This window comes from Malania oleifera, chromosome 1 (assembly GCF_029873635.1).
Source record: "Malania oleifera isolate guangnan ecotype guangnan chromosome 1, ASM2987363v1, whole genome shotgun sequence".
Lineage (NCBI taxonomy): Eukaryota > Viridiplantae > Streptophyta > Magnoliopsida > Santalales > Ximeniaceae > Malania > Malania oleifera.
The window spans coordinates 59,122,961-59,195,049 of NC_080417.1; the positions used below are offsets into that span (position 1 = coordinate 59,122,961).

The 72,089-nt window shown below is 37.8% G+C and overlaps 1 protein-coding gene across 3 annotated transcripts; it reads left to right on the plus strand.

Annotated features, from left to right (window-relative positions):
• The first annotated feature begins 29,561 nt into the window (after positions 1 to 29,561).
• LOC131159358 (loganic acid O-methyltransferase-like) lies at positions 29,562 to 56,591 on the plus strand. Of its 3 annotated transcripts, none has more exons than XM_058114220.1 (3): positions 29,562 to 29,749; positions 29,849 to 30,505; positions 55,622 to 56,123. In XM_058114220.1, exons 1-3 carry the CDS (start codon positions 29,648 to 29,650, stop codon positions 55,964 to 55,966), a joined length of 1,104 nt encoding a protein of 367 aa, XP_057970203.1. In that variant the 5' UTR covers positions 29,562 to 29,647; the 3' UTR covers positions 55,967 to 56,123. The 3 variants fall into 3 exon arrangements, with proteins under 3 accessions (XP_057970203.1, XP_057970219.1, XP_057970212.1); XM_058114236.1 differs by having other exon boundaries at positions 29,849 to 30,455; XM_058114229.1 differs by lacking the exon at positions 55,622 to 56,123 and adding an exon at positions 56,288 to 56,591 and having other exon boundaries at positions 29,601 to 29,749.
• The last annotated feature ends 15,498 nt before the right edge of the window (positions 56,592 to 72,089 follow it).

A 72,089-nucleotide genomic window follows, 5' to 3' on the forward strand; every position in this document is an offset into this window, starting at 1 on the left:
ATGTGGCCACTCAAATTTGGAGACTCGCCTGTTCAATTCATAAACCTGCACCCACCAGATGAAATTCCTCCAGAGCCTCCACCAGACACACTGTGATTTTTTTTTCTTTCCTTTCTTTTCATTTTATTTTACCTTGTTTCATTTTCAGTTATTTTTCTAGCACATTTTTCCGTAGTTTCAGTTTTTATTTTCTCTTACTTCTCCACCTAGGTACACTCTACTTCCCCTATGCTTTCACATTAAGGACAATGTTCCACTTTAGTTTAGGGAGGGGGGGGGGATGAGACATTACAAAAAAATTGAATATGGATGATTAGGCTATAATTAACATTGACTTATACCCTTTACATACTTGTATATAACTTAAGAGTTACACACTCGAGTTATTTATGTGTAGTTTCTTTTTATATGACTAATCTAGGAATTGTAACTTTATGTGGGTTGACTAGTAGTTCATTTGTAATAATCTAGCTATATAAACTCTTGTATTTACATGGTACCTCATGAGGCTGAAAATACACGTTCACGTGACTTGTAGCACCTAGGGTTCCTTGTGAGCATTGAGAGAGTGCCCGTGGCGACTATGACACCTTGTGAGCTACTATTGAGCCAATTATCGTTCTTTTGAGTTTTGACATCAGCTTAGAGTTCATGAAACTCAAATTTTCCTTCTTTTTTTTAATATTATTTGTACACTAGTCTTGGATTTTGATTTTCTAGCCTAGAGGTGACATCTAGTGGGGAGATAGAAACCTAGGTCTTGTAACCTACTCAAGATGTGAAGGCTGAGCTACCCCTAGAGATAGACTTAGTTCATGGACTACTGTTTGAGCTTAATTCCCATTTGTGGTATGAATACAATTAAAAGAAGTGTAATGATTGTCCTAATTGACAATGAAAAGAAAAAAAATTGAAGAATGAGCAAAAGAAAGAATGAGAAAAATAGAAATGCACATGAAATGAAAAGTTAATACCTGCTCCACACAAATACCACAAAGAGTCAGGGACACGACACATGTTACCCACATATGAAGACTCTTCAACTGCTTAATGCTTCAGATGTATTCATACCTGGTTTGTAAATAAGTTGATCTAGGGTGACCTTGGTTGGATATTGCAAGTCGGTGAGAAGATGTTAGGGTGAAGTACCTGACACCTCACAAATAGGCTACATCCTTTTTACACTAGTCCACTCTATACATTTAGCATTTGTTCCTTGTAATATGTGGGATGTTTGATTGCGAAACTCCTCCTAACATATGACTAGTGAACCCATCTTTTTTGAGTGTTTTTTAGGGTATACCATTTAGGCCGCGTTAAAACGATCGTCCTGTAGGTGTCCACTGGTATCTTGGGTGTAACGAGTCATACACATTACACATACCTTGAGATTTCACCTATTTATAATCGAATTTATATGACTACATTAACTTTGTATTGTATTGTTGGTTAATTTCATGTGAGTATTTTGTTTTTAATGGCTATATAATGATGAAACTGGCATGAGTGACGTGCTTCAGAGTTGTATGAATTATGTATGAATGAGCTTGTGTGTAATCTGGTTATATTCGTATATGTGATATGGTATGATTGTGTCACATGTGCATTCATTTCATGTTTGTTAGAATTAGTATTTGTGGGTACCGCCCTGGAATTCATTCACGTTATTTGCTAGAGACTAGCAAAACGTTAGTTGAGATGTGTGATTACGCACTTAAATTGCATAACTAGGTGTTTTAGTTCATGCATTAAGAATTATATTTTTAATTAAATGTCTAATTACTCTCAATATTTTAACATTGTGTTCAATTTATAATATTTGGGTTTTATTGAGTAATTTATGAATTTTTGGTATTTTTTATTGTAGGGCAACTATTGGAAGCTAAAATCGACATTACTTCGTAATTTGGGCGTAACTTTCTCGTCCGAGCTCTGATCGAGGCTATTCAAAATGCTTTAGAAAACCAATAAAGTGCTCTACATTTTTTGTTTTTTGATCTTTGAGATATATAGGCTTTAAGATGGTCAAAATTGGGCTTGCTTGTTGGGAAGCAGAAAAAAGAAAAATGAAGAAACAAGAAAAACAAAAAGAAGGAAAAAAAAGTAATAATAATATACATTGATTTGACCCGGCCATCCAGCTGGGTCCTTTTTTCTTGTGCGTTGCGCGTGTAGGTTTTGGGGGAGGTCTATATATATATAGAGGACCCCAAAACTGAGCCCCTATTGCTCTTTTACCTGTTGTGCCACGGCCTCTTTGTTGTGTGCTGAAGGAAGGCCACCACGACTGCTATTGCCTCACTCCATACAGGGTAGTTGCTCTCTCTCTCTCTCTCTCTCTCTCTCTCTCTCTCTCTCTCTCTCTCTCTCTCTCTCTCTCTCTCTCTCTCTCTCTCTCTCTTTTTTTCTTATTCTCTTTTTACTCCTGCTTTTAATTACTTGAATGAATGTTGTCAATTTTTAGTAGAGTTTTAATTAAAGTTTCAAGCTTTTAATTCTTGTTGGGTTGTTATTATTTAAGTTTATTTATTTATTTTCTCTTCTTATTGAGTATTACTATTGGAGTTGAATTTTGGTTGGGTTGTTTTTTTTTTAATTATTATTGATTAAAGTTCGGTTTGGTGTCTTGAAAGAAAAAAAAGAAAAAAATACAAAAATAGAAAAAAATATATTTTTTTTAGGATTTAAATTTGTTGTTTTCTTTAGAACTAAATTTTGTTGGGTTCTCTTTAAATTAAGTTTAGTTTAATTAAAGTCCGAATTTTTATTGTGTTTTCGTTCATCATTAATTGTTAAGGAGTTAAATTTTCATTCTTGATTGCTTTAAAGTTTATTTATTTTTGTGTTGATTGAGGTTCTTAGAATTGCATGCTTTAATTAAGTAGTGAAGTTATCGTCTTTAGGTTTTTGTTTTTTCTTTTTCTAAAGTTCAAACGTGGGTTTTAATTCTTGCTTTTCCAATTAAACATAGGATTTTCGTCTCTCATTGTTAAATTTAGTGTATGTTAGGATTCATAATTTAAATTTCACGTTGTTTTTTTTTATTCGTCAAAAAGAAAATCTCAAACAGCTCGAAAAGCCCGAATCCGAACTGTGTTCAATAAAATTCCTTTTCTTATTTTCTTTGGGATTACATGAAGTTTGTAATTAGGCTACATTCCCTGAAGAGACGATTTGGCCCTTGGACTAATTATTACACCATTGAACTCCTATACTTGGAATAACCTTTGTGTTACTCATTTTTAGAGTGAGTCAGACAACGGTTTCAAAATGATTAGCCAGTTGGATGCGGACTATGCCGAATGTAAAGTAGATAGAAAGAGCACTAGCGGCACTTGTCACTTTCTAGGATGCTCACTAGTCTCTTGAATTTCTAAAAAGCAAAACTCCGTAGCCTAACGACAGCTAAAGCCGAATACGTAGCAGCTGAGAGTTGTTGTGCACAAACCTTATACATGAAGCAACAACTAAAATACTATAACTTAGAATATTCAATCATTCCAATCAAATGTAATAATACAAGTGCGATAAACATATCCAAAAATCCAATATCACATTTAAGAACAAAACATATTGATCTAAGAGACCACTTTTTGAGAGATCATGTTCAAAAGGAGGATATATCACTTGAATTCATCAATAAATGATCAATGGGTGGATATTTTTACAAAACCTCTCAATGAAGAAAGATTTATAACTATTAGAAGAGAACTTGGATTACTACACGGTATGGAAGTGGTTTAGAAAGAATTCAGAACAAGAAAAGAAGGAATTTTGAAAATTTTTCATACTTCAGATGATTAAGCTTAAAAGCTCAAACGACTTAACACTGTAGCACTAGCAGTTCAGACGACTGAACCCAGACTTCAGTCTTTTGAAGTGCTACTGTCTATTCAGTTTCCTATTTTGAAAATATTTAGACGACTAAACCTGACTTTAGTCTTCTGAAGTCGCGGGTTATAAATATTTAAACTCTTCAAAACCCTAACTTCAGCCTTTTGAACCCTATTTTATCACTCTTCCGAAGACTCCTCTCTCTGTCTCCCTTAATTCTCTCCCAAAAACCCTTGAATCCAAGGCTCTAATCACACTTCTAAACCATCCTTATGCATTATAGGGTTTCCTACACAACCCCTTTTGTGTAATCTTAAAACTTTATCATGCCTCGCACGAAAATAACTGCAAATCATGGAACCACTTCAGGAAGGTATGAGCAAAACGTCGGGAGGTGGCTCATTGCACCTCAAGATAAGCTTAGATATCGGGCCTCTCTTCATTCTACCGATCCCATACTTGGTAAGGTCCTTGACACTTCATTTTTCGATGAGGAATTTCCTGAAATCCTTTAATTAGGGAAATAGGCTGGTACAATTTCATCATCCATCAAGCCAAAGGCATGTTTCCTACTCTTATTAAAATCCTTTACCCCAACATGGTTTATGATGATGTGGTTTTATCCACTGAGGTTAGGGGGAAGAAAATTATTTTGAACTCTAAAATTTTAACCCCCATTTTAAAAATCACGTCCAACTTTTTCCCAATCCTGGATTTTTGAACAAGATTTTACCCCAAAAGCCTTTCTACCCTTGGTTATGGAAAATGAGCCAATATATTTTGGGCATCCTCCATTGTACAAACAACTTACTCTTAAAGCCCAAATCCTCTATAAACTCATTTCCTACAACATCATTCCAAAATCTGGTTCTTTTGATCACTTATCCTTTATCGAGTGCTTTGTTCTTTGGTGCTTGCTTAAAGGCAAGAAGCTAGTTTTGGATAGTCTAATCATAAAATGGATGTGGGCCAAAATAGAGTCAGCTAGTGTCACTTTTCCCTATGGAGGTGCTTTAAATCTCCTTTTCGCCCAGCTCAATATCTCAAATGCATCCGAACTTTTCATCAAGTGCACCCGTTATGATCTTTTCAATATCACTACCTTAAAACAAATGGGATATGACAAAGGTGATAACAGTTGGTACCTAAAGGTGGGAAGACCTCAACGAGTACTTGTGGAAACTCTTCCTCCTCCAGCACATGATCCGGGTCATCCTCTAGAAGCACCTTCATGGTTCATGGCTTTTCAAGATGACATTTCTTCCTTTGGGCAAGAAGTGAGGACCGGATTTCAAAGCCTAAAGGAGTAGGTCTCCTTCCTTGATCAGCTCCTCATCAGGATTGAGGCTAGTTCCTCCCGTAGAGGAGATCCCATGGATACAAGTTTAGCTCCTCACAGTGATGCTGAGGACTCTGAGAAAGGTAGTGAAGATAAAGAAGATGAACAAGAAGGAGAAGCGCAAGATGTAGAGGATTAAGAAGAAAAAGAAAATACTTATAGGTAGATTGTTTTTGTATTCAAAAATAGAATATTATACTTCCTGGTTGTATTAAGTATATTAGATGTACAACACTTTTTTTTGTATGTTGCTTTGCTGATCTTTATGTATGCTTACTCTTTGCTAGATTGGTGATTTTTTGTTTTTACCCCTTAGTTCTTTTTGAGTAATGACAAAGGGGGAGAGAGATGTTAGCAAATATGAATATAAAGGATGTAATGTAGCATAAGATGAATATAACATATAAATTATGACTTGTTGAAGATATGACTTGATAAGTATTTTTTTCTAGTTATGCAACATATGCTTACTTATGAATCTAAAGAACTCATATATAATAAAAAGTCTAATTATGAATGAAATATAGTGAAATACGCATGCCTGTTAAAGATAGTGGACGACACAACATATGCTATACTGACAACCATATTGAAAGCGTGTGTTCATGCGATATATTTGTTCATATGCTTAAAATGAGATTTTTCTTTGAACTTTAACATCATCATTTAAAAGGAAAGCTTATTATAAGGGGGAGCCTTTTCTAAGGAACCCTCATCTTTGCTCCTTGTTTGTCATTAACAAAAAGCAGGAGATTGTTGGCCTAACATGGCTTTTCAATCTTGTTTTGATGATAACAAATGAAGAATAAATTAATATGTGTTGGTTAAGTGGTGATGTTTCAAAAATGTCAAAGTTCAAAAGAAAAGCAAATGGAAAGATCAAAGATTCATCAAGTCTTATCCATATGTAGAGAGATTCAAGAGAGAGCTCAAAGCAACACCAATATGTGGACACTAAAAGTTAACTCAAAGCTCAAGTCAAAAGGGACATAATGCAAAAATACCATGGAAGGCTTGAATAATAGAATTTTAAGCTTTAGGACCATGTTGTAAGTACTTCATGTTTGAATATCTCTTGAAATATTTTTGAAGCTCTTCTAGGGTTAATTATGGACTTAGAGACCTTATTTTAAACTTTGGAAAAAAATTTAAAATTAATCAAAGCAAGAGAGTAAAAATGACTTTTGAAAACAAAACTGAAAATTCTGAAGTTGGTCTGCATAGACGACTGAGGGTACCTTTAGAAGTCTGAAGATGTACCTCAGAAGACTAAAGTTTTACTTTAGACGTCTGAAGAATTTCCTCAGAAGACTGAAGAATTAGTTCAGTCATCTGAAGATTTATTTGTTAAAACACAGAATAAGCATAACATCCTCAGAAGACTAAACCCTAAGTTTAGTCATCTCAACTGGGACTTCAGAAGACTAAACCCCCAGTTTAGTCATCTAATTTTCTGTTTAGACTATAATTTTCAGTGCTTTAAGGAACATCAGAAGACTGAATCCGATAGTTTAGTCGTCTGAACACTTTTAATGGTAAAAATATTAAATGTTTTAAATTTCAAATAATCACTTCTTATGCCCCAAATTTTCTAAAAACTTGGAAGACATTCTAAGTAAACTTGGGCAACACGAAATTACTTTCAAAAGTCTATAAATACATGGTTTTACAAATCAAAACTTACCAAGAATTGAAAAATCTATTAAAAGCTATCTTGCAAACAAAGCTCTCTCTTGCTCTACTGCTTGTTCAATTGAATTGCTGATCACTACTCTCTGAGTTCCTATTGCTGATTTCTCATCTAGAGAAAGGAACTTGGTGAATTCTAAACTCGAGCTTCAATTGTATTTCATTTTGATATTCAAATATTGAAATATCTAGTGTTTGAATTGTACTAACCAGCACTTTGTGAGAGTATTCTTGTGCATAGAATCTACTTCTTATTTCTTGTAGTTTCATGGACGATTCCAGGCTGTTGGATCATTGACCGAGTGTGGGGAATCACTTGGAGAGGCTTTGCTCTAGCCTAGTGAAGGAGCAGTTGAGTATGGGAATCACTTGTCAATGGTTTACTCCACCCAAAAAGGAGTACGATAGTGGAATCCTTTGGTGGTATTGGCCAAAGGTGAGGACGTAGGCTGGGGATAAGCCAAACCTCGTAAAAATCTTGGTGTTGTTCTCTACCCTTTTCTCTTTATTTTTCAAAAAACATATATTGTGGTGTATACAAAATTGCAGGTAGCTGAAAGTACAAAACCAAGATTAAAACAAAACTCTTAATCAAAGAAAGTAGGTTTTGATTAAAACATTTGTCGAAACCTAAAAAGGGAGTACATTGTTTAATCGCTTGCGAAAATATTTACTAAGAGACTGCAAACTAATTTTATTCAAACACAGGCTTACACTTATTCAAAGGGTTACAATCAAAAGCTGAAATTATCAAAAGGATGCAAATTTCATATTGGTTTGGTTTCTTTGATTGTTTACTTCAAGGTGTTTGATTGGTTATTTTGTTAATCAAAGTTTTGATTGCTTGTGTTGTTTTGTGGATTGATTAAGTGAATGAACTTTTGCTGTGAGTTTAATAAGAAACTAAAATTCTTGAAAGGAATTCTTTAAAACTTTTAATAACCCAATTCACCCGCCTCTTGAGACTATACTTCTACTTTTAGGGTAGTATCCTTTTGGTCGATTGAACTTTACATTCGGTTGCCTGAACCTGTTTTGTCGACTGAACCCTTAGTTCGGTTGCCCAAACCAACACTGTCTAGACTTTAACAATGGCAGTAGCCATTTGATTGACTGAACCATTGGTTCGGTCACTTAAACTTTTTGATGCCAAACTTGTTAGTTTAGATTCCTACATTCGGTCGACTGAGCATAAGCCTCAGGCGCTCGAATACCCTGAAATTCAATATTCTTTTATATTTTGATTCCAAAACTTATTTGTTTCCTTTTGAAATGATATTTGGACTTTGTAAAAATATTTTATATGTCATTAAAAAGGTCTATAGGTCCAATAATTAATCGTAAGAGCTTCATAAACAAATACTAAGTTGAGAAGTACTTACATGAAACTTATTTTACAATATACATAGAATACTATCTAAGTCTTCATGTCTTTAAGTTTGATCTTCATTCAAGCTCTTTTTTAATAGCCATTCTTCATTTGTTTGTGTTCCTCATGGCTTTACATTTAACATCGTTCATTGTGCTTATAAGTTATAATACCTGTAAGTACACTTGATAGCACAATTAGATACCTTAGTTTGTCATTATCAAAGTGAGATTAAGGCTTGTTAGGCTAACAAATTATTCTATACACATGAACTCGAGAACAATGGTGATATATATGTTCAGCAGATCTAATCAAGCGATAATCTTGTAGATTTTTTCACCAAAGTCTTGCCTACTACTACATTCAAGAAATTGGTTTATCTCATCGGAATGAGACATCTTAAAGATCTTAACAGAAGGAGTTAATATATAGGTGACATCTAGGGGAGAGTGTTATGAAAAATATGTATATTCACCCTTATCTTCCACTCCTTTATCTTCCACCACTTCGGTTTTTTCCCCCCAATAAATTCTTTGTTGTCCATTTTGCTCTATAAAAGGGCACCCTACCCCTCACATTTGTATACACACATTGCATGCTTGAAGTCGATAGGGTATATAGAAAGAAGAGGAGAGATAAATAAAAGAGAGATATCTTGTACAAGGCCGGAGATATTTTGTATAAGGTCGGTTCCAAATCATCTTGTAATTCCTCCCGAGATAGTGAAGTTTTGATCCCATTCGCCCGTGGAGTAGGCATAACCGAATCACGTAAATTTCTGTCTCATCTCTATTTTTTTTCTTACATCTTTTATAACAATTTAAAAGTTTTCTTACTTAGTATAATAGTCCATTTAATTTTTTATTATAACATATTTTTTATACATGCAATGTGCAACATAATTACAATTTTAAAATATTAAATATCTTATGCAGATTACGGGGCCTTAACTAATATATATATATGTATGAATTTATGTATATATGAAATAAGTCCTAATTTTTTTTTTTTTTTTTGCTAACATATGTATTGCCTTTGTTAATTTTATTAACAATGATGTGAAATAATTGAGGCATTGTTTGAAAAAAAATAGATTTTAAGCCATCAATTTGAACAAATTTGAATGAAATTTTAAATGTAAATTTTTTAAAAATAGTTAAAGAGGTATATTTTATTTTTTAAAGTTTCTAGCTTTTTGTTTAGATGTTGATAAATAAAATAAATAAGTATTATTATTTAAAAAAATTAAGTCAATTCTAGTGAAATTAAAGAAAAAAATTAAAATAAATAAATTATATTTTTTAACAGACACTTAACGAATACCTATATATTAAACAAACAAGCATATTTAAGTTTATTGATTATTTACTTGTTGATATGCCCAAAATATATCAGTCAATAAAAGGGAGTCAACACCTAACAATCACTCCCCAAGTCAGACCTTCTGGCGAGAGCAATCAGCTCTAACTCAATAAAGAGGGGACAGATCCATGCTGGCGCCTTAAATGCTCGGAATGATACATGCTGGCACTTCATGGCCTGTGAGCAATCCACACCCCTGCATTATAATGAAGAATCACCTCAAGGGTCAACCCACACCACTATAAAGAGGGGAATGCAAACAAGCGGAGGTATCTCTTTCGTGCATTCAATCTCTTTGAAGTATTCCCCTTACTTAGGCATCAGAGTGATCCCTGGAGTACACCCTAGGTCCTCCAAGCCTATTTTGCTTTCACCTTTTCGGGTCATCAAAAGTCAGAGAGCATTTATACAGGACATCACCATTTTTATCTCGCAAAAGTTGGTGCCATCTGTGAAAATCACTTCTAAAAGGTGCTCATTTTGCTCTCGACCTCCAACACTCAAATAATTACAACAACTAACGACTCAAGCTCCAGCCCTGCAGTTGGAAAAGAATCACCCCAGTTCATTTACTCTACACCCATAGAACATTCGGGGATCATCATAGAGGAATTTCGCGCCTTCCAAAAGAAAATGGAGGATATGTTCAACCTACTCTTGCAGCAAAAAAGTGAGGAAGAACATATCCCCCACCAAAAACTAGTTAGCCTCAAGCCACCTAAGAACGCAGAGAAACTGAAGGAGAGTGAGGAAAAAACTAACCTCACTAAAAGGTAGGAAGATGCGAACAACATAGGAGTCAATGAGCAAAGATCGACCAGGTTAGAGGAAAGGATTAAGAAGATAAACAAAATCAAGAAGATGATGAAAGAGGGCCGAATCAACCCCTTCTACGGGGAAGCCTCTCTAAGATCCTTGGAGCCGTCGTTCACCAAAGAAGTGATGGAGGTCCCACTGCCCAAAAAATTCAAAATGCCGACCTTTGAAAGGTACAAGGTGTTTGACTGACTCGGTCAATCATCTGGACACCTTCAAGGTGTTGATGCAATTGTAGGGTGCACCTAATGCCATCATATGCCAGCCATTTGCAGCTACCCTTAAAGGTAGTGCCAAGGATTGGTACCGAACCTTACAACCTGGATCAATCGGCTCCTTCTCAGAGCTGTAGCAGCTGTTCACTGGCCATTTCCTTAGTAGTCAAAGAATCGTAAAAACGTTGACTCATCTGATGAGGGAGAATGGGAGACACTAAAAAATTTTATGCACCGTTTCCTCACCGCTTGGAGATCCGCAACCCGGACATGGGGGTCGCTTTTGAAGCTCTGACCACGACCCTTCAGCTAGGAAATTTCCTATACTCATTAGGAAAGAAGCCACCAGCTGATATAGGAGAACTGATAGCCAGAGCACATAAGTATATCAACTTGAAAGAAATGATGGAAACTAGAGGAAATTGGATCGAGTTGAAAAAGAAGGGTAACAGGGAGATTGGAGAACCTTCCAGACCCATGAAGAGGTAGGAGAACAGCATGCTGCATGCTAGCTCTAAGGCAAGAGGGCAACCTAGTAAGTTCCCCACTTATACTCCTCTAAATGCACCATGAACCGATGTGTTGATGCACATAAGAAAGAAAGAGTACGTCTCGTGGCCCGAACCTATGCGAACACCCTCATATAAACAGAACATGTCAAAGTTCTATCAGTTCCGGGCATGATACAGAATAGTGTATTCAACTAAAGAATGAAATTAAAGCCTTGATAAATAAATAAAAAGGCCACCTGTCGAGGTTCATAAAGAAGGAGGATCATCAAGGGGAGGCTCCTTTGCAGAAAAGGCCAAACAGGGATGAGAAAGAGGAACAGTTCGTATGAGAAATTATTGTGATCTTTGGAGGATCCGCTACTGGCGGAGACAGTGGAGGTGCTCAAAAGAGGTATGCTAAGCAGGTACTCTTAATGGAGAAAAGGGGGCCAAGCGACAAAATATGAAAACAAGACGATGCTATCACGTTTGATAGCGAAGATGAAGAAAGAGTACAACAACCCAACGATGACGCTTTAGTAGTCTCCTTTTTAGTGGCTAACTACAAAGTGAGGTGTGTACTGATAGACAACAGGAGCTCGCCCAACATTATATTCTGTTTGGTGCTCGAAGGAATGAAGATCAATAGGGAATGCCTCAAACTGATCTCCACACCCTTGGTCAGATTTGGAGGAGACATAGTACATCCCATGGGAACAATTACACTCCCAGTAACAATAGGGACAAACCCACATCAAATCACTTCGTTGATGGATTTCCTAGTAGTCGATCGGCCATCAATATAACACATCATACTAAGTTGCCCCTTGCTTAATGTGGCCTGAGCCATAATGTCTATGTATCACCTAAAGATGAAATTCCCTACTTCGCACAGGACAATGATGGTTAAAGGAGATCAAGCAGCAACTCGGAATTGCTACATGATGGCCTTAAAATGTAAGACGGAAGCAAGGGATACCTTGACAATTGAAAAATTGGAGGCGAGGGGAGAGTACCCTTAAATTAGCACATTGGATAAAGACCTCACACGTGTACCCATAAATGGTAATTAGGAGAAGTGTGTGTAGATCAGGAGTCGCCTGCCCGATACTTTGAGAGCAGAACTAAGTGAGTTATTAAAAAAATTCACAGATGTGTTTGCCTGGTTGGCCAAAGATATGCTGGGGATTGACCCTACAATCATGGAGCACAGGTTGCAGATAGACCCCAACCATAAGACCGTAAAGTAGAAGAAGAGGAGCTTCACGATGGAGCGAATCAAGGTGATAGATGAAGAAGTGACAAAACTGGTACAAGCCAAATTTGTTAGGGAGGTCAACTATCTAGAGTGTTTGAGCAATGTAGTTCTGGTAAGGAAACCAAATGGTAAGTGGCGAACATGTATTGATTTCACTAACTTGAATAAGGCATGTCCAAAAGATAGCTTTCCCCTTCCTCGAATCAATCAGCTAGTGGATTCGATGTCTGGGCATAAGCTCCTGAGCTTTATGGATGCAGACTTGAGATATAATCAAATCCCAATGCATCAAGCATACGAGGATAAAACATCTTTCATCACCGAAAGAGGGCTCTATTGCTACCAAGTAATGCCCTTCGGGTTAATGACTGCGGGGACAACATATCAGAGGCTGGTGAATAAGATATTCAAAGACTAGTTCGGAAAAACGATGGAGGTGTATGTAGATGACATGCTGGGGAAAATCCTAAAGGCAGGGAGCACTACAAAGTTCTGAAGGAAACATTCAAACTGCTATGCAGGTATCAAATGAAATTGAATCCTTCAAAATGGGTGTTTTGGTGTCTCTGGAAGAAAGTTTCTAGGCTTCATGGTGACGCACATAGTGATAGAAGCCAACCCTGATATATTAAGGGTGCTGCTAGAGATGAAGGCCCCTCGAACGAAGAAGGAGATCCAAGTCTTGATAGGAAGGATAGCCTCCCTCAGCAGGTTTGTCTCCTATTTGGGAGACAAAGGTCTACCCTTCTTCAAGGTGTTGGGAAAGAAAAGGGGATTCAAATGGGAGGAGGAGCAAAGTAAAGCCTTTGATCTGCTCAAATAGTACCTTGGCTCCCCTCCACTACTAACAAAGGCGAAAGTAGGAGAAGACCTCTACCTATACGTGGCTTCGACTCCACATACGGTCAGCTCGGTCTTAGTTAGAGGAGAAGAAAGGCAACACAAACCCATATACTACACTGACAAAGTGCTGAGCGGAGTCTGGATGAATTACAGCATAGCAGAAAAGGCACCCTTCTCCATCATCTATTATGCTCGAAAGTTGAGACCCTACTTTCAGGCACACAAGATAATTGTGCTGACAAACTTACTGTTGAGACAGATCCTTCAGCGACTAGAGAGCTTGGGAAGAATGATGAGATGGTCGATTGAGTTAAGAGAGTTCGATATACAATACCAGCCAAAGCATGCCATCAAAGCTGAGGTACTAGTTGACTTCACATCCGAACAATCCTACGAAATAGAAGAGAAATCAGAAGTGTGGACATTGCATGTGGATGGGTCGTCTAACGCATCCATAGGGGGAGCAGGGCTAATCCTTATGGCACCGGACGGTTCGCAGATGCTATGTGCACTAAAACTAGAGTTCCCAACAACAAACAATGATGCCGAATATGAAGCCCTCCTAGGAAGGCTGTGCTTGGCGAAAGAACTAGGAATAACACTAATTCAAGTAGCAAGTGACTCCCAATTAGTGGTGGAATAGGTGAAGGGAGAGTTTGAGGCTAGGGATCAGAAAATGAATAAATACCTAGCCAAAGCCTAAGAACACATCAAAGCTTTCGCTCATTTTGATATAGAGCGTGTGCCACAGGTGGAGAATGCAAAGGCTGATGCATTGGCAAGATTAGGCTCAGCTACGAAGCCAAAATGGAAGAACGCCATCTACTTGGAGCGAGTCAAAAAACCTTCAAACGAGGAGGTCAATGTTAACCTGGTGGTAGTTGAAGTGAATGAAGGGGATTAGAGGGCTCCTCCGATGCAATACCTTCGCAATGGATCCCTACTAGAGGACAAGAAGGAGTTTTTAAGGATAAGGAGGAGGGTGGCAAAGTCCACACTTATAGATAAAGAGTTGTACATGCGATCCCTAACACTGTCATACCTACGGTGCCTGAGTATCGAAGAGGGAGAGTGTGTGATAAGGGAAATTCACGAAGGAGTATATGAAAATCATCTGGTCAATAGAGCTCTAGCTCACAAGGCCCTAAGGCAAGGGTTCTACTAGACCACAATGAGGAAGGACGTGATCGAGTTGGTCAAACGGTGTGACAGGTGCCAACGACGTGTGAGAATACCACACATGCCATTTAGTTTTCTCTCCCCCTTGACCAATCCTTCCCATTTTGATCAATGGGGACTGGATATCTTGGGGCCACTACCTCAAGCGACTGGGCAAAGGAAATTTGTGTTGGTGGCGATCGATTACTTCACCAAGTGGGTAGAAGTTGAAGCCCTAGCTCACATAACCAAGAGAATTATCACCCGATTCATATGAGCGTTGGTGGTTTGCCAGTTCGGAATCCCATGAGCCATAGTCAAGGACCATGGGAGACAGTTTGACAATGAGCACTTCAAGAAATTATGCACCCACCTGTCCATAAAACTTCTATTCGCATCGGTTGCGCATCCCTAGTGCAATGGTCAGGTGGAAAACATGAACCATACAATACTACATAGTTTGAGGACGTGGCTCAAATCTTCACAAGGTAGATGGGTGAAAAAGCTCCTATCCATAATCTGGGCATACCACACAACCCAAAGAGCATTAACAGGGGAAAACCCATTCATGCTTGTGTTCGGAATAGAGGTTGTTATTCTTGCTGAGGTCGGGATCCCCTCCTGGTGAAGGCAAGACTTTGACGAAAAGCTTAATAGTGAATAGCTAAGAGTGGAGACAGACCTCCTAGAGGAGAGATAAGAGTAGGCACATATGAGAGTCATCGCATACCAACAAAAGGTGGCAAGGTACTACAATACTCGTGTAAGAGTGTGAACGTTCCACCTAGGAGAGCTGGTCCTTATGAAGGTGCGAACAAGCCTAGTAGAGCCTAGATCGAACAAGTTGAAACTGAACTGGGAAGGACCATACCGAGTTGTAATAGAAATAAAGCCAAGAATAAACACATTGGAGGGCATAGAGGGAAGGGAGATAAAAAACACATGGAACTTTGGCATGTTGAAAAATTACTACGCTTGAAATTTCATTCCCCAAAATGTTCTACATCATAATTGAAATCTCAACATTCATAACATTATACCACAAAGAAATTCAATAGTACATTATCAATGTTTAAATAAAACCACAAGATGGACTAATCAATCATCAGTCAGCTTTACTTCCTTCCACAACCTCCTTCTCCTCCTCCTCCTCCTCCTCCTCCTCGGGCTCATCCTCCTCATCCATTTCCTCCTCAAATTTTGGACTTTCTTCACCATACCTATGTGAGCACACACCAACAAGAGAAAGGTCAGGGTGCATTGTCCTGGCCTGCTCTTGGCACCTCCTAAAACCAACCCAATAGGTCTTGGCGGTGTCAAAGATGAACTATTCGGAATCTTTGTACTTTTTTACTATGAATTTAGCTACATCAGCAACAGCAACAGTAGTAGCAATGGGAATCTCCTCCTTTTGGATTTTCTCTTTTTCCTCTTAGAAGGACCTTTGGCGGAGTTCAGCTTCATGAAGTTTGTTTTGAGCAGCAACATACTTATCTATGGCCTCCAAAGTCTTCTGGCACATCTCGGTTACCTTCTCCTCCTAGTCCAGAACCACGGTCGCCAGCTGTCAACAACAAAAGGATAGAAGGAGTTAAAAGCACTAAAAAAGGTGGGGAGGGGGGGTTGGACGGGGCGCAAGCAAAACACACGGGTTCCAAAGATACCTAGTATGTAGTATGTCATATATTCGCAGACAAGTGATCTAGAAGGGAACACTAAGCTGCCACTAGATCCTTCACATGCATCGCCCGACGTAGTGCAGGACCAAAACGAGTCAGCTCGTGAAAGATGGCCTTCTTAAAAATTGCCGAACCAGGTGCATTCGCTGCAGTAGGGGGCTCGCTCTCGACTATAGGAACTGCCTCCCTCTTGGAAGACTCCCTTTTGAGTTCCCTCCTTTTCTTCTTGCTCCTACTTGATCTCTAATGTGGAACCCCAAAAATGAACGTCCAGAGACCCAAAATCAAATTTATCAAAACCCCAAACCCAAAATAAGATCTGATATGGTAGTGGATCCTTGACCTATTGTTTAACGTGAAGCACAAACCAAGAATATCATATTAATGGATGAACGCCACAAAGGTAGCACCTTTGATAAGTTCAGTGAAAGTTCAATGAAGAACTTGAAGAGAATAAACCTCACTTGGAATTGTATTTAGACAAAAAAATATTCCTTCCTAATACAACAGAGAGTTGGCTACTTATAGAACATTAAAGAAACCCATGACATTAGTTCGGAAAATAAAAATAGTCTATGACATCAATCTGGCCAATAAAATAGCCCCACATAACCTTAAGCATGTCATATCATTTAATGAAACAGGTGCAAATCACATGCCATGTGCCATTTCATTTAATGAAACATGTGCAAGTCACATGCCATGCTTAATTGACACAATTGGCCACTATTTAACCCATAAAAATTTCCCAAACAGCCTTTATTGGCTTAAGGTTCCAGCTTCACACGTCTTTAGACAATTTACCATCTTAGGCTCTTCAAGAAAGTCCTTTTCTTTAGTGTCCATGGTCCTCATTGACTCTTGCTCAAGCAACTTCTCAATTGGTCCTTGCATAGCCTCCTTGACCTTCTTGGCTCTAGCTCTTGTGATGGGTTCAATTGGCATATGCAAATCATCCTGTGCAATCGGAGCTTGTTGGTTCATATCATTCCCCCTCTCCTCAAAAGGATTCGTCCTCGAATCATCACCTACATCAAAAGGGGATAAATTAGAAACATTGAAAGTTGTGTTGACCTTATACTCACCCGGTAGATCCAACTTGTATGCATTGTCGTTAATATTTTCTAGCACTTGAAAAAGTCCATCACTCTTTGGGTGTAGCTTTGTTTTCCTTTTAGTAGGAAACCTCTCTTTTCTCATATGCACCTATACCCAATCTCCCGGTTCAAAAGTAACAAACTTGTGCCCCTTATTAGCTTGAGATGAATATTGTCAGTTCTTCTTTTCGATATTCTACCATGCTTCTTCATGGATCCTCTTCACCAAGTCAGCCTTGTGTCATCCGTCTAAGCTAGCTATCTCATTCACAGGTAGCGGCCTCAAATCCAATGGAGCCAAAGGATTAAAAACATAAACAATTTCAAATGGAGAAAAATTAGTAGAAGCATGCACAGTTCTATTATAAGCAAACTCAACAAGTGGTATGCATTCTTCCCATGATTTGAAATTCCCTTGAATGATCGCACACAATAAGGTAGCTAAATTCCGATTAACTACTTTGGTTTGACCATCGGTTTGAGGATGACAAGTAGTAAAAAAAAAAAAATAGCTTAGTTACTAACTTTCCCCACAAAACCTTCCAAAAGTAGCTAAGGAATTTAACATCCCTATAACTCACAATTATCCTAGGAATGCCATACAATCGCACAATGTCCCTAAAAAATAAATTGGCTATATTTGTGGCATCATCAGGTTTATGGCAAGGAATAAAATGTGCCATTTTAGAAAATCTATCAACCACCATAAATATAGAGTCCATGCCCCCTTTGGACCTAGGAGAACCTAATATGAAATCCATTGAAATGTTTACCCAAGGTTCACTACATATAGGCAAAGGAGTATAAAGGTCATGAGGTAAGACCTTAGACTTAGCTTGTTTACATGAAATGTATCTAGAACACACTCTCTTTACATCTTTACGCATATGTGGCCAAAAGAAGTGTTCATGTAGAATATCTAAAGTCTTTTTTACCCCAAAATTTCCCATCAAACCCCCTCTATGTGACTTTCGCACAAGCAATTCTCTTAAAAAGCAGTTAGGCACACAAAAGTCTATTCTCCCTAAAACAATATCCATCATTCCTATAGAATTTATGAAACGAAACTTTATCACATGCCTCATACACATTAGCAAGATCAAAATATTTAGCATATAAATCCTTTATCTACTCAAAACCCAATAGCTTAGTGCTAAGTGTAGTAATTAAGGCATACCTGCGAGAAAGCACATTAGCCACAACATTCTCTTTCCCCTGTTTGTATTGAATGACATATGGGAAAGTTTCGATGAACACTACCCATTTGTCATGGTGACGATTTAGCTTACCTTTCCCGTTCAAATGCTTTAATGATTCTTGATCATAGTGGATCACAAATTCTTTAGGCCATAAGTAGTGTTGCCACGTCTTCAATGCCCTCACCAAGGCATACAGTTCTTTATCATACGAGGAGTAGTTCAATGCTGGCCCATTGAGCTTTTCACTAAAATATGCAATGGGACACTTATCTTGCATCAAAATAGCTCCAATCCCAATCCCAGAGGCATCACATTCATTCTCAAAAGTTTTAGTGAAATCAAGTAAAAGCAACAATGGAGCAGAACATAACCTATCTTTAAACATTTTAAAGGCATGTTCTTGTGCATTATTCCATTTAAACCCCATGTTCCTTTTTATCACTTCAGTTAAAGGTGTAACAATGGTGCTAAAATCTCTCACAAACCACCTATTAAAACTAGCCAACCCATGAAAACTATGTACATCAGTCACAGATTTAGGTGTTGGCCAATATTTTATTGCTTTCACCTTTTCCTCATCCACTTCTATGCCTTTAGCACTCACCATATTACCCAAGAAAATAACCTTTTCCATACAATAGTTACATTTCTTTAGGTTAGCAAACATTTTTTCTTTTCTTAGAACATCCAGTACACTTTTCAAATGATCCAGGTGATCATCAAGATTCTTGTTGTACACTAGGATGCCATCAAAGTAGACAACAAAAAATCTGCCTATAAATGCACGCAACACATGATTCATCAAGTGCATGAAAGTACTAGGTGCATTGGTGAGACGAAATGGCATAACCATCCATTCATACAAACCGTACTTTGTCTTAAATGCAGTTTTCCATTCATCACCCGGTTTCATTCTTATTTGATGGTAGCTACTTTTTAAATCAATTTTAGAAAAGATGCACGAGCCATGTAGTTCATCTAACATGTCATCTAGTTTAGGGATAGGATGATGATACTTTACAGTGATTTTATTGATGGCTCTACAGTCCACGCACATCGTCCATGATCCCTCTTTCTTCGGTACCAATAGCACGAGTACCGCACACGGACTCATGCTCTCCCTCACATGCCCTTTGGCTAGCAGCTCCTCAACTTGTCTTTGAAGTTCCTTAGTCTCCTTGGGGCTGCTCCTATAGGCTAGACGGTTGGGAATCATAGCCCTAGGTATGAAGTAAATATGATGCTCAATTTCTTTAATCGATGGCAAACCATTAGGCATGTCTAAAGGAAAGACATCCTTGTATTCCTGCAACAAAGAAACAACAACACTAGGCAAGGAAGAGGTGAGTTCGTTAGTGCTCAAATATGCCTCCTTGTACATGAGTACAAGTAGAGGTCTTTGTGCATAAAAAGCTTTCTTACATTTTTTTTCTTGTGCATACAAACTCACTTTTTCCTCTCTCGCTGTTTTTCCCTCACTTTTACCACTCTTTTTTTTCTAATTTCAGCTCCTCTCTTGCCCTCATTTTCTCTCCTCACTTTTTTTTCAATGCTCTCCACCTCTCATTTTGTTTTATTCTCAGCTTTTTTTTTTTTTTTTGTTTTTCTCATAATTTGCTCTTTTCAATCTCACTTGATCTTCATACACTTTCTTAGGAGTCAATGGTATAAGGGTCACACTCCTCCCATCTTTTATAAAGGAGTACATATTCTTGAACCCATCATGAGTGAAACATCGATCATATTGCCATGGCCTGCCCAATAAGATGTGACTAGCATGCATAGGGACCACATCACATAGAATCTCATTAGTATATTTTCCAATTGAAAATACAATCAGCACTTGCTTATTCACCTTAACCTCCCCACACTCATTCAACCATTAAAGTTTGTAAGGCCTAGGATGTTTTATGCATTGCAACCCCAACTTCTCTACTAATGTGGTACTAGCTACGTTAGTGTAGCTCCCTCCATCGATGATCATACTACACACCTTATCATGGATGTAACATTGAGTATGAAATATATTCTCATGCTGCTCCTCATTTTCATCCTTCACCACATGTATGTTTAAAGCTCTCCTAGTTACTAATGCCTCGCCATGGATAACATACTTAACATCACTAGAATCTTCTAGTGAAGACATGGACTCATGATCACTCTCTTCATCATCAGTCTCAATAGTACCACCATCTCTCACAATCATTGCTTTTTTATTTGGGCATTGTGATGCAATATGGCCAGTCCCCAAACACCTAAAACACCTGGTATTTCTGTACCTACTAGGTTGAAAAGAAATTGTACCTTTTTCATGGCTGTCCACTTTGTCTTTGCCTTTTTCCTTCTCTTCCTTGGATTTGGAAACAACCCTTTCTTCTTTTGATTTCCCCAAATTTGATTTCCATGTGGAATGGGAAGTCGAAGTTGTTATAGAATGCTTGTTTCCACCCTTGTGTTTGAGTTGCCTCTCTAATTTCATTGCCATATGTATCATGTCCTCTAACTCCACATAATGCTACAACTCCACTATGTTAGCAATTTCCCAGTTTAACCCACATAAGAATCGTGTCAATGTAGTTTCTCTATCTTCCTCAATATTTTCCTGAATCATAGCCATATCCGTCTCCTTGGGGTGGTCCTCCATACTTTTGGTACCTTGGGTAAGGCTTTGAAGACATTAGTTTAAGTATCAGTAGTGGTGGTTTGGTAAATCACTTCCTCATCACCGCCTTCATTTTAGCCCACGTCTTAATAGGCTTTTACATGTTTCTACTCCTACTAAGAATAATTTGATCCCACCATACCAGTGCATATTCCGTAAACTCCACAGCTGCCGATTTCACCTTCTTTTCTTTGGAGTAGTTATGACACTCAAAAATGATCTTAACTTCTCTCCTATTGAAGGTATACATTCGGGTTATTTTTCCCATGGAAAGGAGGGATCTTCATTTTGATGCTTCTGATGTTTCTATTGATGTTACCTCAAACCCTTGGCTCCCATCGAGGTTGTCGCTCTTGCCTAACACCTCAATAAGAAAATATGCCCATATCGTCATGTTCATCATCACTTGCTTCATTGCTACCTATATCATGTTCAAATTCAACAATGGGAGGAGTATGTGGCCTTCGCTGCCTTTCATTGGATTGCTCTCTTCTCAGTCCATCAATTGCAGTGTCTTTCTATCCAATCTATCTCTAAACTCCCCTAAAACCGTATTGAGTATTTCAAACTATTGTTGAATGGCTTGCAAGGTGAAGAATGAATCTTGTGGAGGGTTCTCATTCTCGTTACCTTTTCTGGAAGTTTCAGCGCCAACTGTCTTTCTACTCATGATTTCAAACCTGCAAAAATGACATCAGAGATAAAACAAATTCCTTAGTCACTCCCTTACGTATTTACCCTCCAAAAAATGACACTCAACGCTCGTGTTTTGACACTTTTTTTTTTTGGGTTTTTTCCCTTAGATACGCTCACACACTCGTGCCTCTTACCACTCAAGATTTCTCTTTTAGTTCATTAATGAACTAATCCCAAACAAACCAACCGTTCAACCAAACACAACAATTGAATCAATGAATTAAAAACAAGATATCAATGAAAATAATGCAAGAACAACTAAATCAGGACATAAAACAACGAAGGAAAGACAAAAAGAAGTCAAGAAAACAATAATGACACAAACGAAATAAGAAGAAATTCAATGGAACAAAATAACCAACTCGACCAATGATATATTCAAACACAAATCAGAATAATAAATCAAATAAATTTTAGAATGGACTAATATAAAGCCAAAGGAGAATCCAAGTTAAGTGCAACCACAAATTGCACAAACCTTCAAGTTGCTGCCTCCTATTTTTTTTTTGAATGCAAAATACTGCCTTTTCTCTTTTCTTTCTTTCTTTTTTTTTTTTGAATGCACAAAATGGCTTTTTTTTTTTAATGTGCTCTAATTGGCCTTGCTATGTTTCTTATAATTTCCAACCACAAAAGATTCAATCTTGATGATGGACGATATTAAGAAAAGATGGAAAATTTCAGAAACAAGAAAACAAGATAGGTAGATCGGATGATTGAAGAATATGAAATAAGGATAAATGATTGTAAGATAAAAGAATTTTTTAAAGCAAATAAGAAAAATAAGATAGATAGAACCTGATTCGAATCAAAGTTCTGATACAAAATGATGCGGAACCCCAAGAATGAACGTCCGAAGACCCCAAATCAGATTTATCAAAACCCCAAACCCAAAATAAGATTCGACATGGTAGTGGATCCTTGACCTATTACTTGATGTGAAGCACAAACCAAGAATATCAAATTAATGAATAAACGCCACAAAGGTAGCACCTTTGATAAGTTCGGTGAAAGTTCAATGAAGAACTTGAAGAGAAATAAACCTCACTTGGAATTGTATTCAGCCAAAAAAATATTCCTTCCTGATACAATAGATTGTTGGCTACTTATAGAACATAAAAGAAACCCATGACAATAGTTCGGCCAATAAAAATAGGCTATGACATCAATCTGGCTAATAAAATAGCTCCACATAACCTTAAGCATGAAATGTCATTTAATGAAACATGTGCAAATCACATGACATGTGCCATGTCATTTAATGAAACATGTGCAAGTCACATGCTATGCATAATTGAAACAATTGGCCCACTATTTAGCCCATAAAAAATCCCAAACAGCCCTTATTGGCTTAAGGTTCCAGCTTCACACGTCTTTAGACAATTTACCATCTTAGGCTCTTCAATAAAGTCCTTTTCTTTAGTGTCCATGGCCTTTATTGACTCTTGCTCAAGCAACTTCTCAATTTGTCCTTGCATAGCCTCCTTGACCTTTTTGGCTCTAGCTCTTGTGATGGGTTCGCTTGGCATGTGAAGATCATCCTGTGCAATCAGAGCTTGTTGGTTCATATCAATCTTTGCTTCTTTGCCTCGCCCATTAAGGATCATATTTGTTGAATTCCATATCTACAAAACAATAGAGTGAGAAAGAGAGAGAGAGTGTGTTAGCCTTGTTGTATTCCTAAGAAGGGGGTGAATTGGGTATTAAAAAATTTCCTCCTAGGTTCAACTAATCTAGCAATAGTTTTACTCAACCTAGGGCCTATCTATGCAATTATAAACCCAATCATTCACAATGGTAAAATACAAACATTCATATGCTGGAATTTAAAATGCAGAAATTAAAAGCACACACAAGAAATGTTATCGGGGTTTGATCAACTGTGCTTACATCCCCGCCCCTAGATCGCAAGCTCAAGGATTCCACCAATGCTCACTTAACGGCTGGAGTGGCACCGGTTACAACCAAGTCAATTCACAGGATTGACCTCAACCAACACGCCTTACTAGGATGGCGCACCTAGCTTTCTTAACTAGTTCTAAGTCAGTCCAGGACTATTCAACAGGGCTAGTCTCCCTCTTCAGGCCCATACTTGGAATACAACAATATTTTTCTCAATAGAACTGGTACAGTGGTTATGCTTTCATGTAAAGGTGATATGTACCCAATATAAGCAATCACATACACATCAACAATATAGGTAATGTAAGCTCAGAGATGTGAATATATGTGCAAATAACACTCAAGAAGATATGATCACAATAATGTTCAAGAGTATTCTAATCAAGCTATTTCTTTGAAACAAGTTATATCAAATCTCAATAATGAATTGGAGTTTCAAAGATGCTACAACAATCTTTAAATCAACTCAAAAATATTTTCTTCAATGAAATATGCTCATGAGTCGTTTGAAAGAATAATGTAGCTTGTTAAAATATTTTTCACAACAAAATCAAGTTATGGGAATCTTTGCAATGACAATGTAAAGATCCTTAAGCTAATGAGTTTTTCCCAACACTAGATTTATCAAATAAAAATATGTGGGAAAACTCTTGCTTGGCTCCCCAAAAATAATATCAAACAATCAACTAAACAAGTGAGAGTATTAGCACTATCTAACAAACACAAGGACAATCAATAAACTCTCACAATATCAAGATGTATCAAGAGAATGAATATTTGAGAGTATTTTGGGCAAAAATGAGATTTTGCGATAGAGAGGATTTTTACTAATGATTTTGGCTAATCTCATGCTAATCGTAAAAAATGAACCGATATTTATAAACAAGGGCCAAAATATAACTATTTAGGACATAGGAGTCATAATTAGAACTATTTTAAAACTAATTAGGAGAATTAACCCCGTTTAATTATTTTTAACCCCGATAAAAAATAAGTAACCCGAGAAGATTCGAGGGTTTGATTTCCAAAACAGACTTAGTCAGAAAAGCCACTCTTGAAGATTCGGGTGCCCGAGTCTAGGCTCAGTTCGCTGAACCAAAGTTAAAAAGTTTTGGTGCGCGGTTCGGGTGCCCAAAGATACGTTCGGTTAACCAAATTGAGGGTTTCAATCGCCCAAGTGTTGTTTTGAACTAAAAAGTTCAGCAGCCCAAGTTGGTGAAAAGTAACCTTCTAAGGGTTCGATCGCCCGAGGGTGATATGGTCATTTTAGGTTCGGTCTCCCGAAGCCTAGTCAAACTGCTGACTTTCCAGCAATTCGGACACCCGAGGTGTTTTGAATACCTAGGATTCAGTTGCCTGACCTCTCACAATTATGCCTATTAAGTCCAATTTTTAATTCAGTTATTTCCCCTAATAATTTATGTAATATGAGAACTATTTTGTGCATTTGTGTATAGACCTAGGGTTTTTTCAAGTACGCCCAAAAACCTAGTGTCGATCGACCGAAGGGTGCCCTAAGGTCATTCAGCCCCTATGGTCAGTCTATGGCATTTCTGAGCTTACAAACCTACATGCATGACATGCAGAGATTATTACAGACCGATATAAATTATTACAAGCCCAAATAATATATATTACAATAAGAAATAATCGTCAGGGTCTTCACTCTTTACTTCGTGTGCCATTAATTGATTTGTTAATATAAACCTGCACACAAACTTGAAAGTTATAAAATTCTAAAGTATTTGTCATTATCAAAACCGGGCGTGACCTATAATGTCAAAAAATAGAGAGAGAGAGAGAGAGAGAGAGAGAGAGAGAGAGAGAGAGAGAGAGAGATAAGGGTACAGAGAACTATTGGGATATACAAATATACACATAATGAGTCAAGGTTAAGATAAGACTTGGAGAAATGAGACTGAGCCCACACTGCACAAGGACTCGCTCCTTGAGCAGCTCATCATGAGGGATAATCCCCTACCAACCAAGAGCTCGCAGTTCTTAAAGGATGGTCGGCTTAGAGGGAGACAGCGTGGGGGGTATATGGCGCACTCGATCTACAAGAAAAAGAAGAAAGAGGTAAGTAACAAGTACCTACACATAGCTCATGCATATACAATAAGTAAATAAGGAGAAGAGAATATCACCATCGAAAGGAGTAGACCAAACACGACACCCTGGATAGTTTAACTCCCCAGATGCAAAAAAAAAAGCTGGACTTCCAATTGTGAATGGAAGAGCTACCAAGAGTAAATAGCTCATAGTTGGGTAAGGAGTTGAAGTAGTATAGTTCCTTCTCTTTAGAGTGCATCCTCATCTGGAAGTAGCTCCGAAAGAGAGGCACTGTGGGTTGGTGACCTTGTTAGAGCAAGAGAACAGCAAAACACACCAACAACAGGTAGGAGTTGGGAACAAGTTGTAAGGGGGCTATGCGATAAAAGTGTAACACATTAGAGATGAAAAGGTAAAAAGGCAGCCTAAGTCCTAGGTCGAGATAGTCAGTATACAAACATACTTCATTGGGACCTGGGTTGAGAGTAAACTCGGAGCCGGTAGGTAACCTAATGTTTTAATGTTTGAAGGGATAGTAAAGAAGAGATGGACATTTTGCATATCCAAGGGAGAAAGATCACATCGAGCACTCCTCACAGTGATCAGAGTCTTCACCTGATGCATCGAAGACTCCATAAGAAAATCGAAAACAAGGCAAACAACTTATGCTATTTATACAAATGGATCAAACAGACAAACTTTCCACAAGAACACGAAAGCTACTACGCAAAAGTGGATCAACAAGGCAAGTTTTTCACAAAAATATTGAAGAACATGAAGAACAAAAAAAAAAAAAAAACATACAATGCCAAACACAAACAGAATAAAGCTACCAAGACAAAGGTAGAAGGTGAGCGTACCTACCACACAGAAGGGGACCTTTTAGGTGAGATGACGAGCAAAAGAGCGAGCCCACATCCTTTATAGAGAAGCCTACATGGATCCCTAAAAAGTTAGCATCTCAAGAAGGCGGGAGCTCATCAATCTTAGTGTGCGTATCAAGGGAAAGGAATCTAATCCCTATACATATGCTGACGTGACACCAATTCCAATGAGTCTTGATCCTCCCAAGGTATGGTGCAATTGACAAGTGATTATTAAATTTTGTAGGGTCGGCAAACGTCATGAAAGGACTCCAATGTCACATCATAGCCGACCAAACTGACAGGTAATACTCGTGAGGCCAGAAGGGAGCCCAATAAATAAGCACGGCTCAGGAAGCAAACAAAGGTCAACTGATAAGCACAGCTCGTGAGGACATGCAACAGCCCAATAAATTAGCACAACTCATTAGGTAAACAAGGCCCAACTGACAAGCACAACTCGTGAGGCCACACAACTTCCCAATAAATGAGCACAACTTATTAGGAAAACAAGGCCCAATTGACAAGCAACATGCTTGAGGTCGGAAGAATGTCCAATAACTAAGCACCACTCAAATAGGCAGAGAAGGCCCAACTGATGAGCACAGCTCGTGAGGCCATGAAGTACACCAAAAAAATGCCATCAAGAGCAGTTTGACGAAAACAGCTCAGCAAAAAATGCCATCAAGAGCAACTCTACAAAAATAGCCTGGCAAAAAATGCCATCAAGAGTAGCTTGGCAAGAAGGGCTCGGCAAGAAATGCCATCAAGAACAGCTCGACAGAAAGAGCTCGACAAGAAATTCCACCAAGACCAGCTGAGTGGAAAGAGCTCGGCAAGAAATGCCACCAAGCACAGCTCAACAGAAATAGCTTGGCAAGAAATGCCATCAAGAGCAGCTTGGCGCAAACAGCTCAGTAAGAAATGTCATCAAGAGCAACTCGGCAGAAAGAGCTCGGCAAGAAATGCCATCAAGAACAGCTCGACAGAAAGAGCTCAGGAAGAAATGCCATCAAGAACAGCTCGACAGAAAGAGCTTGACAAGAAATTCCACCAAGACCAGCTAAGTGGAAAGAGCTTGGCAAGAAATGCCACCAAGCACAGCTCAACAGAAATAGCATGGCAAGAAATGCCATCAAGAGCAGCTCGGCGCAAACAGCTCGGTAAGAAATGCCATCAAGAGCAACTCAGCAGAAAGAGCTTGGCAAGAAATGCCACCAAGCACAGCTTGGCAGAAACAGTTCGATAAGAAATGCCATCGAAAGCGACTCGGTAAAAAAGGCTCGGCAAGAAATGCCACCAAGTGTAGCTCGACAAAAACAGCTCAGCAAGAAATACCATCAAAAGCAGCTCGAGAGAAAGAGCTCGGCAAGAAATGCCACCAAGCGCAATTTAGAGAAAACAGTTCGGTAAAAAATATTGTCAAGAGCAGCTCGGCAGAAACACCTCGGTGAAAAATGCCATCAAGAGTAGCTCGGCAGAAATAGCTCAGCAAGAAATGCCCATCAAGAGTAACTCGGCAAAAATAGCTTGGCAAAAATAAGCCATCAATGAAGAGCAACTCGGCAAAAACAATTCGGAAAAAGACGCCATCAAGAGCAGTTCCGTAAAAATACCCCGGCAAAAAATGCCGTCAAAAGCAGCTCAGCAAGAAATGTCATCAAGAGCACCTCGACAGAAATAACTCGGCAAGAAATGCCAATAAGAGCAACTCAGCAAGAAATGCCCAAGAACACAGCTCGGTAGTGAACGGCTTGGCACGAGCTTCCGCAGAGAACAACACGGCAAGAGCATCTCAACTAGACCCCCCGGACTTGGACCCAGCAAACGTAGGCTTGGACCATCTAAACTCCTGTATCATCAGCTTGGTATGTGAACTAGCTCGGACTAGCCAAACCCTCGTGGTATCAGCTCGGTAAAACGTAGCTTGGCACACGAATCGGCTCGGCAGAACTGAAGGGGAGTCCAACCGGCTCAAACTAGCCAACCTCAAAAGAGAGAGAGAGAGAGAGAGAGAGAGAGAGAGAGAGAGAGAGAGAGAAGGAGACCCTAGTTCGAAATTTCAAGAACAATTCTGAAAATTTGAAACTAAAGGGGGACAACTAATATACCCAAAATATATCAGTTAATAAAAGCGAGTTAACATCTAACAATCACACCCCAAGTCAGACATTCTGGCAAGAGCAATCAGCTCCAACTCTGTAAAGAGGGGAGAGATCCACGCTGGCACCTTAAACGCTCGGAGTGATACATGCTGACACTTTATGACCCGAGAGTGATCCACGCCCCCACGTCATAATGACGAATCACCTCAAGGTCAACCCATGCCACTACAAAGAGGGGAACACAAACAAGCGGAGGTATCTCATTCCTAAATCACTTTTACTATTGCATTCAATCTTTTTGAAGCATTTCCCTTACTTAAATATCGGAGTGATCCCCCAGAGTACACCCCGGGTCCTCCAAACTTGTTTTGCTTTCACATTTTTCAAGTCACCGGAAGTCAAAGAGCAGTCTTGTGAGACAACGCCATTTTTATCCCGCAACACCTATTAACAAATGGGTCAACCCAAATCCAAACTCATTTAACTCTCACTCATTTTGTTATCCCGAACTGGTAGGCATTTCCCTTCTTTCCATTAACCAAAAGTCATTATAAAGAGAAGATGAATTAAGGCCACTAGTATTTCATTAATTAGCAAGCCGAAAGGCAAAACTTGTTTGATATATAGTGGCAACTTGATCGACCAATTAATCCTTGAAATGTTTATAATAAGAAGTAGTGGTTAACTAAAAGCAACGTGCAAACAAAGACAATTAAACAACTACGAATTACACAAACTATTGTCACATCACGTCATGTTTGATTCTCAATTATCACCAAATTCATCTTACGAAAGCACAGTATTTTTTAAGTCTTGATATGGAGGAAGACGTAATATTAAGTTTCCGGTCCCCGCTGCAGATCCCAGAAAGCGACCCAGAGATGATGGTCCAATCAATAATTGGGCTTTGTTTTTGTAGCTTAGATAGCTAAGTGGTACTTTATTAATATCCCTGCAACTTTGCTTAATATTCAAAGTACTTATATACGCACACAGATACACACAAATTAAGCAAAAGATGAGCAAGGAGGCCAAGAATTTGTCTGAACCCCAACCCAAATTATGTACCACCAGTGGTGCAGATAGCCCTTATAGCTATGCTGAAAATTCTTCATATCAGGTGTTTTTTTTTTCTCCCCCCTTCCCCCCTTCTTGTTTTCTTGGTTTTTTCTTTTCATGCTGATATTTTCATCTTTTTTATTTCCTATACATCTACCAGAAAGGGGTTTTGGATGCCGCTAAAGATATAATAGCGGAATCAATCTGGGCAAAACTTGACCTCAAAAATGCCTCTTTCGATCCTTCAAGCCCGTTCAGGATTGCAGACTTGGGCTGCTCCGCAGGACCCAACACATTCATTGCAGTGCAAAATATCATAGAAGCTGTGAAACACAAATACCAATCCGCGGAACATCAAGTCCCTGAATTCCAAGTTTTCTTCAACGATCACGCTGATAACGATTTCAACACTCTCTTTCGGTCCCTCCCTCGGACGAGGGACTACACTGCAGCGGGGGTACCCGGTTCCTTCCACGGCCGCTTGTTCCCAAAGTCCTCCCTTCATCTGGTGCACTCCTCTTATGCACTTCACTGGCTGTCAAGAGTGCCGGTGGAGGTGGGGGACAGGAGCTCTCCTGCATTTAACCGGGGCAGTGTCCACAGCAGTGGGTTTGTGAGGGAAGTGGCAGAGGCATACTCAGCTCAGTACAGCGGAGATATGGAGGCATTTCTGAGATGCAGAGCAGAAGAGGTTGTGGGAGGGGGTTTGATGCTGCTGATATTACTGGCTCTTCCCGATGGGATCCTTTCCTCTCAGACTACTGCTGGTATGACGTTTGATCTTGTAGCAAACTGCCTCCGCGACATGGCCAAGGCGGTTAGTAGTACTCCATTCAATCTGACGCCCCACTTCTTCCTTTTCTTCTTCTTTTATTAATTAATTTTTCTATTTACTTTTTCTTGATTTGGGTGATAGAAAGAATTTTACTTGTGAATTATTTTATTGATTTTATAAGCAACCTTAGCCATCAAAAATAAATTTGTATAAGGGATAAAGACACAAATTTGCCCTTTTAAATAATTGGGCAATAAAAGATTTAGGAGAAGACCAACCAAAATAATCCCCAATTCAAATCCTGGAATTATTATATGCTTGACAAACAAAAGAATTCAACATATTCAGCCACAACAGCCTATTCTCATATTTTTTCTCATTAAGATTCCTAAATAAATGAAAATACCAAAAAAGATGCCCCCTTTTAACAAATAAAAAATATTGGTTGAATCATTATGCAAGAGAGACAATCTAGAAATATGAGGGACCAAACATTCCAGAGGAACTTCACCCAACCAAATCTTCAAAAAAACAATTATGATTCCAATTTCCAATATTGTGACAAACAAGATGAAAGAAAAAACAGATATATAAAGGAAATAAATCTTCAAGGACATGCACAAAAAAAAATCATGCAACTAGCCCTAGTATCCCACCCATTCCAATGCATACCATACTTGCTTTTAATAATCATATGCCATAAAGGGTCAACCATCTAGAGGGAATCTCCAAAGCAATTTACCCGGAAACTAAGGAGATGTTTTTAGACACCAAATTCCCCAGGTCTAAACCCCCTTTTCTACTTAGGTCTTTTCACCTTCTCTCGACTAACTAAAGGATCTCTTTTCTCACTCCCAACACCTAACCATGAAAAAATCTCTCATGATTTTCTCCAAGGGTAGAGCCAACCTTGCTAGAATTCTAGAAAGAGAGAAAAAAATATATGGGAATGTTGGAAAGAACAACATGAATAATGGTAATCCGACCCTTTACAAATAAGTAGTCCTCTTCCAACCTTCCAATCTACCACCTGTTAGGATTGCCACATATTGGAAGCCCCATGTAAGTTAAAGGCCAATTCGTAGTACTACAATATGCAAAACGATAAGCCCAACGTAAATGCAAATAGAGCACTCACAAAAATATTCTCTTCGGGTGAGAATGTACCACAATTTCTGGAATAATTTTTCTTTGCAATAATTTTTCTACCCTTCATTGATAACCCACGACTGCTTAAATAACCACCATATTCAGAATACAGAGAATGCTAAAAACAGAAGAACAACCTAAGGCCACTACCAGTAACCAATAGGCCACTACCAGTAACCGATGCCTACCAGTAACCGACACCTAAAAATTGAATTAATAGAAATTGACTCCACGTACTAGTTGAAATAAAATTTTGAAATATAATGTAGAAAGACAACATCAAGCATAAATTTCTCCAACTGCTGTGACCCAGTACCTGCACTCATGCAAACCATCCCCATGCACGACATCATCACATCAGTCCATGCGTCGCACATCTAACCTCCTCCCCCCTCTCAGGCCTAACAATACCTCCCCTAGCAAGTGGATCCTTGTCCTCAAGCTCCATATTTCGAAACATCTCCTGTAGCCTTTTTTTTTTCTCTTTTGGCTCCCACATTGCCTCCTTGGCTGGAAGATGCTTCCATTGGCAACCCAAACTATGAAGGTTTCCATTGGCAATTATCACGTCCCCGAGAAGCTTGTTGATTTCCTCATCGTTTCGCACGACCAATTGAATGTGTCTCGGTACAATTCGAGTCTTCTTGTTTTCTCTCGCTGCTTTACCCACCAATTCAAGAATTTTCGCTACTAAGTATTCATGGACGGCGGCGAGATAGACCAGAGCACCAGCGCCGACGCGCTCAGCGTAGTTGCCAGAAATTGCAGCCTGGCCTTGCTGTTCCAAGAAGTGGCCTTCTTGGCAGCTCCCGACCCTAGGGTTTTCCCACGTCCCGCCATTGTTGAACTTCAATTGAAGAACAACAACGAGTGGTTGCACCGATAAACAGAAAGGAATTTTTCGATGGAGGAGGAGAGGGTAGGAGATACAACCATCTTTCCCACATTATGGCCTTCACGGTATTGGTTACCATAGTTTGGAGGCTCCACGTTTGCGAGCAATACATCAGAGAGGCGATTCAGGGTTTCTTCCAAATAACGAAGCATATCGGCCATGTCGAGCTCCATCTTGTATAACCCATCCTACACTCCACCGAGCCCAGCCTCCAACTCCTCAATACGCTCCCTATTGGTTCACATAAATAACCTTGCTCTGATACCAATGATAATCCAAGCGTAAATGCAAATAGAGCACTCATGAAAATATTCTCTTCAGGTGAGAATGTACACAATTTATGGAATAATTTTTCTTTGCAACAGTTTTTATGCCCTTCATTGATAACCCACGGCTGCTTAAATAGCCACTGTTGGGGTTTTACAGATCAAGTAATTGATGGATAAAATAAATAAACAAACACATACCAATATTGACACCGGAGTTACGTGGTTCGGCCAAATTCCGGCCTACGTCCACGGGAGCGAGAGGTTACTATTTACTCGGAAAGATACAGAGGAGGAGGAGGATACAATCACTCAACTCTCACTCAACTCTCTTATGCACGCTGCAACACACCACACTCACTTCTCACAACTCACATATCTCACTACACTGCATTTACAACTCCACACACAGCACATATATATACACAAGCGGGAGCAAAAAACTTCAACGGGCAGCCGGAAATGTCAACATTTCCGGCAGAGCAGGTGGAGCAGCAAAGGTTGACGAAGATCCTGCCGGCGCCGTAGATGTTGAAGAAGCAGCAGCCGTAGCAGCCATCTGCTTTGACTGGGTATGGATCCATCAATTCTCCCCCTCCATACCCATAGGAGGAGAATAATATGTTAATCTTCAATTGACATCCATCCCAGCTATATCCCTACATAGCTGGAGCTTCTCATAGGTTACTCCCTTTGTTAACATGTCTGCCGGATTTTCTTTAGTATGAATTTTGACTAACTTCAACAGTTGTTGTTCCATTACTTCGCGTATCCAATGATAGCGAATGTCAATATGTTTTGTTCGGGAATGGTACATTGAATTCTTGCTCAAGTCCAGTGCACTCTGACTATCACAATGTACCTTGTATTCTTCCTGTTTGACTCCTAACTCTTGAAGAAACCGTTTTAACCACAACATCTCCTTCCCAGCTTCCGCTGCGGCAATATATTCTGCTTCTGTTGTGGATAGGGCAACACACTTTTGCAATTTTGACTGCCATGATACAGCTCCCCCTGCAAAGGTGAACAAAAAACCTGATGTGGACTTTCTTCCATCAAGATCACCAGCCATGTCTGCATCAGTGTAACCCTCCAAGATTGGTTCAGCTTCCCCAAAACATAAGCACAATCCCGATGTACCTTTCAAGTACTTGAGAATCCATTTCATAGCTTCCCAATGGTCTTTCCCTGGATTGGAAAGAAACCTGCTCACAACACCTACAGCGTGGGTAATGTCTTGTCTCGTACATACCATTGCGTACATCAAGCTTCCAACTGCTGATGAATATGGGACTATTGACATTTCTTCCCTTGATGAGTGAGCCAACTTCTTGCTTAGCTTGAAATGATTGGCAAGTGGAGTACTTACTGGCTTGGCACTTTCCATGTTGAACTTTTTGATTACCCGTTCAATATACTTCTCCTGTGATAACCATAACTTTCTGGCTTTCCTGTCACGACTGATCCTGATGCCTAGGATCTGCTGAGCTGGGCCTAAGTCCTTCATTTCAAAAGACTTAGACAACTCCATCTTTAGCTTGTTGATCTTGCTTGCATCCTGACCAATGATCAACATGTCATCAACAAAGAGTAGTAGCATGACAAGACTACCATCCGGAAATATCTGAACATATGCACACTGATCTGCTGCAGTTCTTTTGTATCCGTGACTCACCATGAAAGAGTCAAATTTTCTATACCACTGTCTCGGTGCTTGCTTAAGACCGTAGAGACTTTTCTTCAACCTGCAGACTAGATGTTCTTTCCCTGGAACTTCAAATCCTTCTGGTTGCTCCATGTAGATGTCTTCTTCCAAGTCTCCATGTAAGAAGGCTGTCTTCAAATCCATTTGTTCAAGCTCTAGATTCATCTTGGCTACTAATCCGAGTATGACTCGAATTGTTGTCATTTTCACTACTGGCGAAAATATCTCGTCAAAGTCAACACCTTTCTTTTGTTCGAAACCTTTGACGACTAATCTGGCTTTGTGCGTCACAATTTGTCCACTGCCATCTTTCTTAAGCTTGAACACCCACTTGTTCCTTAGTGCTCTCTTCCCTTTGGGAAGTCTTACCAACTCATACGTTTGATTCTTGTGTAAAGAATTCACCTCTGCTTTCATAGCTTCTATCCATTTGGCTTTGTCGGTATGAGACTGGACCTCTTGGAAACTTTCTGGCTCCCCCTCATCAGTGAGTAAAAGATATTCTGATTCTAGATATCTTCTCGACGGAATCAGAATACGACCTCTTTCAGATCTTCTGGGCTCAGCTTCTTCTGGAGGAGGATATACCTCATCATCTGACTGATGTGATGATTCTGCAATTTCTGGTGAAGGGGGTTGTTGCTCCCCCTGCTCAACACCTTCTACATCTGTTTCCAAAGGATCATCCTGCAATTCTCCATGGTTTGTGGGAGAATATGATGGTGTAGGATCTGTTACAATGACTGGAGCATTGGAACTAGGCTGGTTAGACTTTGTTTGTGGTTCAAAGTCCTCAAACACCTGGTTTTCATGGAAAACCACATCTATCGATCTGATGACCTGCTTCCTCTCTGGATCCCATAATCTGTAGCCGAATTCACCATCTCCATAGCCAATAAAGATACATGGAATGGACTTCGCGTCGAGCTTTTGCCTCTGCTCATTAGATATATATGCAAAAGCTTTGCACCCAAACACTCTTAGATGAGTGTAAGAAACTTTTCTTCTGGTCCATTCTTTTTTTGGAATTCCAAAGTTAAGTGGTGCTGACGGTGATCTGTTAATAAGGTAACATGCGGCACGAATAGCTTCCCCCCAGAATGGCTTAGGTAATTTAGCCATACTAAGCATGCTTCTAACTCTCTCCATAATGGTTCGATTCATTCTCTCAGCTACACCATTATGTTGTGGGGGACGTGGGACCGTCTTTTCATGCCTAATACCACGTTCAGTACAGTATGCTCTGAACTCGTTGGAAGTATATTCGCCTCCATTGTCTGTCCGGAGGCACTTCAATTTCTTCCCTGTTTGCCTTTCCACCATAGCATGAAATTCCTTGAAATATTTAAAAACCTGGTCCTTTGTTTTCAAAAAATATACCCACACCTTCCTTGAAGCGTCATCAATAAAGGTAACAAAATACCTGTTGCCGCCGATTGATTCCACTTCAATGGGTCCGCATACATCAGAATGTACCAAACTCAATGGCTTTTACCTTCTCTTCATAGAGGAACTAAATGAAACTCTATGCTGTTTCCCAAATAAGCAATAATCACATGGGTTTAAGGTAATACCTTTTGTGATTTTTATAAATGCCTTCTTCGCCAGTGTAAGGAGTCCTTTTTCTCCCACGTGTCCGAGTCTCTTATGCCATAGGTTTGGTGATGCTTCATCTTCCACTGCATTGATGACATCAGTACAAATCTTTACCTGCGTTTTGTACAATGTGCAGCAAATGCGTCCTCGTGCTATTGTCAAATTACCTTTTGATAATTTCCAAGCACCTTTCCCAAAGTAGCTTACGTAGCCCTGTTTATCAAGGGCTGCCCCAGAAATAAGGTTTAGCCGAAGGTCTGGGACATGTCGCACATCCTTTAGTGTTATGGTGCAACCAATATTGGTCACAATCTGCACATCTCCGATTCCCACGATCTGAGAAGAACTAGTGTTCCCCATCTTTACTGTACCAAAATCTCCAAATTTATACATCGTGAAGAATTCTTTGTGGGGAGTGGCATGGTAGGAGGCTGCTGTGTCTACCACCCATTCAGTGTCGTGGTTCCCAATATGACAACATGCAGCTTCATCATTTGAGAAAACTGATATATCTTAAGTTAAGGTGACCGAGTTCTCACCTTCCTCCTTCTTTTGTTGCTGGTGGCTTTAACCATGATCCCGTCGAAATTTTCGACAATCTTTCTTCATATGGCCTTCAATGCCACAATAGTAGCAAGAGATTTTCCCTCTTTGCCAATTTTTACCATCACTGAATCTGCTGCGATCCTGGGATCTTCCTCTAGATTTGCTTCTACCTCTGCCTCTACCTTGACTTCTGGTACTGGTACTTTCTTGAGGTCGGCCTCTGGTTTCAGTAACAAAGGCCTGTGACTGATCTGCACCTGTTTCTTTTCTCCTGGCTTCTTCGTTGAATAAAGCATCTTTTACCATCGCCATGGTAAGTTTGCCGTCAGGAGCTGAATTGCTAAGAGTGATGACCAATGTCTCCCAACTATCTGGTAAGGAGCTAAGAAGCAACAATGCTTCTGCTTCATCGCCAAGATCCATCTTTACTGATGAAAGCTGATTTACTAGATTTTGGAACTCACTAGTATGTTCAGCTATAGAGGTCTCGCTTTTTAACTTCAGATTAACAAGCCGTCTCATTAACATGGCTTTGTTGCGAGCGGTCTTGGCCTGGTACATGTTTTCCAGCTTCTCCCAAAGACTATAAGCATCAGTCTCTTGTGCGACGTGATGATATGCCTTGTGGTCAATCCATTGTCTGATTTGACCAATGGTCTTCCTATTCATTCTTCTCCAATCATCATCTTTAATGGAATCTGGTTTCATACCTTTATAATCCAAAGGGTCTGCGAAATCCTTACAATTAAGGAGATCCTCCATCCGAGACCTCCACAGAGTGTAATTGAAGGCTGTGAGCTTGATTATAGTACCCGAGTCTGATTCCTCCATTGATTTTAAGCACTAACTTGCTTGTACAGAAAAATTGGGGCAGAATCTTAAGAAACTGAATGTACGGTTGCGTCCGTAACGGTCGAAAACCCTGGAAATGGTTTAAGTTGTTCGGAAAACGGACCTAAAATGGCCTTGAAAGGCCTGGTCAAACTTCGGTCAAAATTGGTCAACGTGTGCTGACGTGGCGTTGACCGGTTTGCTGACTGGGCGCCACGTGTCACTGACGCGGCGCGGGTCCCGGTGACGTGGCCGCTAACGTGGCGCTGACGCGTCAGGCTGACTGGACGCTGACGCGGCGCGAGTCCCGGTGACGTGGCCGCTGACGTGGCGCTGACGCGTCAGGCTGACTGGACGCTGACGCGGCGCGGGTCTCGGTGATGTGGCGCTGACGTGGCGTCGTCTTCAACCTTCCGCCGTCTGGCCATGCACTCACCGGCGCGTGGAGGCACTGCCGAGGTGTCGCCGGCACGTGGAGGCGCGTGAGACCACTCCCGAGCTTCAGCCGGCGCGTGGTGGCGCGTGTGGGCTCGTGGAAACGTCCCCTGGACGTTGGAGGGGCGTGTAGGCGCGTGTGGCCTACTCTGATGCTCTTTGGAGCTCCGGTTGACACTGTTGGCTTCGTCTTGATGAGAGGAGTTCGGTGGTAGCCTCAAAAATTAAATTTTGAGCTACTGGACAGAGGCTCAAAATCTGGGAATTTTCTCCGATCTGGAATTCTACTCCAACAATACGCTCTGATACCACTTTGTTGGGGTTTTACAGATCAAGTAATTGATGGATAAAATAAATAAACAAACACATACCAATATTGACACCGGAGTTACGTGGTTCGGCCAAATTCCGGCCTACGTCCACGGGAGTGAGAGGTTACTATTTACTCGGAAAGATACAGAGGAGGAGGAGGATACAATCACTCAACTCTCACTCAACTCTCTTATGCACCCTGCAACACACCACACTCACTTCTCACAACTCACATTTCTCACTACACTGCATTTACAACTCCACACACAACACATATATATACACAAGCGGGAGCAAAAAACTTCAACGGGCGGCCGGAAATGTCAACATTTCCGGCAGAGCAGGTGGAGCAGCAAAGGTTGACGGAGATCCTGCCGGCGCCGTAGATGTTGAAGAAGCAGCAGCCGTAGCAGCCATCTGCTTTGACTGGGTATGGATCCATCAGCCACCATGTTCAGAATACAGAGAATGCCGAAAACAAAGGAACAACCTAAGGCCACTACCAGTAACCGACGCCTACCAATAACCGACACCTAAAAATTGAATTAATAGATATTTGACTCCACGTACTAATTGAAATAAAATTCTAAAATAAATGCAAAAAGATAACATCAAGCATAAATTTCTCTAACTGTTGTGACCCAGTCCCTGCACTCATGCCAACCATCCCTGCATGATGTCATTACGTCAGTCCATGCGTCGCACGTCTAACCTCCTCCCCCCTCTCAGGCCTAACAATACTTCCCCTAGTAAGTGGATCCTTGTCCTCAAGATCCATATTCAGACACATCTCTTGTAGCTTCTTTTTTTTTTTCGCTCCCACATTGCCTCCTCAGCTGGAAGAAGCTTCCATTGGAAACTCGAATTGTGAAGGTTTCCATTGGCAATCATCACGTCCCAAGAATCTTGCTGAGTTCCTCATCGTTTCACACGGCCAATTGAATGTGTCTCAGTACAATTCAAATCTTCTTGTTGCATCTCGCTACATTAATGATAGGCCCATCGTAAATGTAAATAGAGCACTCACAAAAATATTCTCTTCGGGTGAAAATGTACCACAATTTTTGGAATAATTTTTCTCTACAATAGTTTTTATGTGCTTCATTGATAACCCACGACTGCTTAAATAGCCACCATGTTTAGAATATAGAGAATGCCGAAAATAGAGGAACAACCTAAGGCCACTACCAATAACCGACAGGCCACTACTAGTAATCGACACCTAACAATTGAATAATAGAAATTGACTCCATGTACTAATTTGTTGAAGAGTATACTTGACAGTGGCAGCAAAATTTGACTACGACAGCCGCACCAACTAGCCGCTTCTATTGACATTGGAGATCAGCGGCCACCAACTCTTCACCAACTTCAACCTACTTGTTTGAATTTAATTCTACCTATTGTCCATCTTTTGCTATAAATAGATGTGTGTGTATGTAACGTAGTATGGTGGAGTGAGGGTAAATAACCAATTAGAAGAGAGAGTTTGTGTATCTTAAATCTGTCTCTATATTATTTTTTTAGATTGAAATCAATTGAATGCAATTCCTCGCTGAGTTTCAATCACAATTAATGATTAAGTGAGTCCTCTCCACCCATTAGTCCACAAAAACAGTGTGTGGTAATTTCACATCCGATTTCGACCTTGTTGCAGTCAGTATTTCTCAAAACGTAAAACATTAAAGTTATAGATGGTTCTCTTAGCTTTCTACAAAATTTTAAATCATCTAAATCAAAGGTCATATGAGAGAGTTATACTTAAATTCTAAAGTAGTGTCAAAAACGGCCTCTCTTTGCGTGCATGACTTAGTTTTAATTTTTGAAAATTATCCTGCAATAATAAAACATCCGTAACTTTACAGCAAAAACAAGATAATTATCTCAAATGAGCTCAATGTTAAAATACTAAACATAATTAGGCATTTAATTAAAAGTATAATATTCAATGCATGAATTTAAACGCCTAATTACGCATGTTTGACGCATAATCATAGCTTCTCCTGCATCACATGCCCATTCATACCATGATACTATTGAATTGAGATAGGATTTCCCGTATTTTTGGCCTGAGTACCTAACTCCGCCTAAATTACATGTTTGCTGCTGCCACTATTTTCTAGAATTTACATGTGATGCCCTGATTTTTTATTTTCTCTTTTACAATAATAATCAATAATAATAAATCATATATCCATATCAGATTTCAACATCTCTAACCAATATCTCTGATACCATATATCATCAAGGCTCAACCCGATGTGGGGTACCGGGTAATCAATCTAGCACATACAAACATACCTAACAGCAAAAGTCAATATTTACATAACACGCCGAACACAAATACCAACGTACTATATATCTATACATACACATATATATCTCCACAACTCTACAAAAATCCCGGTAGATTTAACAAGACACACTCTCTAACTCAAAACACTTAGCTTGTCTATCAGGGTACCAATTCCCTCTATCTTGGAGCTTTATCTACTCTCACGATTCCCTGAAATGTTTAGATATTTGGGCGAGACACCTCTCAGTAAGTCGAAACAAATTATTTACAGTGTGTGGCATATGAGTTCAATTACATCATATTACATTCCCTTTTAATAAATATACTAGCTAGGAAAATATATACAGATATGTACTCATAATCATATACATGTGTAAAGCATAGTTTCATAAGCTTTCATATCATTTTCATAATCACATATGTATACTTCCATTTATCAATTCTTATTCGTATGCTTTCACATCTCATATCATACACATACTCTTTCCTTTCTCATTCCTCGTAATCATATTTATGTTCTTTCATATCCTATATTTATATTCACATTTCCTAGCCTGTGGGTGTCCACTAACATATAGCACATTGTGTCTATAACCCACGGCTGATCATTTCTCATATCAATTCCACTTTCTTTCATTTCTCATATTCATATTCACATTTTATAGCCTATGGGTATCCCCCAGTATGCAACACATTGTGTCTGTAACTCATAGTTGTTCATTTTGTGTCTGTAATAAGTAACCATAATATAGCTCATGAGTTTCTTCCAGTATAGAATCCATTACGTGTTTGTAACTCATGGCTACCCTAACGATATTCACCTCGTCATGTATCACCCCCATGACCTGGTTGTGCGGCCCATAAAGTGGATCTAGCCACTGTTGGCCTACCCGATTAAATCAAAGGGGGGATATGTCTATAGTACGATTGGCCTGTCCACACCTGGTCCAGACTCCAGGGGACAACGCAACCCTTTACACTGGCCCAATCGACTGTCACACCATGCGCTATACAAGCCATGTGGTTGCACTAACACAATCCTAACAATGGTACCGTGCTTTCAGAATAACTCTGGTCCATCAGGGTTCTCATTTTCGCATTTCCACATTCACATTTCACTATATCAGTATAACTCAATATATTAGTATAATTCGCATCATTTCTGTATAATTCTCATCCCATGCTTGTATATTTCATTTAACATATCTATATATAACACATCTCTCATCATTTCATTAAAACATCTATATATATATATATATATATATCCCATTTTATCATTTCTTAGTTATAACATATATGTATAACACATCTATTATCATTTCCTAGTAAAATACATCTATGTATCACAATTCATCATTTCTTAGTAAAATACTCATCAGTATATCAATTTTCATCATTACTTAGTAAAAATACACATGGATATATATCATACTGGGTTCCTCATATATTCACATCTGAGTAAAACATTTTCATACTTATAACGTAATATCATTTCTGAGTAGAAAAAACGTATCTCAATTTCATACACATTCCCAATATAAATTTATTACTTCATATTCCTCATGCCACACAATTTTTCATCTGATAATCATAATATAAAAACCACAGTGAATATATCATATTTTCATTTTCACATATTTACTCAACTAGTAATTTAAAAAAAAAAATGACTATTATAATTTAATCCCCTTACCTGACTTATTGAGAGGCCTACTAAAATTCCTAATCCCATGCTCGTGGCATTCGAAACTCAAAACCCTAAAATTCACATTTCTCCCAAATCAATCAATTCAACTCTCATAATATTTATCATTTAGCATTTCCTAGACCTCAAATGCTCCGAATTACCAATAAAAACCAACGTTTAACACCCTTACCTCAGTTTTGGAGCAGTGCCCCAAAACTCCCAAATCGTGATTTCGCTCCCATTAAATAGATGAGAATCTTCTGTAGATCATCGTGGTGGTTCCTGATTGTTGATTCAGCCTAAAACGGAGCCGAAATTGAAGAGAGAGAGAAAGAGGACCGAAGCCCTAGAGAGAGAGAGGGAGAGAAAAAGAGAGAGAGAGAGAGAGAGAGAGAGAGAGAGAGAGAGAGAGAGAGAGAGAGAGAGAGGAGAGGGGAGAGAAATTTTTCTAGAAAATGACACATAGCCTATTGATAGGCTAGGACTCGTCAACAAGAATAAATGATTCGTTGACGAGCCAATGAAGAACTGTCATTGACGAGAGATGCAGGTTCGTCGACAATCCTTAAATGCCCTGAAATTCCCTGACTCTCGGTATTTCCTCATTGACAAGTGCCTTGCGCTCGTCGAGAAGTCCTTGTTGCTTGCCCTACAAATTCTCTCTTTTCTTTCCCTTTCTTTTATGATTTTCATAAATTTAATTTTTTGGGTCTCTACATTATTTCTTATTCTTTACCTGAGTACACTGCCCCAAGACTTTCTCCCCAAAATTCGTGTCCTCAATCACCCCTTTGTTTGCCGTAGGATCACCCAGCTTACACCCACCATTCTTACACCCCTGAAAGGTGTACTATCTTGACATAACACCAATCCTAGATCCTCCATCACTAGAATAGTGCACTAGTAGACATCCACTCACACACTAGTAGTCTACCACAAAACCTACCCACAATTAATTTACAACTCTCCCATCTAGCAATATCTTTGATGATCAGTCACATGAGAAACACATCATACTCACTATCTTCCCCAAGAATTATCATACAAATAACTTCTTGAATGAAACCAGTGTATGTAGTCCTAATGTATGACTTGAGGATCTCTTTCCCACTTAGGTTCTCCACCTCAACCACATGTTAAACTTGGGAAACACCTTAGGTTTCAGCCACATAAGATAACTAAGACCTTTCGTGATACACCCACACAAAATATATGTCTACCCCATAATGCTATCCTCACCGATCCCCAAACATCTGAATACATGTAGTCACTCATATGCCGTAACAACATATGCCATAGAAAATCTGACTATTCAATCAACTGATATTGAGCATGTTTCCCATCTATTCTTAAGAAACAAGTGGGCTATTTCTTTGCAAAATTGTGTTCAATTTCATATGTGGCAATTCCGCCAAGATCTCTTCGTTAGTTGGGGGAAGAATCCGCGCGAATCGGATTTTTTGAGGAACGTATCGAGAGAGAATTGGATTTGGTTAGACATTATGTGGTTGGTAAACAAGGATCGGTTTTTTAGCAAGGTACGGAATGTATCGTCAAATATTCAATATGATTCCACAAGATCTAGTTTTGTTCAAGTATCAAATTCTAGCCCATTGAAAGGATAATCTGATCAATCCAACGATCATTTGGATTCCATTAGTAATGAGAATTGATTTTATAGCTGCAGTTCCACTTACAACCATAACACCCTACAGTGCATAGATATTTCTTGCTTCATTTTCTTCTTTCATCACTAACGAGTCGCCTTCACACACTTTTATTTCCCCACTTTCATACTTATAACTATATCCATTACAATCTAAAGTGTCTAATGAAATTAAATTATTCCTTAGACCTGGTACATGCCTTACATCACATATAGTTCTTACAACACCATCATACATTTTGATTTTGACAATTTTCAAAGCCAAATTTTTGCATTAAATATCATTTCCCATCAAAACATAACTAGTATTAACTGACCTGTAGGTGTTGAACCATTTTCTATTTGTTGTCATGTGATAAAGGCATCTGATATCTACAATCCAAGAATCATCCATGAGGCACTCCAAACCCGACGAAACACATAACATATCACCATCACTGCTTCCTGAGTCTTCTTCAGCTACATCATTCCCATTCTTCCACTCCATACATTCTGGTCTTATGTGCCCAATTTTACCACACCTAAAACACTTCACGCCCTTCCTCTTCCCGAATTTCAACCGAGATCCGCTCCGGGACTTATGTTTCCAATGTTCTTAGTTACTTTTCATTACAAGCCCTTCACTGTGTGAAACATTATCGCTAGCCCTTTTTCTTCTATGAAAACCGAGTAATGCGCTTGTCACCTCTTCCGAATTCGAGCTTTTCTTGCCACATGTAAGAGTGGTAACCAAGTTTTCATAAGTTTGAGACGTAGGTAAGGAATTTAATAGCCTCAGCGCCTTGTTTTCCTTCTTGAACTTTACATCAACATGCACCAAATCACTCACAATCTGATTGAAAGTGTTGATATGTTGATTCAAATCAGAACCCTCCACCATCTTAAGTCAATACAACCTTTGCTTAAGAAAAAGTTTGTTCGATAAAGAATTAGACATATACTGGCTTTTTAGTTTACACCAAACTGTTGCTAGAGAATTCTCATCCATGACGTGATTCAACACGTCATCAGCCAAATACAAATAGATGGTTGATACTTCCTTTGCCTCCAACTCATTCCATGTTGCTTCATCCATGCCTTCCGGTTGAATTCCATATAGGGCCTTCACAACAATGCTCTGATACCAATTTGTTGTGTAAAACCCCGAAATATGCACAACAGAATGTATATTTGTATAAGAATCAAACAAATAATGCAATACTTAAATAGTGAATGCAGAACAATTCCACAACCACAACAAGTAAATGAAAGTGATAACAATAACAATGACACCAGGAATTACGTCGTTTGGTAATGCCTACATCCACGGGAGCAAACTGTAAGGATTCACTATCTTCTTGTATAAATTACAAAAGAAATGCAAGAACTCTCTCAATTCTCTCAACAACTATCAACCAACACTCATAATACATCATAAATAACATATATATATATATAGAGTTCTCAGAGGTTTTCCCTCCAAACCCCAACCATATTAACATTCCTTATTCAAAATTTGAAATTTGTGCTGGATATCCCGAGTCAAAATGTTGACGGTTACAGGGCTAGCGTCGATGGTTTGCCCTACTGCATTGTTGCACCCTAATTTCTTTCATGCTTTCCCTTAGAATGTGAGCCACATTTCACAACAGTTTAATATTTTAGTAACGGCTAACAATGATTGAATCAATATATGTAAAATTATACAAATGAAATATGTTTGTTTCATTTCATAACTATACTATTATTATTCAGTTGGTCTCCCAAATTCTACTGTTTTTTTTAACAAAAAATATAAATTTATAATTTTTAAAAAATAGATGTCATCATATTTGCTGATTATTAAACCAGTAAGGATAACTTCATATGCATACTTTTTTTCCTTGGTGATTTTATTTTAATTTTTCATTCAATGTTAATTAATTTCGTTTCTCTTTGAATAAAATTATCTTTCATCTTACACTTTAGGTTTTTTTTTTTTTTAAAAAAACACCTTTTCTAAAGAATTTGAATATGTACGAAAAAATATACATTTCATAATATCTTTTAGATTTTGAATAATTTTAATATTTCTAATCTAGCCAAAAAAATTATTTTAATAATTTTTTATTCAAATCAATGAAAAAAATTATTATGTACTTTCCTAAACTGACTTAGATGAATTTGATAAATAAGATAAGTTCAATTATTTTTATGACATTAGTTAACACTACAAGAAAAAATGCTTTTTAAGGATAAATCAATTCATCCTTAAAATTTAAAAATTGATCACTAAAAAGTTTTTAGCAGAAATAAAAATTGTCTCTACTTCATCACTCAAAGTCGTCACTGAATGTTAACATTCAGAGACGAATATGAATTTTGTTGCCAAAAGATACTTTTCGTCCACAAAAGTTATTCATTTCTAAAAATCCTCACAATTGAGTTTTTCTAATTTTTGTGACAAAGAAAATGTTCTTAGGCTTTGTGCAAAAAAAAAAAATTATAAATTTGTCTCTAAAAATCATTAGGGAAGAAAGTAATTCATTGGCAAATAACATCAAGGATAAAAATTTAGTCACAAAATCATTTAGTAACGAATTTGTTTCTCTGAAATTTTTTAGGAACACTTGTTGACATAGGGTTTTAATGATATAACATAAATTTGTCATTAAAAAGTTATGCCAAACGCGATGCATGTTTAGCAATAACACTTTTAGCGACAACACATTCTCATTGCCAACACTCTTTTTTCTTTCAAATCAAATGTTGCTTCTATACAAATTCAATAATGAAGAAATTTAGAATATAGAATGCCTACTTTTAAATATGCCAAAAATGCATTCAATATTCTACTTAAATATTCAATAAACACTCATAAACAAGATCAAAATAGCAAATGAAAAATCCAAAATTTATTACTAAACAAAACATATGTATTGTTAGTACAAATTTCCAAAAATCTAAAATTCAACAAATCAATGTAAAATAAAGTTCATAACTCCAAATGAAATTACTCCACAATGTTTGTAAAGGAAAAAGAAAACCCAAAAAGGAGAAAGTGTTACATAATGAAAAACTTAGATATATAAATTAAAAATAAAACCCAACATTAATCCATTTTGAGTTTTTTCTTCCTCCTAGATTCTAACTTGGGAAGTATTGTTGCCTCATTCTCCAAATTACTTGGTTCTGCAGGCCATTTACACATGAGTATTGTGTCAATGCACGTTCTTTTCACCTAAATATGTATTTTCCATGTTTTAGACACTTAGAGTCTCATTTTAGTTGTTTGTTTCATCTTTTATCTGAAACCTGTCCAAGATTTCTCCCACATATTTCTTTTGAGAAATAAGAATGCCAATGGAAGACTGCAACACTTCTATGCCAAGAAAGTAATGCATCATGCCAAGATCAGACATTTCAAATTTAGCCATCATGGATTTCTTAAAACTTCCAGACATGGTTGTATTACTTCCAGTATAGATTAGATCATCATATAAGCAAACTAGTAGGCTTGCCAAGGCTTGGGCCACTACCAAAAATAATATTTATAAACCTAACTATCCCAAGTACAGTGGAAAGTGGGTAAGTCGGGTATCGATCCACAAGGACATGAAGCGCAGTTGTAAACCACTTCCAAGTTAGTTTATTATGGCCTTGTTATAAAAAGGAAGTAAAAGGTGATACTTTGCAATAGTGGTTGTTTCTAACTACTGAAAAGCGATTAAATAAAAGCGAGTAAATCTATACTAGTGGAAAGCAAGTAATTTATGAGTTACCCTACTACTACAAAGCAATATTGTGGTCCAAACCAGACGTTGGACGCCATGCCTCTATCTACGTTCATCCAGAATTTCATAGAAGTACTAACCCGAGCAGGCCAAAGCAGGAGAGGGGCAATCGAAAGCACAGGGTAGCAAGGGTGCACCAACTATGTAGAGCACGGTCGAGAACTAGAGTATACCCTGTCTCAACTATGAATGAAAACCCCTGCGATTCCGTAGCCGACTATTTCCCTCTGACTGATACATAAAAGTGCTTATCCTTATCTACAATCCTTCATCAAACACACAGCAGGTAAACGAAAGCATATAAATGAAAGTAAAGGTAAAAAAAATCATCCCTTTATTATTCAGAACTTCTGTCACTAACGTCGGGAATTATAAACAGAGTGCTCGTGTAATAAACATGGTTAGCACACGAGCGCTGCCCGTTCTCACAGGCCGACGAGCACTTCATGCATACACTGAAACAGGAGTTGAAAACTATGCTATTCCTAATCTATCTTGGCTCTCAATGACATCTTAATTCTGCCAGTAACCTAAAAGTGGCTAAAGAAGAAGCCAAAGCTCATGTTCGTAGTAATTATTTATAGGCTCTAGGGTTTACAAAGTTTGTTTTTCAATTTAGGAAGGTTTGCAGAAGATCTTGCGCGGCAGATTGTCTCTATCGACCAAGTTGCTCCTTCATCATTTTTGTGTGCGCCCTAGTCGAGATTCGCAGGAAGTCAGGGATTCGAATCTCCAATTCCTTCAACTTCGTCATGCCTCAAGATTTCGATGGTCAAGACATGCAGTATCTCGGTCTTCAGGAAATCTCAGTATCTCGACATAGTCACCCCTAAAGGTCTCTTGGTCAAATACTTCATTGAGACTCTCGGTACTTCTGAATTTCAGTTCTATCTCAACTTCTCGATGTGGTCGCCCTAGTGGGTCTCTTGGTCGAGCACTTGGTCGAAAATTGTAGCAATTCGATGTCAGTCTGAACCTTGGAGTTTGCAGTGTAAGTCTAAGTCACCCCTGTGGTTTACTGGTCGCGCCACATGCTTGAGCATCATCTTCTTGTCCATTTATGCTCTGAAGTTTCTAGAGTTTGGCTAAACGTCTAAATTTGAACTTTGAATCCTCCAAATTCTCCTTGACTTCTTGTAATGCCTAACTCCATGGTTTTAACTTGTTTTTCCTAAAAAGACAAATAAACCTTGCATAGCTCTGAACAATGATATCTCTAGGTCAATATATAATAAAATGAGGATAAGCATAGGTAAATAAGGATCTAAAATCATATATTTTAGGGACTTATCACAAACAATGAGCATTTTTCCTCAATCCTCAACTTTTATGAAAAGTGTATGTTCGAAAGGACATTTTTGAAATCCTTCCTTCAAAAAATAAGTTTCTATATGATTATACCAAGCCCATGGGGCTTGTTTTAATCCATATAAAGCCTTCTTTAGTCTATATACTTTATGCTCATTTCCATATTTCACATAACCAAGAGGTTGATCGATAAATACCAGTTCCTTCAAATCTCCATGAAGGAACGCCGACTTCATGTCCAGTTGAAAGATAGGCCATGAGTTCTGAGCTGCTAATGCAATCACCAATATGATTGTGTCATGCCTTGCAACTGGAGCAAAGACTTCTTTATAATCAACACTGCACTCTTACTTATAGCCCTTGGCCACCAAGTGTGCCTTGTACTTGTTGACTTCACCATTCTCCTTCAACTTTGTCTTGCAAACCCACTTCATGCCAATTGTTTTGTGCCCTTCTGGAAGATTAGATAACTCCTAAGTGTCAATCTTTTCGATGGCCCCAATTTTAGCATCCATAGCCTTCCGCCATTTTGATTCTTTGAAAGCACTTTCAAACATTATAGGATCACAATCTAAAAATAGAGTAAAATGAGTGATTTGGTCTTCAGATTGATCAATTCTAGTTACCTCATAATCTAACATCCATGCTGGCCTCCTTCAAACACGACGAGAACATGATTCAATTGCTGCTTCTAGTGCTGTTGGAGTGACTTTAGAGGCTGCAAGAGTTTCATTTTGAGGATTCTCAAATGCATCAGTTGCAGGAGCAAGGTTTTGCTATGGATGGTTTGCTTCATCACCATCTTCTCCATCAAAACTAGTTGGAATTGGCTCTCCAACTACATTTTTGCTCCATTCCTAGATTTGGTCTTCATAAAAAACAACGTCTCGACTGATAAGTATTTTCTTAGTGTTAGGATTGTAAAGCTTATAAGCTTTTGACTTATCACTAACACCAAGAAAAACACATTTTTCTCCCTTGTCATCCAACTTCTTCCTCTTCTGATCTGGAATATGGGCATATGCAACACACCCAAAAAAACTAAAGTGATCAACAACTGGTTTCCATCCGCTCCATGCTTCCTCTGGTGTCTTATTTTGAACCGAAAGTGTGGGACTTCTATTCAATATATGAATGCTCCAGTTAACTATTTTAGGATAGAAGCTCTTTGGAATACAACTCCTTATTAAAAGACTTCGCACCATATTTAGAATAGTATGATTCTTCCTTTCACAAACGCCATTTCCTTGGGGCGTATAAGTTGATATAAGCTACCTTTTGATTCCATGAGTCTCACAGAAACTTGCAAATTCATGTGAGTTATATTCTCCACCATGATCTATGCGAAGAATTTTTTATGGGACTGCCAACTTCTTTCTCAACCAGCACTTTATACCTTTTAAAGGCTAGAAAGGCTTAAGACTTCTCTTGCAAAAAAATAAACTTAGCTTTTACGACTAAAACCATGAATGAAAGTAAGTATGTCTTTTTCCTCCATTAGAGCATGGAGTTATTGGCTCATAAATGTTGGAATGAACAAGCTCCAGTGCATCCTTTGCCCTACATGATTTCCCTTGTGGGAATTGATTATGGTGTTGTTTGCTAACAACACATTCTTCACAAACTTCAGCAGGAGCTGTAAGTTGAGGAAGACCAGTCACCATATTCTTCTGTTGTAAAGTCTTCAACCCACCAAAGCTAAGATTCTCATAGCAAAAATGCCATAGCCATTCCTTCTCTCCCAATCTTGCATAAATACATTAGTGAGCGGTGTCATGGAGATACAATGGTAACATTCGGTTGAATGTCATGTTGACTTAAGCTATGAAGCCCAACTTCTCATCTTCAATTTTGCAGACTTCATTTTTTATAGAGATTCCATATCCCTTTTTTTGTAGTTGACCAACACTGAGTAAGTTTGTTCTCAAATCTAGAATAAAGAGAATGTTAGAAATAGTTTGAATATAATTTTTGTTGGTTTGAATTGCTACCTTTCCTTTTCCCATAAAAAATACTGTAGAGTTATCACCAAACTTCACAACAACACAAAAAGCTTCATCTAATTCAGAGAATACAGGCTTCACTCCACTCATATGTTTGCTGCGGCCAGTGTCTAATTCAGAGAATACAAGCTTCACTCCACTCATATGTTTGCTGCGGCCACTCATATGTTTCGTCCTTCACATGACAAGCCATTAACAAAGACACTTCTTCTTTCTTCTAAGCAAAATTGGACTGCTTTCCACCATCTCTCCTTAGATTAGTACGCCACTCTGACTTGTAGGGGCCAAACTTGTGACACTTGTAGCATTCAACTCTTGATATGTTTGCTGACTTTGACTTGGAAGGCGTTGAATGATTGTTGTTGTTGTCATGACATTTTCCTCTTATTTGAGAATAAGAATATTTAGATTTATGATTTGATTTTCTACTATCATTGTCACCTCTGCCTCTTCCTTGTCCATGACCTCCTCCTTTTGATGCCGAGGCTTGTAACGCTTGCTCCTCCTTGTCTTGCCAATTCATTTTCTGCTCATGAACCAACAAAGAACTCTACAATTTATCAAAGGACATGTTGTCAGTGTCTTTAGATTCCTCAATTGAACAAACAACATAGTTGAAATTTGTTATCATCGAACAAAGAATCCTCTCAATGATCGATAGTGACATTTGTCATTTGGTCGCCATGGATTCTCATCTTATTTGCGATTGCCATCGTCCTAGAGAAGTGATCTGCCACCAATTCTCCAGAATTCCTGTGTAAAGTTTTGAAATCGCCTCGAAGTGCTTGCAGATGTGCCCTCATTGCCTTTGTTGTCCCCTCATACTTCTTCTTCATAGAGTCCTAGATCTTCTTGGAAGTTTCTTTACAAAGAATGGTTTCAAGGATGGAACGATCAATTGCCTAGAAGAGATAATTCTTTACTTTAAAATCCTTCAACTTCTGCCCTGCAAGCTCCACCTTATGTGCATCTGTCAACACAACACCTGCTATTGGTTCTGCTACTCCGGAAACAACAACTGTCTAATATTCTTTGGACCTCAAAAAATCTTTCGTGTGCATGCTCCAATGGTCATAGTGACCATCAAAGCGTGGAATGGCTGGCTGCACAAAAGTTTCAGAAGCCATTGTGGAACTCTTAATTGGGTCTGATACCATTGATGTAAAATGGAAGAAGAAAACGATAAATTTAAAAACAAGGGGAACTAAAGTTGGATTGAAAACTCTACTACTTCATTGATGAGAAAATGACTATTATATATGCTAAAAACAAACGATAACAAACACAAAAATAGGCACGACTAACATCATGCTACCACTAACATCATGCTAACTAACTCCTACAAGCTAGTGTTTTATTTTCTGCCTAGTTTGTAGGAGTTAGTTAGCACGATGTTAGTGGTGCCTAGAAGTTATTTAGCATGATGTTAGTGGTAGCATGAGGTTAGTGGTGCCTATTTTTGTGCTTGCAACCGTTTGTTTTTAGCCATTTTAATAGAGATTGTGTACCTTAAACACATCTACAAAATCAGTTGTTTAGGGAAGTTTGCAAAAAAAAAAAGGCACATCTAATAATAACTTATCACCCTACTTTTACCATCTCTCAGTGATGTGTGCTTTGGAGTCTCTCATTTACATAGATATTTTTTGTCTGTGTTGTAGTAAAGATTACACATGAGAAAAAAAAAATAATACACTGATAAAAAATTATTAAATTAAGGAACCCACTCTACCCACTTGTTTATTCACTAGGAAAGCTAAAAAAATGTTTTTTTAAAAAAAAAATACCAATACACCTTAATTTTTTACCTTTTAAAAAAAAAGGGAAGAAAAAAAGGACCAATATTCGTACTTGGTGATAAAAGATTTTAAAGTGCTACAAATTTGAGTGACTTGATCAAGCAATAGAGAGCAAGTGACTCTAGATCTCGCTTGCATGGTTGAAATCAAATTTGAGGTGAAAATACTCCAATCTAAAAGGAAAGACATGGACTTTTTTAAAGAAAGAAAAAGAAAACAAGAGGGAAAAAAGTTCTACGATTTTTTAAAACATAAAATAAAAAAAGAATAAAAATAAGCACTTGCAATCTCTTTTATCATGACACGACACTATAAGTCATCATGTTCGGCCATCGCTAGTTTGTCATCAATATTTTAGGCACCTATCTGCGTACATTTGGATAAAAATACAGAAGAAATGGAAGAGTAAACCATGAAAAAAGGAGTAGCTAGTGGACATAATACAACTATAGAGAGGAAGAAGAACTGTGATTCATGTACATTAAGTGAACTAAAAGATGGAGCGAGGAATTCAAAGAGTCATGATGGTTTGTCAACAATAAGAGAAACTCAAAAGATGGAAAGTAAAAGTTAGAGAAATTCAGAGAGTCATGATGGTTTGTCGACAATAAGAGAAAGTCAAAAGATGGAAAGTAAAAGTTAGAGAGACATCTTACCCTTAATGGGAAATTCAACTTTTCACTCAAGGACTACCAAAACAAGCCTTTTTGCTTTTTAGAAGTACTATAAAATTTTTAGTTGGCCCATTAAAGGAGTTGATTAAGGGATTAGCTATTGATAGTCAACACTAATTAAACTTAGAAACTAAATGCATGTGTGTGTTTGTGTGTTAGCCTAAGATAGTAGCATTAAACGTTGTCGGAAACACACAACATTTTAGGAGTCTATACAGGGAAATTATATAGGGGACCTGCCCTCCACATGTTTATATGCCAATTTCCTAAATTTTAAGTATATTGAAAATGGCTCTCCCTTTTTATTTGTTTGATATTAATAAATGTAAAATTAATTTTTCATATTTTCAACATCTAAAACACAAGCACATAGACACGTGGAAGGACAGAGACCCGAACAATTAGGCAAAGCATCAATGTTATATGCTTTTTCTCAAATTAGGATAGCATTAATTGTTTTGTAGCAATGACTGTGTGCCATGTGAGACCGGCGGGTATCAACATCTTAAAGAGTAGAATGTCGTACTTTTATAATTTGTTTAAAACATTACCTAATTTGGTAATTTTAATTAAAAAAATAGGCCATATTTTTTTTTTTTTTTTTTTGTTCTCTTGAGGAGTGGTTTATATGCATGAACAAGCCAATGCTTAAATGATAAAGCCTTGGAACAAATGGATCTTTAATCAGGCATAAAGCATATATTTCAAGTCCATGTATGCTACTCGTTGGCCCAATACGTGGCACCAAAGCTATGGGTGGTTCTTACAAAGTGTTCAATTCAAGTTATAGAGATGAAAACAAGTATAAATACAAGTCTAAACAATTTCAATTCAATGGAGAAAGGAGAGAAATTAGGGAGTTGTGGGTTGGTGCTCATAATTTTTCTCTCTTTGAAAAGAATTATGTTTTCAAATGTAATCTAGTGTTCCCAATTTCCTAATTTTGCTACTTTTCATTAATTTACAATTTACATAACTGATTAATTTCACTTTCAAATGGCAAAGACATGTGATCCCTTTTTTTTTTTTTTTTTTTTTCAAATTAAACTTCTTTTAGAAGATCATTGAGTTACAAGGATGATTCTTATCAACGAAGAACTTAATTTTGGACCATAAACTTGTCCTCGTCCTTAACAGGTACACTTATTTATCTCATTGAAAAATATATGCCTTTGCTCTTAGTGTCTTTATTGTATTAATATTTACAAATTGCTCCAAAAACTTTATTTATTTTTTTTGGTCTATTGAAGACTCAAAAGAGCTAGGTTACAAGAGGTAATATATCTCCTATTACATACACCTTATCACCTTTCTAAAGGTAATAAAACCCAAAACTTCAAATATAAAAGTCTTAAATTTAATGGTTGGGATCTTCAAATCCTTAAAACCCCAATGAAATAATTTTAATAATGCCCATGAAAAATAATATATATATATATAGCTCAATCTCTTTTGTTTCATTTGTTAAGGGGAAAGCAGAGGAAACTAGCATACACAGATACACCAACACACAAAACACACAAAACACAATTCAAATTACGTGGTTCGGCCAAACTCGGCCTACGTCCACGAGAGAGAGGAAATCTCACTATAAGATCAATAAGAGAGATACAAGAAAGGAGGAGTAACACAGTTCAACTCAACTAAACGAACTAACCTCTCTGTCTCACAGCTTACTCTTCTTCTGCCCTCTGTAAATTATTCACACAATAAAGACAAATTGCATGCTGAGGCTGTGCAGGCTCCACGAGCTACAACTTCCCAAGTAACAATAAATGCACCCACATGGGTGGATCAACATCATTTAGCAGATCAACATAAATATTGATTGAACACAACTATATAACATAATTCAAAATATCCAAGCGGAAATACCGGTGGTTAAAGTTTTGGACCATTATATAAGTTTCAGATTCGAATTTATGAAAGGTCATATGAGATAGGAGATAGATTAACTCCCATTGCGTAGTCCTAGCCCAGTTTGAATGTCCAATGAAACAAAAAAAATCCATCATTTTCAGTGTCCTGTAAGGAATTACAAAAGAATTTTTTTCAGTAAAAGTATGAATTAGGAAGGATTGGCTGGTGAAAAGAAAAACTTAAGTGCAAAACTTCTGTAAAAGGTTTCTACATCCAATTTATATCCCACACTTTGGCTGTCACCAAACATTTGTATGTATAAACTTCTTCATTATTTGTTAAAATAATAATGATTCTCTTTCGTATTGATTGCAGGGAGTAATCAGTGAAGAAAAACTAAATTCTTTCAACCTTCCTCTATACTACGTTTCCCCAGGAGAGTTAGAGGCAATTGTAGAGAGAAATGGATATTTCACAATTGAGAGAATGGTCCCAATGACAAACACCATAAAGGAAACCCCGGCCGATGTCCAAACCATAGTCTTGCATTTCCGAGCTGTAGTGGAAGGACTTATAAAGGAACACTTCGTAAATGAGAATATCGTGAAGGAGCTGTTTGAACGATTTGCCCAGAAACTTACAGATAATTTCTACATCTACGATGATGAACATCGAAAAAATATTTATATTTTTCTTCTTTTGAAGCGCAAAAGCCACTGATGACTGGATGCTATGTACTTTGGATTTATGATTCCCTTCCTTGTCTATAATACTACTATGCCCGAGATTCTTCCCCTGGTGTCATTTCTTTTAAATTTCTGATCTATCCTTCTACAAGTTATTCTCTTGTCTTTTGAAATTCACCTCCATTCATGATATCTAAACTTTTCAAATTTAAGCAAACCAGAAAATTTTCTTTTGGTAGCGAAATGCATTAGCATCTTCTGATATTGCAGTTTTTCCTTCAAATCTGTGGTTTTATTTGACTTCTGGTTACAAATTGTAGTTTATGTGGGCTTTACTTATTCATTTTTTTAATAGTGGCGGCTGCTTTGAGCTTGGTAGCTATTCAACATGGGACATGGGACTTCGATTAACTATTAGCATTTATTTTACAGAGATTGTTTTCATTTTCTGCTTTTTGCCACTTCAACTTTGGAGGAGCAGAGTGGAGGGCTAGCAAATTGCATATTTGCTAAAAGAAATTTTTTAGTTTATGAATTCAGAAAAAAAGACATCGCCATTGATTGTTGAGGAAGAGAGGTGTTGGAATGTAATTTTAATGATTGACTCTATGAGATATTGATGACAAAAAAATTATAAAAATGCATTGACTCTTTATGATTATTACACTATGCTTGTGCTAATATTCAATGAATTATTTTTTAAGAAAGAGTGACACAAACATTGATAGAAGCACCGGTAGATACTTCATTAGGTGCATCGTTTGATGCTCCATGAGAAGTTTTGATAGAGATCTCACCATAAGCTTTAATAAACTTCTTCTGAGTTACATGCGTAAAATGGTTATGGTTGTGAAGGATTATTTATTAAATGGTTTCATAAATTACTAATCATGATAATTCCATGCATGGATTATTTGTAAGTTTGTTTTTACGAAACCGAGTATTTAAATTTTGAAATAAGCGAAGAAATATAGCTCACCTGGGATGATTGGTTTTGACTTGTCTTGGAACTCATCAAGATCATTCTTAGAAACTCAACGGGCTGTGAAAGTGCCTCTCACGAGGTTAGGTGTTCAAACCCTCCCGAACTCGTTTCCGTCCATGGACTCCTGAATTTACCTTCTCTTTAGAGTTATGGGGTCAATTTCAAAGGGCGCAGGATTAGTTACGTGGACCGTAAAACGGACACGTGGATACCCGTTGCGTAATCCCAAAAAAAAAAAAATAGTGTCTGTTGGGTATTTACCAAAGACCATCTACCACTCAATCACTATATGTGTGTGTGTGTGTGTGTGTGTTTATATATATATATATATATATATATATATAATTTCATTGTTTAGTAAAAAGAAATCAGAATACATTTAAGCAAGCTTAAAATAATTTTCTATTGCAAAGAGATTCCATTCATATTTTATTTTCTAATTTATTGAGCTTATTGTATTTATCCTAATAGGTTGAGACTGCCATCAATATCTCTAGTCTCACTGATTAAAGAATATACTAAAATAATGAGTTAGAAAAAGACATTTGGATTTATTGTATCATTCCTTCTATAAATTTATAGTAGTTTCCTTAAGGGACTGGCCTCTTGAGGGTAGGATTGCACTATGTTTGGCTAGAATCGAAAATAGGGAGTTTGTGTGGAAAGGAAAACTTTTCATAATTGAGCGATTCTCAAAATAATCTATTGGTTGAATTTCATGAAACTTCTCAAACTACTATATTAGGAGTGGATGTAGCTCTAGTGACTGATCCAATATAAATTTGTGTGTCTCTTTATTGTATGGCTTGATTATTTTTCTCATGTTAATTACTAACTTTGAAGAGATTAATTCTTAATTTGGTTTGAAAAAAATTTTGAAAAATTAAAATTTTTAAATCCTTCCAATTTTCCCTTCTATTAGGTGCCATATATGGACCAACACTTGATGTAAGAGCACGACTATTTTATATTAGAGTAGATCCAAGGTCTCCATGGCAATTCATGGTCTTGTGAAAGGACAACCCATGAATTGACCTCCCTTGATTGATGGCTCAAGTATACCTACTAGAAGGCCCACATGAAAATTTATATTCAATCTTTTGATGTTGTAGTATGGAAAAATACTATTAAAGGACTTGTCATTCCTACGCTTATTGTTAATTGTAAGTGACTTCCCAAATCAAAAGATAAGTAGACGTTTCAAGTTGTGACTCGGCTATGGAAATATAGGATAGACTTAAGGTAATGGTCATAGGAACAAATCAAGTAAATGGTTCAAAAGTAGATCTACCGATGAGTATGTTTGAGATGGTGCACATTGTTGACATTGATTTTAGAGCACCCTTTTTTCTGTTGGCAACATTTGATGACTTAAGAAAATCAAAGTAAAATGGACCAACCCTTGGTTCATTTGCTTATCATTTTGTTTATAAACAGAGTCGCTGCTTTATTTTGGTTTTTGAAAAGGTAATGCTAACACCAAGTTTAGAAGACATGTTTTAGTTCCTAGCATTTGGCGACATGTATAAACCAAAGTAAGTAAAATAACCATCTTTAAGTTTTCTTACTTACACATTTTATTTAAAATAGAGTTACCACTTTATTTTTTGTTTTTTAAAAGGTAAAATAAAGGAAACCCTTTTCTTCTCAAAGATCTAGTTTGGAAATATCACTGTGAATAAGAATGGTGGACTTTTAAAGAGAAAAGAGAAACCAAAAAAAAAATGTTCTTTAGTTGTTGTTGAATTTGTCAAGATAGATTGCCTACATATACTCCATTAGAGGAATCAAACCACTTGTAGTTCTAAAATAATTTCAAAAACAAGTTTTAGAAAACATGCTAGTGATTACTTTTGAGAAAACTCTCCGAATCACTTAGAAACCCTTGAAAACACTTGAAACCTTATTGAAAAATTATTTATTCTTGAGTAGAAAACTGATTTTTTAATGAAAACTTTGTAGAATAGAGATTGAAATCAAGCTAAAACATTGAGAAATTCCTTCTTTCCACCCTCAAGCCATGTTATAGGAAATTAGTTTGAAAAAAATGTTTTCCATTGTTTAAACTAGAAGAACTTATGGATTTTTGGTGGAAGAACCATAAACTAGCTCTAAAATGAATGTTGGAAAACTTGGAGAGCATCCAAAAACAGTATAATGGATGTATGACTTCAAGGAAGTTTGAAAACTTTGGTAAAACTTGAAGACTTGAGTGAATTTATTTTTGAAGTGAAAATGATGATTTTTTTTAATAGAAAAATCAGAAAACCTTCATCCAAATAGCAAGCAATTTCGACTAATTACAATTTAACGAGTCTAGAGATTAAAAAACTTGAAGAATCTCATAAGAAAATATGACAAAAGTACAAAACTTATCACTCCTGAGATTTTCCAATCAACCACTTATGGAGAGGAAGTCAACTGCTTGGTAGCCCAACAATTACTTTCTCGAAATACAGGGGGTGGTCAACCACCTAATGGGGCGGTCAACTACGTAAACAACAAAAATGAACACACATGTAATTTTTTTGGTACTTCAAGATGCTTTTTCTTGTGAAATTGGAAGTGAGACATTCTAACACCACTAATATGTAACTGTCAACATGAAATGATACAAAAAGCATAACAAATGTAATCATACACACACACACACACACACACACACACACACATACAAAAGCCTTTATACATCATGCATTCAACTATTCATGGAAATGAATGAAAATTAAGAGAATGGTTATGCACTGATCTTGGTGAAAAATTTTAACTTTGTAGATCAAGTGGATGACTACTCTCCTTCAAATCACTCCCCAAGTACCCCAAAAGTCAAAGTAGAGATGCAAGTATCTCTATTTCTTTCTTCAATCAAATTCCCCCATTCCAAATCCCTTTGAACACACTAGAAAACTCTTGCACCAGCTTAGTCATACCTATTTCTCTCCCTGAAAGGGTCCTTCAATAGACCTATAGTGGAAGGCAGAGAAAACCCTTTTTGAATTTGATTTTGAAATTCAAATTCTAAAATATCTAGCCTTGACTACCAACCATCAGGCTCCAATATTGTTGCTTGACATGTGACATCAATGGGACACATGGCTTGCCCAAGTTCCTCAACTAATCACAAGAAAGCAACTCAATTTTTTGAATTTTTCCACCTAAATGAGTTGTTCAATTGCCTATTGGGGCACCAAAGCTAAAGTTGGTGGGAAAAGGCAAATTGACTACCTTAGGTGATTTTATTTTATATTTTTTTATTTTTACTTTTTTGTCTTCACTTTTTATACTTTCAACTTGGTTTTTGTCATGTAAGGTAAAAACTAACTATGAACTACTGCCCCTCTTTTACTAATAATTTTCCATGAAGAAAAATTGTAAACTTATGGAGCTAACCTCATTGGTCCAAAACATTGCTTGAGCTAGAATTCAAATTAGGTATTTGGTTTGGAAAGGATTTGAAAAGAAGGGAAGTGTAATGCCCAAAAATATTATTATTATTATTATTATTATTATTATTATTATTATTATTATTATTATTATTATTATTATTTATTTATTTATTACTTTAATACCATAAACTATAACAAAGTCTACTCGGACCCAACGGGGAAAATCGAGGATGTATCTATCCATATATACATACTATCTATGCAGCAGAAAAACATAATGAACCAGTCCTCATACACAATACCAGAGTTATGCTGTCTCTATAAATATACATATACCTCCCCAAAAGAAACTATGAATTATTCTAGGGACGCACAAAATCCATCTCCTAACACAACACTTACCCTGTAGTTAGGGCAGTACTAAAGTCCCCTCTATCTCAGAGCTCGCTCCACACATTGGTCTGGATTTCCTAAAATGTTTGAATTACTCGGGTGAGACACCTCTCAGTAAGTGGGATAGATTAACATTAGTGTGTGGCACATGAGTTCTATTTTTTTATAAACATATACTGTACATAATTAACTGCATCTGATAAATTAGGTAAATCTGTTCTGTCGTACAAGTCTGAAGAAATCATATTTTAACATAAACATACTATGTCATAATAAATTTCTGTATAGACGTAAATCGTCTTGTATATCTGTATAATACTGAAATTATCCCGTAGACGGATAGCTAGTTGTTATTATGTATTACCCCCACATGATATCGATTGCGTTGTGCAGCCTATAGGCGATACCTAGCAATGGTTGGCCTACCATGTTAAGGCAAAACTGACTTGTTTGTAAGTATGATTGGACTGCTCAACCTGGTTCAGGCTGCTAGGGGGGAGACACTACACTACACTGGACTTAATCGATTATCTATTCACCAACACACTATCTGAGACGTGTGGTGATGCTAATTTGAATTGATAGCTACAGCACCGTGCTCTAAAACTAAACTAAGTCATTAGAGTTCTGCTATCGTATAGTACATTTCATAAATAAATGTAATATAACTATTTCATGGTTATGTGTAAAATCTATCATAATAATGCTTTTGAATAAATTGTTATAAATATATCTAGCCATAGCAAAAGGCCGGATGAATTATCACGGCATCTAGGCCAGTTAAATTATCACGGCATCTGGGTCGGATGAATTATCATGGCACCTAGACCGGCTGAAATATCATGGCATCTGGGTCGGCTAAGTTATCACAGCATCTAGGTCGGCTGAAATATCACAATATATTGAAAATATCATAAGTTGTGTACTATTTATAGTTTTCTAAAACTCCGTTATCAAATCATGCATGTTCTATGTAACTATAAAATATTTTGATATGCTAATATCTCCCGTAAAAATATTTATACTCATGCCACACAAGTGAGTTTCATTCTATAATATGCTAACTATCTGAGAAGAATATATTTTTTTGAAAAATAACAATAAATATGTTTCCAGGATTTACTCAGTTCAAACATCAAATTTTTCAAAAACTACCTTAATTCATATATATAATTTTTGAATCAAATGTTGTAGTTTAAACGGTAAACTTTCTAAAAATATATGACTCAATCTATGCCCTCACCTGATTCTTCAGACTATGTGTAACACCCCGAACCCCTAAACCCGGGTCTAGTGCGTTATGCCTAATAATAACCTGATAAATTATAAATCTTTACATACATTCGCAGCGGAAAACATAACCATAATCTCCATAAACATAGTTCTACAATACCAACATTCCATAATACCAAAGTTTGCTATATCCTAACTAGAATCCATAAAATTTATATATCACCTGCATTTTCCATAGATACATACATCTCCAAAACATTTCAGTATATTCACAATCATTCCATTCTCTACTCAATAACCTTTAAACATAAAAACGTAAAACATAGAATATTTACATCCCCAAAGTTTATCATAATATACCCTTTCTCTTTTACAATCCTAAAAAATGTTAAAACCCTCAAGCTCTCTAGGCCCAACCTCGAGGATGTCCTTAAAAAGAAACGTTCATATTTGAGTGAGACACATCTCAGTAAGGGAAGAAAATATACATATTAAAATAGTGTGTGCCTAACATGAGGTATATAAATATCATTTAATTACATATGCAAATCATTAATATAACTCTGAAATCATTTTCTGGACCTAATCAAACATATGCAGAAATTTAACCCATGAGATTACTTAAGGATAGGGGTGATTACCTGTCTATACAAGTAGCACCCCTCTGCTCTGATACATAGGTAATCCTAAGGTCATAACTAAAGCATACCAAGACACTTACCTTACTCAGTAAGCCCTCAAGTGTTAGATTAATCTCGTACTCACGCATTCAACAATAGTTTACCGGAAAAGGCCCTAAGGATAGGGAAATCTACCTGCCCATACAAATAGGTTCCCTCTACTCTAGTACGTTATGCAGTTACTGCCACATCTGAAGCTACTAGTGCACTTGCCTTTCTCAGCAAGCCCTCAAACGAAGAGTTCAGCTTGCCCCAATCGTAACATGTTCTACGTACATACATTATTCTAATATCATAATACATCATTCCTTTCTATCATTATACATTCATACACATTCATTCATGTTTATAACTTAACTTTGCATTTCGTTTCACTTTAAGTGACTCTTTCCCATTTGTATTATTCATGTTTCACATTTCATTTCATTGCATTGTCATTCTATTGTTATTTCATTGCATAACATTTCATTTCATTACTTCGTACTACAGCTGGTCTTTAGCCATCATTTGTTAGTTTCCACATAGAAGTGCACAAGAATCTGCTATAGTTAGTTTCCACATAAAAATGTGCTAGAATCTGCTAACATGACTGTCTTTCAGCTATCTTACATTTACATGGTTGCATTTAACATACACAAGCAACATTGTCCATATCATATTTTATTCATAAAGTTTTATTTACTTAACCTATATCTCATACATTTAACATATATTTGCACAAAATCTCATGTCACACAATTTAACAATAAAATTCATATGCATTCCTTACAAAATAAGCCAACCCATAATAAACCTTTATATGCTAAAAATACATTTCATTTCTTACTTAGTTCCCCAGAAATTTTTTTTTCACTTTCATTCTTTTACTTTCACATATACATACCTATATAAGCATTCCTAAGCTCAGAAAACATAAATTTCAAGGCTGGCATTTTAAACCCACATAAAAACATATATATATATATATATATATATATATATTTAAATAACATATAATCCATTTTAATTCATGAAAAACCGGATTTAATACATAAATTTCTCCCTTACCTGACTTCCAAACTACGCATGTAGGATCCCTGAACTGATACCCACAGCGCTCACTTGAACCCTGAATCAAAAATCTTAACTTAATTAAAATAAATTCCAATTAACTCAAATCTTAAGAAAAATGCTCATTTACTACTTCCTAGGCTCTATACAACATTATTCGTTAAGGAAAATCCAAAAAAACTCACTTACCTTGATTTTGGGATGTTTCCCAAACCTCACAATCCAACGATCAGCTTCTACAGCCTTAAAGAGAATGATCCCACGAACCTCGTGGTGGTTCCAGATCGTCAAACCGGGTCAAAACCGGCCCCAAACTGAAGAGAGAAGGCTGGAACTTCATTTTTTAGAGAGAGAGAGAGAGAGTTTGAGAATTCAAGCTGAAAATGAAGAAAAACCTTTTTTATACGTAGGGCTTCGTCGACAAGACACGTCGATTCGTCGACGAGGGGCTACAAAGACTTCGTCGATAAGAAGATACCTTCGTCAACGAAATTCAAGGTTTCCAAAATTCTCTCACAGGATTTCTTCGTCAACATGAAGCAGACTTTGTCGACGATCTTAGAGGGACACTCGTCAACGAATACAGGACATTCGTCGACGAGGCCTGTTATTTTCTTAAAAATTCTTCCTTTCCTCCCCTTATTTTCCTTTAATTCATTTTATTCATTATATTTTCTAATTATTTTAATTCCAGGTCATTACACTATGCCTACAAAAAATTCAATACTATGCTTGCAGCACCAACACAAAGCCTTCATCCATAAACCCTAATTCAATTAGCGTAACCCCAGAATATTTTCTATTTTAATACTACTAAGTCCATACTCTTTCAATAATTAACAAAACTCAAAAAACAATTTCCTTGCCCTGATTTTGGAGTGGTGCCTAAAATGCCCGATTCTTGAAATTACTCTAATTAAATTGTAGAGAATCACCGTCGGGATCCCAAAACCACGTTTATCAGCTAATTTGGGCTAAAATTGGATGAGAAATCAAGGAGAGAAAAAGGGGTTGTCGCAGCCCCTGGAGAGAGAGTGATTTAATTTTGTTTTAAAAAAAAATGAGTTGCAAAACCTTCTCTATTTAACACTACCAGACAAAACTGTCAACGGTTTGGGTTATTAACCCTTCCATTTTTCACCATTTTACCATTACTGGGCCACGGTTACACAAAATTGTTGATGGTTTTCTAAGCTCCCACAAAACTATCGACGGTTTGGTTCTTCACCAAACCATTTCTCCCTTTCCCCTTTATTTTTTTATTATTCATATTTTTCCGGGTCTCTACATTCTCCCCTCCTTATAAAAATTTCTTCCTCAAAATTTTCTATCTATCTCAGGTATCAATCCCTGAGGAAAACTCATTGTAATTTTATTAATTACCCTCACTTATGGTTGAGGAATACCACGGTTACATATACGGTTCTAGGAGATTACAATGGCAAAAACAAAACTCTCCCCAAAACCAACTAAAACAGAAAATTATTACATACAACTAATTAACCTACACAAAAATCTACTTACATACATGATTTCTTGCCTGTACCATTATTTTTTTTTCTGGTTAATGCTGGACCCAACTAAATAGGTGTGAGTACTTCACAAGCCATAGGAGTGCACAGTCCATAATTAAATTTATATCCCAGAATGAAGAAATGAAATAATGAATACAAATACAACACACAAATCTTCATTCTTCGGCACAAATACCGCACACCATCATGATATGTCTTTGAGTCCGAATGCACGTGCACAGTGAACCTGCATGCAATCCTCAGTGCAACCATCAGTACCAAGAGTATTTGTCATAATCAAAACTGGGGGTGACCAATCAGGTCAACAACTAAGTTTGCTTCTAAGCATATAATTTTCAATTGGCATGGAGTTTTTGGGCACCGTCAGATCTAGCACATCCAGTTCGATGTGACGGACGTGTCGGGACTGACCGAACTCAGTTTGGACCTCATATGCCTGAATTGGACGCTTATGTTGTTAAATTCAACTAGGTTTACTAAGTTTTTTTTTTCTATTCTAACAATAAAAATATTGTTATGTGAATTCCTACAAAAATTGGATCTATTAATTCATTGCATACATAATACATATAATAAAATATAAAAATATAATTGCATAATTACATTATGTAATTTAGACCAACTCAATTTCAAAATTCCCTACACAAATTTTCTTACTGCATACTAAGTATACCTTTTAATGAGAGGAGGAATCACCCGCATCATCTGGATGAGATTGGCGCAACATTTGTTCCATCTGCACTTTCTTATTCTTCATGGCTTCCATCTCTGTTACAATGGTGGAGACCTTTGCTTGCCAGGTGGACACCTCTTCTTTAAGCTATTGGTTCTCCATTTCCATCATCTACATTCGGAGAACCATATCTTCCTTTTGAGATTTGGCTTCCCTACGTGCCCAATCAAGCTTAGCACGAGACACCACAGTCGAAGTAGATGACGATGTTGGGGTGATGTATCCACTGCCAAGTCCATTCAACCAGCCGCCCACACGTTCCCCAAGAACCTTCCTGTAGCTATCTTCATCATAAACTGGCTCACTCCCCTTCAAAATTGGTGCATTCCTCAGCTCGACCATCCTCGCCTATTTTCAATCATGAAAATGTAAAAAATGAAGAAATAAGAATACAACTTTGACGTTTTGAATTAAAAAATGAACTAAATAATATATTTGATGTACATGTTTGCTCTCCGCACCCGGGAACCACTCCCTTGATGGCCTTTGATGTGTTCTCTTCTACAGATCCGGCATTGGCTCTAGGTCACCAGTCTCTAGATCACACTACATTATCATGTAAAGCGTAATTAATATTAATGTGGAGGTGTAAACATAAAAAACACTTGTCAAGTAATGATCAGACATATAAATATAGAAATGACCTTTTAATGCCTGACAAACAGCTTCGACCCACCGCAATGCGTCGTTATGGTTCTCAGCATTTTTCACACACATAGCCTATGAAAATCAAAAAATGGAATGACTTTTTGTTAATTAGTGACATTAATACAACAAAGCAGTTATAACAATAAAAACACATCACTTGATTGGTTAGGTCGTGGAAATGGCGACACACCCCCTCATAATCCTCCAGGGAGATAGTATCGAATGGGTGAGCCTCAGCTTGATCTCATATTGCCCTAAAATGCTTTCGCATTTCAGTGCGATAGCTTTTGAGCTTAGCGCACAGCTGAGTGTTCACCGCCTTTTTAACATGGTCGGGAGTGAAAATGTCCATATCAAACTTTACCTACATATGAAATACATATAGCATGTTAGACAGTTAATTGTGTAGTATATTAAAAGTAAAAGAAATTGTTTAGAATTACTTACCAATATGCACTCGTAGAGAACCAAGCGCTGAGCCTCTGTCACATCTAGCCATCTGAAGCAGGTGACTGGAGCATATTGTTTGCATATAATACCAAGCTCTCGTGTCCATGTCGTGCACCAATAGTTTAGCAGGGCCGTGAAGCCTGGAGGAATATTGATCCAGATCCTCCTCCCCCCATTCCTCTCTAGGGGCTTTTTAAGGATTGTGTTCTTTGCTACACCATAACCTGTCCTCGTCATCTGTGTCCCCGATAAGGTCGATCCTACAAGAAGAGTTAATTAAGAACAATCATGCACGTGTACAATCATCAATATATTATTCTAAATCAAATACTCATAACCATACCAACGCTACTCATTATGGTGGGCAACTCAACCTGGGTCTGATGCCTAGTAGATGGATCAACATCCTCAAGCAAGGGTCCAGAGGGCTCAAATAGTGCCGCATGAGGTGGGTTGTCCTATGCCGGTCTAGAGGACGTCAGATCATCCTTGGGGCATGATATAGTCGAAAGCCTAGACTGAGCCCAACGATGACGACCTCCCAGTGCCACGTCTGCAAAATAATACACAAATAAATATAAGAAGATTAGATATTAGATGGATGTATAGTAAATATATTCCCAGTTATTTACACATGCCACATACATGGTGGAAACATAACATGCTTACCCCCCTATACGTCCTCAATATCAGTATCATCCTCACTTTCTAATATGTCTCCCTCTTCACTACAATACTCAAACATAGTTTCATCTTCCGCATCAGTTTCATCATTGTCGATGGAGTCAATGTTTTCATAAGGTTCAATTCCAATGTCAGTAGTCCCTACGAGTTCTGCCGTGACACCAAGCCTATTCAATGGTATAGGATCGGCTCCTTCCTTAGTAACATTGACAGCAAATTGCGTTGCTATAGTGACAAATGGCTCATTGTCCTGGAAAGCATCCTCGTTGACACTTTTCTCCACATCTACAACTTTTGTAATATCATACAAACTTTGAGGAGGAATTTTATGGGTCGCATGCCATTCACCCTTCAATTTTGTGTCCTTAAGGCAGAATACTTGTTCTGCTTGCTTTGCTAGCACAAAATGGTCATTTTGATACCATGTCTTACTAAAATTAACACTAGTAAAGTAGGAAACTCAAAGAAGATGCGTCTTTTTGTCCAATTCAACTCCCACTCATCACGTTTCATTTTTCTACTACTCAGTGGTTTCCCAAATTTCACATCTCCAATCAACCTGAGCTGGTTTAATATCTCTTCCCCACTTAGTTGGTTCGGCTGCAACCTTCATATAGGTTTTCCATTAAAACTTCTGATACCAAAAGTCTTTCAAGGATGTCCAGGTTATAGAAAATGACGATGACACATAAAACATAACTTGCATCCATGCTTCAAGAGTAAGGATCCAACATCCTAATTACACACTGGGCACGCTAAGTAAACTTTTTTGCTCCAGCTCGATCAGTTGCCATAAGCAGCAAAATAATTAATTGTCCACAACGGTCACGCCCCAAACCCACCAGATGGGGCCCAGGGTGTGATGATACCATTCACCGTCTTTGATACCAGTCACACAACAGAAAATAATACACAAGCTCAAATAAACTACCAAAGCACTATGTATAACCCAAAAAGGAATATCCATCCACATATATTACATAACCAAAAATTCTACAAACATAATTAAACATATTTCAGTTCTTACATCTACTCGCAAGTTACCAAAATTCTAAACGCTGCCCCGGAGCTTTCTAAGCTCGATCACCTGAAGAACCTAAAAAGATAATAATTCGCTGGGGTAAGACACCTCTCAATAAGGAAGAAATAAACTATAGCAATGTGTGGTAGAAAAGTTTTAATATATATAAACGACGATCAAAAAGACACATACAAACTGTAGTCATAAAAACAAAACCAATATTTATAATGAAAGTTCTCAAGGATTAGGAAAATTACACGCTCATACATGTACCTTCCCTCTACTCTGATACTGTTTGTAACCGTACCCGCTTATTCGTGTATGGCTTCAACTGATACCGATCAGGACATTCACCTTTCACAGTAAGCCCTCGGGTGGAGAGATTTACTTTGCCAGAAATATTCATGTAATAAAATTCACATACCAATATTCACACATATTCCAATATCAATTATATTCCAGAAATGCACGTGTTCACACACATCACCACACAACCACACAGAATTACAATACATTCCATTGATCTCAATACATGGCCCACTTAAGGCAACTGATACCTCGCAATATGTGACCCACATAGAGCTTCTGCGTACAACCCATTACGTGGCCCACATAGGATTACTGTGCATTATCATAGCACGTGGCCCACGTAGGAATACTGCATACTACCTAGTATGTGGTCCACATAGGACTACTGCGTACTACCCAGTACATGGGCCACATAGGACTATTGCATGCTAACCAGTACGTGGCCAACATAGGACAACTGCGTACTTCACTGTACATGGCCCACATAGGGTAGCTACATATTTCACTACACGTTATTCACAACTGTACAGTATTCATAGCCAAGAAATATTCACAACCAAACAGTATTCATAACCAATCAATATTCACAACCAGGCAGTACATACATCCATACAGCACTAACAAGCAAATAGTATTCACAATCGTACAGTATTTACAACTAGTTAATTAAGAAGGATTATTTTCATGCTACACGATTTTTACCAATTATGATTTATAATCAAAATCATTATTTTCAATTGCCTAAACTGTTCAAAAAACTGTACTATAATTATACGGTTCCTATGCTCAAAAAATAACCAATTCAAATTTAATAAAAATCCTGGTATAATTTATTTCCTTTACCTAATCCTCGAAGTTATGCCTAAAACGAACAGAAAATGGAACCCTGTATTCCAAAAATCCTAACTTAATCAATTCAACCATAGAATATTTATCACTTAACATCTTCTAGGCCTACACACACCCTATAATTAAGTTAATGTTAAAAATATCGTACTTCCCCTAATTTTGGAGTGGTGCCCAAGAACTCCAAATCAGATTTCTTCTCCGGCTAACTTGAAGAGAATCGCCCTAAGAACCTTGTGGTGGTTTCCAATCGTCGAATCGGGTTAAATCTGGGCCAGAATCGAAGAGATAAGGAAGGAGAACTGAAGCCGTAGAGAGAGAGAGAGAGAGAGAGAGAGAGAGGAGAGAGAATTCGCAAAAGAAAATGACCCAGGGCCTATTTATAAGCTACCCTTCGTCGATGAATTTAAAAGGTTCGTCGATGAATCTAAGAAGGACATTCGTCAACAAGAACAGAGGGCTCATCGACGAATCAATAAATTTTGAATTTTTCCTGGCTCCTGCACTCATCAACAAAGCCCTGTTGTACTGCTCTGAAATGTTCTTTCTTTCTTTCTTTTATTTCTCCCTTTTCTTTAATTTATTTTTCTTTTATCTTCTGGGTTCGGGTTATTACATTCTTCCCCCCTTACAAAATTTCATCCTCGAAATTTGTTAATCAACATATATTCTATCACACATTTCACACATTTCAATATATTCTAGCATGTGAACAATTGCATCACCTAGAATCAAATGAAACTTATTATTTATCCCAAACATAAACACATTACCTGCACCTCTAGCAGTGCCTACCTTAGCTGGGGCAAGTGTGTAGACACGTGCCGGCCTACCATGTGGCACCGAATTATTCTCCCGATTCTGATTTGGAGCGGGTGTGTTGCTCGGTGGTCCCTAGTTTAGACCCAACAGCTCATGACAATCTTGAGTTATGTGGTCATACTTGCCAAACCGGTAACACATAGGACCCCTACCCTGGCATTCTCCCCAATGCCTCCGATTACACCTCGCACAGTAAGAGGGTGTTGAGTTACCCTGATGGTTTTGATCACTCCTAACTAGCCTTTAACTCCCAGTATCTCTGTCTCCTCTCCATGGACCCTATGTGACATTAGGATGGGAGTTGGGAGACATGGCTCTCTTCCTCTGCTCTAACATCCCTATACCTCTCTGTAAGCTCAACTCTACAATGGTGGCTTTATCCACTAGTTTTGAAAAGTTATGTATCTGTAAGCATGTCATATGCTCAAGGATTTTTTGTTTCAAGCCCCTCTCAAACCACCTTACCATTTGATATTCATCTGGGACCATGAAAGGAGCGAAACAAGAAAGCTCCACAAATCTAGTAGCGTACTACTGCACAATGAGATGCCCCTGTGTCAAGTTGAAGAATTCTTCCGCCTTCACATTCCTAGTGGTGGTAGGGAACTACCGATAATAGAAGACCTCCTTGAAATGCTTCCACGTCATAACAATAGGTACTGCCCGCTACTCTTCCAACAGCTTTACTATCAGCCACCATCGCTCGGCTTCTCCTGTCAATTTGAAAGTGGCGAAGAGAACCTTCTGTTCCTCAACGCAATCCAACACTATCAGTATCTTCTCTATCTCCTATACCCAATTCTTAGCTATGATTGGGCCAACACCTCTTGCAAAAGAAGAGGGTTTTAGACGAGTGAATTAATCGATTAAACAACCCTGGTTCATAGGTGGGCAGCTCGATCCCTCGCGGTACCGCCTCAACTCTTCTCTGATCTAACGAGCTATACTTCACAACAGTTTGGAGGTTTCAATCTCATCTCCGCTAGAAGCGCCCAACTCGTTCTCCTTTCCAACATCCACGCCTTTACCTCTGGGATCCATCCTGAAGGTATGACAGAGGCAAGTTTAAAATCTCCACATCTTACACAACTGGCACAATTATAAAACAAGAAACCAGATTAATATTCAAATCCTCCATTAAACATCCAACACCCAATTAACCACAATCATCTTGAACTTCAAGTTCTAATTCCAAGTTTCAGTCTCTCTGCTTGGAAACATCACCGTCAATGGATTTACCGTGGTTTTCTAAAACCGTTGACTGATTCAGAAAATCATAGAAGTCCGTCAAGGGATTTATGCCTCTAAGCTATGAAACAATACTCAAATTCCTATCAATACCTTAATATACTCGTTTTTACCCTCATCCTAACTTGAACCTA

Excerpts from the sequence above, each read along its gene's own strand:
- LOC131159358 (XM_058114220.1), top strand. The coding sequence starts at position 29,648 with ATGAGCAAGGAGGCCAAGAATTTGTCTGAACCCCAACCCAAATTATGT. Across the intron at positions 29,750-29,848 it reads CTGAAAATTCTTCATATCAG|AAAGGGGTTTTGGATGCCGC; the intron begins GTGTTTTTTTTT and ends TACATCTACCAG. Across the intron at positions 30,506-55,621 it reads TCCGCGACATGGCCAAGGCG|GGAGTAATCAGTGAAGAAAA; the intron begins GTTAGTAGTACT and ends TATTGATTGCAG.